General features: G+C 34.4%; 3 protein-coding genes across 3 annotated transcripts; 1 reads left to right on the forward strand and 2 right to left on the reverse strand.

Moving 5' to 3' along the window:
- Nucleotides 1–7,708: 7,708 nt before the first annotated feature.
- LOC138329619 (uncharacterized) lies at nt 7,709–36,445 on the reverse strand. Its single transcript, XM_069276713.1, has 19 exons — nt 36,268–36,445; nt 26,684–26,937; nt 25,337–25,426; nt 22,185–22,359; nt 21,403–21,619; nt 18,202–18,298; nt 17,878–17,949; nt 17,204–17,355; nt 16,180–16,223; nt 15,772–15,877; nt 15,050–15,223; nt 14,675–14,819; nt 12,668–12,787; nt 11,794–11,845; nt 10,738–10,893; nt 10,434–10,562; nt 9,544–10,071; nt 9,225–9,338; nt 7,709–8,872 (listed from the first exon to the last, which is right to left on the reverse strand). The coding sequence occupies exons 1-19, from the start codon at nt 36,338–36,340 to the stop codon at nt 8,472–8,474; spliced, it is 3,099 nt and encodes a 1,032-aa protein (XP_069132814.1). The 5' UTR covers nt 36,341–36,445; the 3' UTR covers nt 7,709–8,471.
- Nucleotides 36,446–45,190: 8,745 nt separating this feature from the next.
- LOC138329782 (protein PIF-like) lies at nt 45,191–50,698 on the forward strand. The gene is made up of 9 exons (XM_069277076.1): nt 45,191–45,365; nt 45,478–46,035; nt 46,290–46,646; nt 47,171–47,365; nt 47,728–48,090; nt 48,738–49,108; nt 49,594–49,681; nt 50,011–50,090; nt 50,336–50,698. Exons 1-9 carry the CDS (start codon nt 45,191–45,193, stop codon nt 50,375–50,377), a joined length of 2,229 nt encoding a protein of 742 aa, XP_069133177.1. The 3' UTR covers nt 50,378–50,698.
- Nucleotides 50,699–53,268: 2,570 nt separating this feature from the next.
- Nucleotides 53,269–58,497, reverse strand: LOC138329621 (protein PIF-like). Its single transcript, XM_069276715.1, has 7 exons — nt 58,365–58,497; nt 57,653–58,189; nt 57,202–57,333; nt 56,688–56,882; nt 55,871–56,221; nt 55,111–55,457; nt 53,269–54,610 (listed from the first exon to the last, which is right to left on the reverse strand). Exons 1-7 carry the CDS (start codon nt 58,465–58,467, stop codon nt 54,404–54,406), a joined length of 1,872 nt encoding a protein of 623 aa, XP_069132816.1. The 5' UTR covers nt 58,468–58,497; the 3' UTR covers nt 53,269–54,403.
- Between the last annotated feature and the right edge of the window lie 13,592 nt (nt 58,498–72,089).

The raw sequence follows: 72,089 nt of genomic DNA on the forward strand, positions 1-72,089 counted from the left end.
TTCTTCCACCATCAAACCTGGCACATCCTTAAATGACCCTGGCTGTTAATAGGATGTTAAACTAATAAAAAAAGAGAACTCTGTTCTACATCCGAATTGGAACACATATGGTACCAGGTAATTAAATTATTTTAAATCCTTGATACTGTTGAAGGATATGAAAATCAGTTAAATAAATCATCACATTAAGGATCTATTTGTAGCTTTTATACATACGCAGAAATGAATTACCTGGTATACCTTTCATGCTTCTCTTTTGTTTTATTAATCATTTACATGAATAGATAACACAGCATATTTATTTTTTATATTGAGGAAGATTACCTATATATACACACATTTTTTGTATATACATGTAGGTACTAGTATTTAAAATAGTTACTGTTTCCAAGTGTTATTCATTACAGATGAAAAAAATGTCAAGAGCAAGCAAATCATATACATATATTTAAAAGTCTATACCTTAACCGAAATAGCTTTCAATTTATTAATTTAAAAAAAAAAATTGATTTAGAAAAAAATTGAAAAAATTTCTCAAATTCAAAATTTATCTGTTTCTAAAATGCTTAAAACTGATGAGGCTGTTACAAGTTTGACATTCACTACTGTATAGTGAGTGTTATAACTAGGTCGCCTTTTACCTAGATACTGTATGATATTAAAAAAACCCAGAAAAACTGTTGTTATCTTGGAAATAAAATGTCAAAATATCCTTAAAGGCTCGTGGTATATCAAATTTTATCAATTTAAATTTCATAAATTTCAAATGATGTAGCCATGAGTGTAAGATTCTTTTTATCACATAACTAGTATTAATCAAAACATAGTCAAAATTTCAGTAATTCTGACAGGAAAAAAGGGCATCCATGGTGCTTAGTTTAAAGCGCACCTTGACCTCAATAAATGTATTAAATGACCACCAGATCAGAGTACAGGGGGCACCAAGAAGATATCAACAACTTCCTTTACAAGGAAAAATCTTACAAATTTTCTTGAACATTGTTGATTTAACTCTAGACCTATTGAATCCTTGAGAGAATAGCCAGGGCTTAAGCTCTGGGTCAAAATTTGGATTACTTTCAATTCTGTTTTATGTAAGAGTGGCGAAATCAGGCTTGAATTCAACCGAGATAATCATACAACATCACAGACGTCATTAATATCTACGACGCCACAATAGTGTTCGTCTTACAAAATTTATGACATGACCGTATATAACATTGCTAAATGGGTCAGTGTGATATTATACATGTACCGGGGTATGCTAATTTTCACAACGCGGGTCAATTTTCACAAGATTCCTGTCGGCATCCTAATTATTACGCAGTAGTTGACTAATCACTATACACAACACAGCAAAATTGTGAAATGAATTTTCATTGTTAACATTATTGACCTCACCCACCCAGTCTGTACAGTAACTTAAGCCTAAGCAATTATTATGTGTCATGTAAAACTGCAGTGCATACAAATGTACATGTATCTACATGTAATAATGTTGATCATATCCATTGTCAAACTTCATTGTTACTATTTTTTCTGGTTTGTTTTCTTTAGTTGTCTAATATTCAGATTACTTAAAGGCGTTTCGTTTCGGTACCTTCTGAAAGTCATTTCGCCATGTTTACTTTATGATACCGAAAAGACTTCCGCATGTACCGAAATGACATGTAACGAAGCTACTGTGTGTGTGTGTGTGTGTGTGTACGCTACATGTACATGTGAACCTACGCACTAACGAAACGACATGTGCATTACTTTATGGTTTAACTACTAGCAATTTAATCATATGATCAAACAATATATTAGGAGATACATATATTCAAACGGCATATGCCTCAAAGGCAGTACAAATGTCAGTTTACGTGCTGTTAAGCCACGATTTAGAACGCATGCATGGTCCTGTTGTCAGTCACTCGCGATGATGATCATAAACAGATTGTTAACAGTAGCCTACCTAACGTTATATTTCAGGCCTACAAAAACAATCAAATATATCTGATAATACTAATATCCACCGATAACGATATTGATGTCTATAACAAGTAAAATGAACAATTACTTACCCGATAATGCCGGATTTAACTTGAACATCAAGGCGGCTTCAACGTTTTTACTCAACCGGATACAAACAATACACATTCCTCACAGGGGGCGCGATAGTCTGCGCCATGATTTTGTGCATTCGAGACGGTGCACACAGCTCCATTTCATTGTTGCACTTTTTGAGCGCATTTTGTAACATTAATGTGATGATCAGTGCATAAATTATTTACGCATTTTAAGATTTTTAGTTAGTTCCACAGAAAATTTCATAAATATCACTCATTTTTAAATGGTACATTTGCCGGTCCAATCGTTCAGAATAGCTCCGAAGGAAGGCGTCTGTGGAAATTTACCGAGAACCTGCGAAATACCACCATTATTCAAGACTGTATTGGGGTCGTTGTATGTAACATTTCCAAAAATCAGACATACCGTTTTGTTCAGAATTACAAGGACTATTTATATGTAGAGTCTCAGATTGTTAAGTTTTTTAATTATTTCACTAGGACGAATTAAACAGAAACCAGTGATCAAAATGCCGATTTTTGCCTGTTTGACCTAAAAAATATCACCTTTAATTCACCTTTAATGAATTTTCGTAGCTGTCGCGAAAATAAGCGGGTTGATAGGTTTATTTAGCCGTGTTAACATTTCGTTCTAGAACGAAAACTCTGTTGTAACAGAGTTGTCGTTCTATCTCTTCATTTCATATGAAAAATTGTAATATTTGTGCTATTTATTTTTAATTAGTTGTATTCTAATGACTTAATATTTTCTAACGTATCTCGTTGTAGACTTGCACAAGCCCAGAAAATCGCATTTTTTAAACAAAAATCAACAAAATCTAATACAATTGAATGGAAATAAACAAATTGAATGAACTGCGAAGCAGTTCATGTTGAATTTGTTTCAAGAGCAACTCAATTCATCACCCCATGAAATCGACCAAAGCAAGATTCAATCCTTAAATAAAAACATCCATATTCATATTGAATTTCTAACTTTCAGTCCACTCAAAGCAAGTGAAATATTTAGATTTGTTTGTTAATTATCATTAACGTCCTATTAACAGCCATGGTAATGTAAGGACGGCCTCCCATATATGCGGTGTGTAGCGTGTATTAAGTACAGATATGTGATTTAGGAAACTGCGGTATATTCGTGTTGTATCTTCATAAAGTGGAGTTCTTGCCCTTTTTTAGTGCTATATCACTGAAGCATGCCACTAAAGACACCAAGCAACACACCCCTCCCGGAGAGCTGACAACGTGCGAACCAGTTGCACCATCCCCTTTATGCGGAGCGCTAAGCAGGAACATATGCTTTTAAAATTATTGAAGTTCGGCTCTTTAAACTATGATATATGCTGTCTTATAATTTGGACAAGGAATCTTTAATATAATCAATATCTTTTCTGATTGGCTGCTGATGACGGAATGATATCGCAGGATTTTGATTGGTTAGTGTGGCCTGAGGGTACGCATCCCTTTTCTCGATCAGCAGCCATCTTTGATTCTCCTTTCAAGCACTATAATATCTGAAAAGTTTTCAACCCACCCTAAACCCACCCTTTTAAGTGGCAGTTATTGTTTTTGTTGACAGTGGAGGTTTTTTGTGTCATCCCCACTTTGATTAATAAATTTTGATAAGTTTCATTTTATATTTAATAATGATTGTGGTTACTAATATTTTCTTGATATTGTATATCATGTATGTCTTTGTGGCGGTTTTTGGGTCAACCCCACTTAGGCTAACATAATTTTGATAAAATTTTATTCTTTAGTTGTAGTGATTTTGATTTTGTATTGATAATCGTCATTTCTTGTTTTAATACACATGGTGGATCATTAACAATAAATTTAAATGTCACCCTTTTTGGGGTGGCCATTTCAATTTCATTTAGTTGTTGAATTGTTCTTGATATGTGTGGAGGGGCATAAAAACTACTTTGTTGTTGACTTTGCTGTGTCTTGGCTTGGGAACAGTCTTCCTCACAGGAGTGAGCGTTCAACAGAGGTCTAAAATGAGGCGATGTAAGTTAGGAAGAAAAATCAAATCTTGAATTTAGTCGCCTTTCACGATCATGCACTAGAGGCAACAGGTACAAATCTAACGCCCTACCTGCAGGGCTCGAAATGTTTAGAAACCCGAAAAATGGCTATTTCATATGTTTTATTAATTAAAGTTTAATGTAGTCATATTCTAAAGAATGGTATCCATATCGTAGCACAATCATATAAAACATTTCTTGTTTTCGCTTTATTTCATAATTTTTAAATTTGATTCCCTAGCATATACATGTACATAGAGGTTCCCCAACAAGTGACTGTTTTTATCATGTTTATCAAACTCGAGTTAGTTAATTTTCAAATTTTGAAAAGACACGAGCTTTAGCGAGTGTCTTTTAAAGATTTGAAAATTAACTAACGAGAGTTTAGATAAACATGATAAACAACAGTCACTTGTTGGGGAACTTATTTATCCCTTAACTTTAACTCTATATTTATTCCGTGGTGACCATTTTCTCGTCTTCATTCAGGGAAACTTACCACCATACAACGTGTAGTGATATCTTCCCGCCATAAAATATAGTGCCTTAATAGAGAGCCAATAATTTATTGTTTAATACTTTGAAAATACAATGCTATTTAAAAGAAAATGTCCTATGAAAAGAAACCCGAATTTGAGAGCCAGTCGGAATCAAGAGATCTTGGAGTTGGCCAATCAGAGGCGCCGTAGGTGTTAACACACTGGAGTGTGTAAACATAAACGATAACCAACTGCTATGGAATTTATCACATGGGTTTTCCATTGTGAAATATGCATAGTTATGGGATAAATCTTATTTTGACACCTCCCTTCCCTTTTCTGCAATCGCTGTTCAAACGGTTATCATATAAAATAATTTTAGTATTCTGTACATGAATTACATATTTATATGTTACATTGCATTGTAAAGTTGTGTTGATGATATAAATACCATGCATACTTTCTAAGGGATTATAATGAATGCTCCTCTTGGCAGATTTTTGTGTTGGATCATGTTATTTTATTTTTTGCTGAAGTCCTGTCAACTCTTGGGGACTATTTTGGACACTTGCGTCTCCAACTAAGAAATGCGTCGAGCGTTTTTTTCGCGGGGGGGGGGGGGGGGGGGGGGGGCGGTAAAGAGGTTCACATTTATATCGTGTATACATATGAATTAGTGTGTTCTAAGCATTCTCCTTCATGCCAATCATTTCCATCTGAAACATGAAATATTTGTCGACTGTACAGGACATTTAAACAACCAGAAGTAAAACAGCAGATATCCATTCGGTGGCTTTCCTCGTCCGAATAATATGCATTACCTCAAACCTCTCAACATCCTCCGATTTTATAAAATTTAAAAAAAAAATAAACACGCCATTAAAGAGAAATAACAAGACCCGGTCACATTAATACAATATCCTCGATATCCCACGAGATACCAAATTCTCGTCATATCCTCCTCAGGACATATAAAAATTAAACAAATGGATGTAGTTTGCTCCCTTGATGTAGATAGACTATGATCGTTCCTCTCTGTTTGTTTATATGAAAGTCTCGTTATATAGGGCTATGATTTCTTTTCTCTTAGAACCTTCAATTTTACTATGACTCCAGTGACGGAAATGGCGATAAACTAGTGGTACCACTCCTTTCATTCTGAGAGGTAACCCGGAGCAGAAACTTACTTTTATTTAGTATGGTGTGTCTCGGCCAAGGGGGCGAAACCACAAGTCCAGTCCAAAATTGAGGCGGTATCAAAAGACACGTGTACGTTAGGTAAGGGAAAAAAGATAATAAATAATGCCACATTTAGTCGCTTTTTAATGCGTAAAGACAGCAGGTGTAATTTCTAACGACCACCTAAAATACCATATTAATATTGGTGTCTTGAAATTGTGTGTTAGAGGAAATCTATTATTTATATTGTGATCACATTCAGAACCTTAAAAATGATATCAACAATTTTGATTAGGTTTCAACAAATAGTCAAATACATAAATTTGCACAAACCGTTTTACTAGCGTAAACAATAACGATTTTTTTCATTTTATTTTATATATTTTCATTTATATTCAGCCTTTTATATCTTTTGGGTTTTAGGCGTTAACAAAGACCACGTTCTTCAGGTACTTCAACTATACATGTCGGTAGGTAATTTATAATAATGATCAGTGTGTTTCCAATTGATTATAATTTCACTCAATATGTATAAAATCCTATTACTGAATCATTGTTGGTATGAACTATCATACAATGAGTCGAATTCGATGTTTACATTTCTTGTCATCACTGTAAATATTTTATAATGTCTAGACAACTCGGTGTATGAATAAGGATACGATTTGAAGCATTAACATGTGAAAACCTAATATCTTTGATGCAATGTTCTAACAGTAAAATGTGAAATAAAACAATGATAAAGCAAAACTGTGTGGTTGATCATCTATTATATACATCAGTAGCCTCTTTATACCGTCAGTCATCCCCTGTCTACAGTACTGTTAACGTTGTAGATCAAGGTTATCGAACAGCTATTCGTCGAATACCCCTCATTCCTCGAATTGAAATATGTCCCCGTTTCATCAAATACATAGTATTTACCCATGTATTCGTCGAACAGGTGTTCGGCCCTTGAGATTTTTTTACCTGTGTCACACCTGACTGCACCGACCGACATAGATAATTGCTCACGACCTTGTGTTTATATAGCTATAGGTGGCGTTAAGGGATTAACAGTGTCATTATTACCTACCTACACGATCGCAAGTCGTTGTTTGATGCTAACTTTATTTGAACATTTCAGAAAAGGCATTAAATTATTGATGTTTCTCTCATAATAATCTTCGCTGTAAATACGAAAATTCCGAAGTTGTTGTTCCGTGTTAATAAAAAGTACACATTGTGAAATGACAAAATAGGCGAAAAATATTGCAAACGATATGCAAAGTACATTTTATCAGTGCGTTCCGTTTCTTTTCCCGTATACCAGCATTGTTTTTTGTAACTCTACTCGTGAACACATGTAACCTAACGCTTTTACGAAATAGACATCTATAGATATCGTTTCTTATGTCCGTATTTATGCTGGTTTATAACTTTATTGTGAGTATGTATTTTGTAAATGTTTGAAATAATTTGTGATAATTACATAATAGAAAATGTATCCTTGTTGACCAATTTGGATTGTCGGTCGCTTACCTCTGCTGTGAATGAGATTTGATTTAGGGCTCTCTCGAAGGAATTTTCAAACGCTCATTTTTTGTTATATATATATATATTTTTCAACTTGATATTGCTATCAATAAAACACTTGAATAAAGAAATCCAAAATGCTGAAAGATAGGGTAATTAAAATTCCATTGCCGTGCATTGTTTGTCATAGTTTGAGACCGGACATTTTGACTGTTGATCGTGACCAACCTCGGATGAGTCGAATACCCCGTATTCCTCGAACTATTGACCTGGTCCCCTGCTGTTCGAGTAATAGGGGTTTTACTGTTTATAATTAATAAATGGTATATATATATATCCTAATATATAGATCGCCAATATGTAAAACCATTGAAATTCTTTTTTCTCTATTTTAACAGAAATACGTATTTCTTAGGCAAAAAAATTCAAAGTCATCATACATAAGAGTAAACTAATATATTCCCAAAAAGACATAAAATGTCAAATAGTTGAGATTTCAAAATTTATATTCCATGTTCATTTAAACAAAAGATTGTGTGTGTGGTTATGATAGGTAATTGAAATTTTAATCAAATTAAGTAATATTTCTTCACTCAGTTTGTTTTCTGCGTCATGTAGTGGTTACATGAATAGGCTTTTACACGAAATAAAGTCTGCATTCTAATCAGGCTATCATTGATCTAGTGAAATAGGTTTAGTTTCATATCATCTGCAGCATTCTGAAATGAATTGTCTTATAATATTTTTAACGATATGCAGTTGAATTACTTTGATCCATTAGTTCTCGATTAACAAGTTTGCAGACATGTTTCACCTTTATCACAACTTCGATTAAGTCCCCCGATCACTTAAAATACACCGACGAAATACGTGTTTAAAACGAGTGATTTTGTAGAATACCGAAAAAAACCATCACCTGTTGATAACAAGAGCAGAAAATATACAAAACTTAACATTGTCATAGCGGCAGAAAGTTGTAACGTCCAACATAGGACAAAATATTTATCATTTCTCGGAAATAACTTATACAATGCCTTTGTAATACATCATCAACTGTTCTAGAGCACAAAGGTTTGTTTAACATATCCATAAAACAAAAAGTCACTGATTTTATATCAACTCTTAATAGACCGCGCACCAATCGATAAAGTCTATTCTTTCCACAAAATAGCATATTTTATTTTCAGGAAAGAGTAAATACTTTAGCCACGATTCCTTCTCCGAAAGTTCGAGAGAAAACTGTTGTTTCTTCCTTGTAGCCTCCTCTGTCGGTCCCGTCTTTCAAGAAACCGTTTCGCTGCTGCGTCTCTTCCCGCTGCCCTTTCTGATCCGTATATACGATGACCTCTACCTCCAGTTTGGCCTCGTCTTCTACCGGCAGCTGGCTTAAAATTCCTTTTTCGTGATGTGCTGAACGCCGTGGGTCGTGGTGTTGAGGATGGTCTGATTGGCTTGACGGGAGAAATCGGAGGACTTCTGCCGAGCATGGTCGTCACACCACGACAACTATAGCAGCATAGAGATCGTTTCTGTGTACACGTGTATTCAGGATCCATTTTAAACGTTGGCGCACACCGCCTGTTCCTGTCTCCATATGGACAATCTGAAACCATGAAGAGGCAGTACGTGTTAAGGAAATTGTTTCAGACACAAAGCATCTATAATATCAAAAAATAGTAAAAGTATAATTGTTGAAAGCTATCGATTTCCCTGAACATGTTCAAATGACTGTTCTTAGCACATCCCAATGATCCAGATACGTTGCGTTTTTTGTCAGGAAAATAGAGAATGGTTATTTTAGAGTTTAAGTGCGGTGAGGTCAGAAATACAAATAATGTTCTAAACAACTCTAACATAATTACAATTAATGTCATACTGTGAAACTTAAACCTGTGATTAAAAATTATACAATTGAGAATATTGTCACAGGTGAAGCTCACTGTGAGGATATTTACCGGGTATATCAGTCCGAAGTGATTCACATGTGGCGCAGCACCTGGTCCTAGTGGACAAAGTATAGCACTGACTGGCGGCGATATCCGCACAGTTACGATCAACGTCAAAGCAGGCTGAAAACAAGACAAACATACTAGTTAATGTGATTTGACAAAAATTACTGAAATAAACACAAGATAAATGTACCAAAAATCATTTTCGTCACAGGACATTCTTCTTACTTTTTAATTTTTCTTAGGCTTTATTTTTTCAATGCGCCCAAAATAATTTCAAGCATATATTTGCAAAATGGTTCGTTTTATTTGTGGTACTGTTTACCTGACTTGCTTTCCTTCAGTACAGCTTCTTTTGTTTTAGTAGATTTCAGTGGTGGAATGCTCTTATTGAGAGAGAATTTATCTTTGGTCGGTAACTGGGTGAGTGGTGAATTTGCTGTCTGCATGGCCGCGGAGCACGGCTCACAACATGTCGACCTAAAGAGGCTATTTTTACAGATACCCCTTAACCAAGTATCAAGCCAAGTACATGAGGCCTGGAAAAATGTCGTGTTTGGCTTCACGCAATCTAATGCTGGCTCCCATAGTCTAGCGGGCTGTTTAGGTGGCAGTGGCCGCATCTTTGGTATAAGGTTGTTCCGTGAAACTGTTGGTCGACGAGTTGAGGGAGGTCGAGTTGTGAATACCGGCCGATTTGTCGTTGGTCGTCGCGTCGGCACCGGTCGGAATCTCGGTCGTTGTTCCTTTGGTGGACCTAGTACTCCACATGTTTCACAGCAGAACTTAGCATTTTCAGGCGTATTACAATCGCTAGGGTTACAAAGCCTATAACGGTCGCCGTACTCACATCCTGTAATTAAAAATGAATCTTATAGCGTATCAAAATTCTAATGTAGTGCAAATTTTGTTATTGAAACCATAGCTACAGTAGGTAATAAGATAAAGATACGATATCGTAGTAATAACAGCATGTGAATATAGGTGGTTTACATGGTTTTCTTGTTTGAGTTCAGTAACTACACAGTATTCATGTTTCTCACTGGAATTAATACTATGGATATAAGGTAAATTAAGTATATGGCTAGAAAATCAAATTACGAAAAACTGCATTTTATCTATCCGTATTCATATGTATGCAGTATCAGACGAAGTGTGGTGCATATTAAAATGCATATAAAAACATTAATTAAAAACATCTTATACTGTGCTCACCTGATACGCCGGTGTAGTGCTGTGCACACGTGCTACAACACAATGCAGCATTAGCTTCAATATAGCACAGATCCTTCCGGGACCCTAACAAGGCACACTCCGTCGTATTCTTATCACCATACTCGCAGCCTGGAAAATACATTCCCATTAATATGCTATTTACTTATTATCTGAAAACACTTTCCTTTCATCGTTATGCCATTAATAGCTAATTTCAATTGAGTTATAAGTTATCCATTCACTTCTATCGTTCTTGTTCCTCGTAATATAAAAAAAAAATGAATTCAATGTTGTAGTAACTAACCTTCCGTTTCTGATTTTAAGCGTGCGCACGTGCTGCAACAGAACATGGTGTAATATGGATCGTAGCACCTGTAGGGATGTGCATTGAGGAACTCGTTACAGGATAAGTTACGTTTAGGTCCGAACTTCCTCTGAGAATCGCCGTGTACACACACATCTGGAACAAATTTATTAATACTTTTTACATCACATCATGTTGGAGAGGACGATAAGTCATTGTTATTCTTATCATTGTAGTCATACTAGTGAAAAATATACAATATATGCTATTAGTGCAGATAGATCGTAAATCTTTGGAGGTTTAGCCCACCATGCTAACATCCAGGAACCATCAAGGTAGCCATGGCAGTACAAACAGTCATAAAGGTGATACATCAATAGTAGTCACAGACCAATGGTTCGGCGTGAACAACGAGGAGATAACGGTGAATGATATTCATCATGAACGTTGGATACAACTATGTATTTCCATTATGGCAAATTTTACCTTTTAGTGTTGGTGTCAAATAAGAAATAGAAATGAACATATATAATGCAAAAATATCATTTTACCCAACAAAAGATTATTATCAAAGGGATGCAACTCCAACGTAGCGAAACTAATTTAGCGTGAAATACTGAGATGTGTATAAGAAGTTTAGTGTTTGCTATAAACTGAATTGTCTGTAAAATGTTTAAAAGATACAACTCAGTGATAGATTAAACTGATGCACATGATACGTATTTGGTAGTGAGTGAATTTATGATACAAATCGGTGCGTTTTTAGCATATTTTATTTAAGACCACAGTATTGTACTTTATGGAATCATTTCTTATCTATATTTTTTCACAATATCCACCTGATATCCAGTGACTGCGCCTATGATATATTTTTGCATTTGTCACTAGTATAACATAACCTGAAGCGCAAGAACTCCATTGTGACGAGCTCGGTTGTATTTCTTTTTTTTTTAAGTTTTACTCGCCAAGGTTAGAGAGACAAAAAATAAAATACAAATAAAAGACTCGATGTATAAAATATCATTTAAGAATATATATGTCTTTCCATTGTCTTACCATTTCTTCCTGGCGCAAACTGGGAAGTTGTGCAGACTCCGTCAATGCACCACTATAGAAAAGGCAAATAAAAATAAAACTAATGACAAAGGTGAAAATGAACTCTTGTTACAAACAAATGCATTCTAAGTAGTTAAAAGTAGCTTAAAATGGTGTTATAAATTTGAAACAAGGACAACATATGTTGGTAAAAGAAACTACAACTAAAGGGGCATAACTAAGGATGGCATATCAATATAATAATCCTAGTAATTCTAGGACATCCAAGTAAAGCTATGATATTGAGAAAAAAATATATTTGTATCAACGAAATGCTTTGTCAAAATTCTTTGTTTGATTAAAGATGGACGCTGACGAATGGTATATTTTCTCAATCAAAACAGGAGCAGGTGAATTTGTATTTCTTTTTATCGGTTTCAAAAGTTTCTTTACACCATTACCGCCATGGAAAAAGTTTGAGATTCTTATTTTACTTCAAGACAAAAATATAAAATTAATTAATTGCATCCCAAACAAATTCCATGACATTATATACTATTTGGATTGTAGTACTGCGCATGGATCAAAAACAAATTAAATCATTTCATATGTATTTTTGTGCTAATAAGACACATATGTACACACTTCAACATCACTATTGTTCAAACTATTGGCATCGTTTATGCTCTGTCGGCAGTAGAGCATTCTATTAACAGCCAGGGTCTTGTAAGGTCGGCCTCCCATGTATGTGGTGTGTAGCGTGTATTGAAGTGTGTGGTGCATGTTTGGGAGGCGATATTCAATTAATTCAAACCAATAATAAAATAATGATTTTTCGTTAGGTTTGTCTGACTAAAGGCATTACATTACTGACAATAATAAATGTAATACCAACCCTTTTATCTCCACAGGAAGTACCTCTGTATGCGTTGAATATATTGAAACTTTCACTGCTGAGTCTGTTCTTACAAGCCATACTGGTGCATATATCATGTGGCTCTCCAAGACGCCCTCCCTGAAAGCAATAGACGGTTTTATTTTAAATATCTTATGGACAACTTTCGCTGGACACGCAACCCCTAAATATATAATGAGGTTATCACACATTCCTCCGTTCCTCTTTTGTACGCGAATTAAAACCAAATTATTTATTCTCAAGCGGATTAGTAAAAATGACATGTGATCTTTTTAATGTGTTTTAGCAAAAAAAAATTGTTATATATTCCTTACTTGCGCTATGTCTCATTTCAAAAAAATATTAAAAATCAGTTATACAAATATGTCTCTCAAACAACGACTCTTTGAAAATAATTCAACTTTCACACATTCGAAAAATACGTTTTCTACACTTGTTGAAATACTGGTCAATACGGTACCGTCAAAAAATGGCTGGATCCCCAGTAAATGAGTATATTCTTATAAGTACTAAGTGATCTGAAGTAAACCTACCCAGGCGTTGTACGAAGGATACCCTAGATTTAAGTAGTAAAATAATACGTACTGAAGTAAACCTACCCAAGCGTAGTACGAAGGATACCATAGATTTAAGTAGTAAAATAATGTGGACTGAAGTAAACCTACCCAAGCGTAGTACGAATGAAACCATAGATTTAAGTAATAAAATAATGTGGACTGAGGTAAACCTACCCAAGCGTAGTACGACGGATATCACAGATTTAAGTAGTAAAATAATGTGGACTGAGGTAAACTTACCCAAGAATAGTACGAATGATTACCTAGATTTAAGTGGTAAGATAATGCGGACAGAAATAAACCTACTCATGCGTAGTACGAAGGATACCCTAGATTTAAGTAGTAAAATAATGTGGACTGAAGTAAACTTACCCAAGCGTAGTACGAAGGATTACCTAGATTAAAGTGGTAAGATAATGTGGACAGAAATAAACCTACTCATGCGTAGTACGAAGGATGCCCTAGATTTAAGAATTAAGATAATGTGGACTGAAGTCAACATACCCAAACGTAGTATGAAGGATACCCTTGATCTAAGTAGTAAAATAATGTGGACTGAAGTAAACCTACCAAGGCGTAGTACGAAGGATAACCTAGATTTAAGTAGTAAAATAATATGGACTGAAGTAAACCAACCCAAGCGTAGTACGAATGATATCCTAGTTTTAGGTAGTAAAATAATATGGACTGAAGTAAACCTACCCAAGCGTAGTACGAAGGATACCCTATATTTAAGTATTAAAATAATGTGGACTGAAGTAAACCTACCCAAGCGTTGTACGAAGAATACCCTAGATTTAAGTAGTAAGATAATGTGGACAGAAATAAACCTACTCATGCGTAGTACGAAGGATGCCCTAGATTTGAGAATTAAGATAATGTGGACTGAAGTAAACATACCCAAGCGTGGTATGAAGGATACCCTTGATTTAAGTAGTAAAATAATGTGGACTGAAGTAAACCTACCAAGGCGTAGTACGAAAGATAACCTAGATTTAAGTAGTAAAATAATACGTACTGAAGTAAACCTACCCAAGCGTAGTACGAAGGATACCCTAGATTTAAGTAGTAAAATAATACGGACTGAAGTAAACCTACCCAAGCGTAGTACGAAGGATACCCTAGATTTAAGTAGTAAAATAATACGTACTGAAGTAAACCTACCCAAGCGTAGTACGAAGGATAACCTAGTTTTTAGGTAGTAAAATTATGTGGACTGAAGTAAACCTACCCAAGCGTAGTACGAAGGATACCCTAGATTTAAGTAGTAAGATAATGTGGACTGAAGTAAACCTACCCAAGCGTAGTACGAAGGATTACCTAGATTTAAGTGGTAAGATATTGTGGACAGAAATAAACCTACTCATGCGTAGTACGAAGGATACCCTAGATTTAAGTAGTAAGATAATGTGGACTGAAGTAAACCTACCCAAGCGTAGTACGAAGGATATCCTAGATTTAAGGCACACTGTTCGTTAGGGTTGTACTTCTGGCCGAGCATTGTGCTAACGTGATTGTCGAACTCATTACTATCATATACGAAGTCCTCTTTTTCTAGACAGTGTCCGGGACCCCTGAAAACATATATAGGCTACAATTATATAATATATCATAAGTCATACCCCACACTTATAAAGGTATTCAAATAATCAATTGTTAAAATAAACTATATGAATGTCTGGGTATACATCAAAAGAGATGTGTTTATATCCAGTATAAAAAAATAACAAAAAAGAAATTCAATTTCTTGCAAGATAGAAAAAGAAAATGCACCAAATTATTAATATGAAAAAAATCAACTTACATTGTGTCAAAATAGTCAATGATTTGATCTTCTGAACAAGTCGAAAATCTGTAGGAGTTTTGTCCCTTTGTAGCATCTCCAGCAGAACCTCCACCGACTGCCGTCATGATAAATCCGTCGTTAGGGTCGCAATGATTGTCATAGCGACGGTCGCCGTCATGACTCGCGCCGAGACTAAAACAATCCAAAATTATTCTTTAAGGTAGATATGTCATAACTCTGACATGTTGTTTCTTCAGTAATTAATTGAAAGTAATCAGATTATAAATTAATCTCTGAAAGTTATTCAAACTTGTTTAATGCTTTTTAAGTATTAGTTAAACTTTATGCACTGTAACATTCTTGTTGTAAGGCCTATGCCATATGTATATTTGGATGGAAACATAACATACCTGCAGAAATCACTTTACAACTACTAAAATGCTAATGAAATTGTAGGCCATACATTGGCTTCATGGTCTGACCGTATGTACTCATTTCACTACACTGTATCAATTAATATAATGCATTTTGGCAGTACAGCGAAAATTCTTTCTAGCTCCAAATTGTACTTGTTAAACTATATGAATTGTAAACAACGTAATTCACAAAATGTTGGTGTTTTTTTTTTAATTCTATACCACAGGGGAATGTCTCAAAAAAGTGACGACTGCCGTGAGTTAACAGTGGTTCCCTAACATGGACTATCATACGCGGAGTCTAATGACAACATGCCTTATTACCTATGTGCCAGCTCATGGGTCGCTGTTAATATATTGTCAAATCCACCCTCGTCCTCAACCACAGAAATTCCTTTGTCTTTACATACAGCTTTAATATGAGCAAAACCTAAAACATACGATACAGTGTAAGGTTACCAGTGGACCACAACCTAATCAAAACATGTGGTGTAAAAATATAAGAATCAAAGAACGACGTATTTCGATCAACATGTTTATGTTTTGGAGAAGTTGTGTGTGCCTCACAAAACTGAAGATGTAGGGTGAAACATTTTATCTGCATCAAATTGACAGTAAAATAATGAACATTTTTACCATTACTACTTCGAAATTATCAGTATATAAAAATAGAAATTTATTGACATAAAAGTCACCCACTGGTAAAATACAAACAGGTTTAAGTGTACTCACCAGCAACCTTGGTATCGGAGAAGGAATTTACATACAAATCATACCTACAAAAAAAACGATATACAGTTCAATAGGTTCATTACGGTACGTGTACACCAAATCGATAGCAAAATAAATCACAGATATAGTAATAACACTTTTTTTCTAAACCAACGGGTAACTTACTGTGAAAAGCATGACATGATCGTGTGACGGGTAACATAAACTGTGTAAAAAGTATGACAAGGTTGTGAGGCGGGTAACTAACTGTGTGAAAAGTATGACATGGTAGTGTGGCGGGTAACTTACTGTGAAAAGTATGACATGATAGTGTGACGGGTAACTTTCTGTGTGAAAAGTATGACATGGTCGTGTGGCGGGTAACTTACTCTGCGTGAAAAGCGTGACATCGTTCTGTGTCGAGTAACTAACTGTGTGAAAAGTATGACACGGTCGTGTGGCTGGTAACTAACTATAGAAAAAGTATGACATGGTCGTGTGGCGGGTAACTTACTGTGAAAAGTACGACATGATCGTGTGACGGCTAACTTACTGTGTGAAAAAGTATGACATGGTCTTGTGGCAGTTAACTTACTGTGTGAAAAGTATGACATGGTCGTGTGGCGGGTAACTTACTCTGTGTGAAAAGCGTGACATGGCTCTGTGTCGAGTAACTAACTGTGTGAAAAGTATGGCACGGTCGTGTGGCGGGTAACTTACTGTGTGAAAAGTATGACACGGTCGTGTGGCGGGTAACTTACTGTGTGAAAAGTATGTCACGGTCGTGTGGCGGGTAACTTACTGTGTGAAAAGTATGTCACGGTCGTGTGGCGTCTAACTTACTCTGTGAAAAGCGTGACATGGTCGTGTGGCGGGTAACTTACTGTGTGAAAAGTATGACACGGTCGTGTGGCGGGTTACTTACTGTGTGAAAAGTATGTCACGGTCGTGTGGCGTCTAACCTCTGTGAAAAGCGTGACATGGTTCTGTGTCGAGTAACTAACTGTGTGAAAAGTATGACACGGTTGTGTTGCGGGTTACTTACTGTGTGAAAAGCATGACATGGTCGTGTGGCGGGAGATCATGTCGGAAATCTTTCTTCCAATCAAACAGTTCTGCCAATGCAATAGAGGCGTTCAGAATGTCACGTGGACGTTTGGCTATCTTTTGTTGGGTCCATCGGGAATCCTCTTCTTTCTAACAAGAACATCTTCGTTAAACACCCAATTTGTGCTATAGAGTTACACATCAGATTAGTTTTAGGTTGTAAGAAAACATTGAACTAACATTTATTTCACTAAAATCAAAAACACAAGGGACAATACTGATAGAAATCATATATATACATGTATATTATAATAGTAATACAACCTTTGTTATCAGATTGTTTGAAATAAATATTGAAGTAAACACGCTGTGTGCTAAGCAGGAACAACACATACTACCTTTATAAACCATGTTGTTTCTCGATCAGTTGACAGAACCGAGAGCCAACCTCACAGGGCCAATATTGAGGTGGTACCAGGGGAGGCGTTAGGAAGAATAAAGTAAATTAGGCGACTAGAAAAGATTAATTCTAAATAAAATATTCGAATGATAAAACTAAATATGTAATATTAACATTCTCTGATGTGGCCATAAAGTTAAATTCAATAATAGTATAATGAATATGCCATACCCTATGAATAAGGTTCGGTATTTCTAAAATATAATACTTACATCAATTATAACGTAGCCAGTAATAGCAACCTTTACTTCAAACGTCTCAAAATTATTAAATCTTAAATCAACCTGAAAACAGGAAACGAATGTTACAAAGTGTTCACAAATATTTAAGGTGATTTATCTAAATCAACGCAAACTGTATGGACACAAAATAGGGTTGATATCCATACACATTATTATATATTTTTCACATTAGACGAAGCACCACAATGAATTTTAAACTCTTTGTAATTTCATGTTTAAAAACATGTGTTGTGGAGAAGAATCATATAGGTATGTTTTGCCAAGATTTCTGAGACAGACTAAATGGCAACTTACCCCGTTGACAATGTTAGCCATATGTTCACGTATATTGGCTTTCGCTTGTTCGTCCCTTTCTACATGGGCACTGTGTGTAGACGTGGCGTCATAAAACCTGCAAAATCACGAAACCTATCTACCTTACTCAAATTTCGAAGGGAGACACTTTACATAATCATCTTAATATGGAACTCTTGTGAAGAATTAGTGTTGTATTGAAACCATCTCCGATGTCTTTTGTTTGATTGTATTAACATCCTATTAACAGCCAGGATCGATGCTGCGTAATTCATTGTGATAATTCCTCGTCGTAAAATCGTTTTCTTATTACAAAAACACCATAAAATACCTAATTGCAATTTGGTAACTTTCCAATAAATACACGAAACGCGCAAATAGTGGGGGAAGGGAATGGATGAGTGTTGAATATCTACCTTCACTAAATGTTCCCAATCTGTTGGGTGAGGTAAAAATGCTATCTGATCGTTAAGGTGAATCTTCTTCACATTTATCAATATCAAAGCCTTAAAGTCTCTATATATTATTGATTAACCTACTCTATATGTTATAGTTTTATCTAATATATCATATTAAAGTCTTAGATACTGTACACATTTTTATCTTACCTGTGACTTACCTACTATGTTACAGTTTTACTTACTATTAAGGGTCTTAGGAAGTAATATCAACAGGATTTTCCAGATGACACGGGATCCAATCAAACGTAAGTCTGTTGGATACGAAAACTTCAAAATTTCGCATTTTCGTCTGGAAAATTTGACAATTTGGTTTTTTGTCCTCGCGGTTGGAATTACTACCTTGGCTCATATTAAAGTCTTAGATAATGTGTACATTATAATCTTACCCGTGACTTACCTACTATATATGTTATAGTTTTATTCACTATATAATCTTAAAGCCTTAGATACTGTATACATTATAATCTTACCCGTGACTTACCTACTATATATGTTATAGTTTTATTCACTATATAATCTTAAAGTCTTAGATAATGTGTACATTATAATCTTACCCGTGACTTACCTACTATATATGTTATAGTTTTATTCACTATATAATCTTAAAGTCTTAGATAATGTATACATTATAATCTTACCCGTGACTTACCTACTATATATGTTATAGTTTTATTCACTATATAATCTTAAAGTCTTAGATAATGTATACATTATAATCTTACCCGTGACTTAACTACTACACATGTTATAGTTTTATTCACTATATAATCTTAAAGTCTTAGATAATGTATACATTATAATCTTACCCGTGACTTAACTACTACATATGTTATAGTTTTATTCACTATATAATCTTAAAGTCTTAGATAATGTATACATTATAATCTTACCCGTGACTTACCTACTACATATGTTATAGTTTTATTCAATATATAATCTTAAAGCCTTAGATACTGTATACATTATAATCTTACCCGTGACTTACCTACTACATATGTTATAGTTTTATTCACTATATAATCTTAAAGTCTTAGATACTGTATACATTATAATCTTACCCGTGACTTACCTATTATATATGATATAGTTTTATTCGCTATATAATCTTAAAGTCTTAGATAATGTGTGCATTATAATCTTACCCGTGACTTACCTACTATATATGTTATTGTCTTAACTGCGATATATATCATAATATTACCTACTACTATTCTATTATGGCCCTTTCCAGAGGGAAATGTTATCCTATAGGGTCTATACCTGGCCAGACAATACTATAGGAGAACTGTTCCCGAGGGAAAGGGCCATAATAGATTTAATAAGTCACATGACATTCATTATGACGTCATAGATTTGGTCGCGTTCTCATTCCTGGGGGACTATACTTTAGTATAGTTCCCGTAGTCAGGTATAGTCTCCCGTAGTCAAGAAGGACAGGGAACTGTCACAAAATACTCCATAGCTGTTATCCAATCGCATTCCTAGTAATTATCATGTGATGAACTAAACATATATATATTATAATCTTGCCTACTATTTCGATTATAATCTTAGCTACTTTATATAAACATATTATAGTCTTACTTACTATAAATATTATAATTTTGCCTACTACATGTGTATATATATTTCGATAATCCCTTTAATAAATACTATAATATTACCTACTATATATATTATAATCTTGCCTACTACATGTGTATATATATTTCGATAATCCCTTTAATAAATACTACATGTATACTATTACCTACTATATATATTATAATCTTGCCTACAACATGTATATATCTATTTCAATAATCCCTTTAATAAATACTACATGTATACTATTACCTACTATATATATTATAATCTTGCCTACAACATGTATATATCTATTTCAATAATCCCTTTAATAAATACTACATGTATACTATTACCTACTATATATATTATAATCTTGCCTACAACATGTATATATCTATTTCAATAATCCCTTTAATAAATACTACATGTATACTATTACCTACTATATATATTATAATCTTGTCTACAACATGTATATATCTATTTCAATAATCCCTTTAATAAATACTACATGTATACTATTACCTACTATATATATTATAATCTTGCCTACAACATGTATATATCTATTTCAATAATCCCTTTAATAAATACTACATGTATACTATTACCTACTATATATATTATAATCTTGCCTACAACATGTATATATCTATTTCAATAATCCCTTTAATAAATACTACATGTATACTATTACCTACTATATATATTATAATCTTGCCTACAACATGTATATATCTATTTCAATAATCCCTTTAATAAATACTACATGTATACTATTACCTACTATATATATTATAATCTTGTCTACAACATGTATATATCTATTTCAATAATCCCTTTAATAAATACTACATGTATACTATTACCTACTATATATATTATAATCTTGCCTACAACATGTATATATCTATTTCAATAATCCCTTTAATAAATACTACATGTATACTATTACCTACTATATATATTATAATCTTGCCTACAACATGTATATATCTATTTCAATAATCCCTTTAATAAATACTACATGTATACTATTACCTACTATATATATATTATAATCTTGCCTACAACATGTATATATCTATTTCAATAATCCCTTTAATATATACTATAATATTATCTACAATATATATATCAGTCTAACCTACTAAATATTATATTGTCTCACCTCCGATATATATTATAATCAATCACCAACAACAGGCCGAGATGGTAAAGAGCCCGGCTATGAGGTGATGGCCGGTTGGTGTGTATAACTCGCCCCGAAGTCCTCATGGCCATGGGAGCAGACGAAGTGTTACTTGTCAGGTCTATCACAGACTGGGAATGTCGCATGGCGTCACCTTTATTTCTTTTTCTTTTCTTTTGAATCTTGTTCGAACCTCCTTCATTGAGAAAAAAGAATAGACAAGTACTCAAACTGTGTTTACAGCCAGGTCAATCCTGATGTTTAGTGACAGTAGGATCATTTTTTGGGAAAAATAATACAATTTAAACCAACAAAGGGGATTTAGGACTGTTGGTTGATCATTATATTAACTTCCTAATTAAGGTACCTAATTTCAGAATATATTCCTAAAAGGAAAAGCGTATGATATCTATGTAAAATATGTTATGGATGGAAACTCGCATTTACGTGAAATGGATATTGACACTGCTTCCAACACCAATCGTAAAATATTGAATATGAATAGAATCGTGCGAGTGTCATTTATAAACCACCATCAACAACACCCCATTTATTTATTTATTTTTTTTTTTGGGGGGGGGGGCCCAAAAAAAATAAATAAATAAAATCATTTAAGGCATGCCGATAAAACATACAAGTGTATAGTTAATAAATAAACGACAAAAACAGACTGAAATGTGAAAACCACAAATCCTTATTTGACGCACACCTGTCTAACCTTTATCACATGTATACAATAAACACTGCTGTTTCAGCTGTACCTGTGTCCATATAGTCAGACATCGATGCCATGTGTCTTTTGGTCTTGAAGACTTTGTACAAGCGACCTTTGTGTCGTATACCACGTGACCTTAAGCTCCGTCTGACCCTGTCATTCGTCTCTCCCGGTATCATCTGTATTGCATATTCAACTCCCTCCACATTAAAGCTGCCAGTCTGCAATCATAAAACATGTCATTCTGGGCACATTATGGCAGGAAAAGGTTCAGTTTGTGTGTATAACACAGTGGTCACCACCAACAGGCCTCAACATACTGCATTGTTGTCTCAGTGGTATAGACTTTAATTCTGACTTTAAACGTCACTTAAACAATAATTATGTGTCACTGCACCTTGTCTAAATTAATATTACAGAGAATATAATATATCCTGATCTAAGTAACAGTTTGATCCAATGACACAATACAATTAATAAAGAGTACTAATATAATAACAATTATGCAAGTACTCTTTGTCAATTGTGTCATAAAGTTAATTATTACTTAGATAAGGATATATTATTTTCTCTGTAATATTAATTTAGACTAGGTAACTTTTTAACCGTATTTTCTTGTTTCTATAATTTGGACTTTTAGACAATACGAGTTATTGAAAAATACAGAAAATCTGCTTCACAATATGTATATATTGAAGCTAATATTTATTGTCAGGCAGCCATAAATGTACAATAACTCCTATTAATGTTCCAGATATATACAAATGTTAACGATCGTCGCCGCCTTAGGGTAATATTACATTGTTCCTATTTAGCTCGGTAATGTTTTGACGGTGCTTTTTAATATTGCAACTATATATCATGATATATAAATGTTAGCTTAATAATTCATTCTAATGGGTATAGCTGGGACATTCAAATGTACATTGTCGTGATGAATAATTATCTTTTGTCAGGAATGTGCAGGGAAATTGTATTTCTCAATTATTTCTAATAACTAGGGTTTTAAAGTAATTGTCTTTTCAATACTTAAAATATTTTGAGATGAACTATTGATATAATAGATGCCATATACGACCAAATTGACTATGTGGCTCTATATCAAATTTTATTGTGCAGGACATAATATAGACGTATAATATTGAGGAATAAAAGAGTAAAATATATAAACATCCTCTGTTAAATATTTATCTATATACATGTTTTTCATGTGCTTTTAACTTTGAATTCACAATATCTGAACGTAAATCTAATGTAATCACATAAGTTCTGATATTGAACTAGTTTATGTCTTCTGATACATGTACATAACAATAATCGGCTTCAAATGCCATGTATAACTGCATCCATTTCCTCAAGTGCAATAATTCAGTATTAATTAGTGATATATCTATTACAAGCAACACTGATATATTCTATATACCATATCCGATAGGGATTTATCAAATTTATTACATTGAATATAACTTTTGTACATTTATAATGACATGTATACCATTGACTAATTTATGTACTTTCTCATTTTCCAGGTTTATATTAGCTAATTCCTCCAATTTGAATTCTCCTTATTTGCATACACCGAAGTTATTTTAAAAAAATATACATTTGTATATCTAAACTTTTCTCAAAAGATATGTTTTAAAGGAAACACGCATAATGCAGCTATGGAGATTAACTGAATAACATAGATAGATGACCGTCGGTTTAATAATTAAAATGGAGTTGGGAAATGTATTTGGTGGAAGGTATTTCCTTCATGGCTATTTTAGTCAAACTTCTTTAATATTATACTTTTTGTAAAACAAAATCATTGCATTTATATGTGAAATGTTGTCATTCCTTCTAAATCACATTCTATTTAAATGTTCTATATTCTAAAACTAACCTTTCACATCGCAATATATAAAAGAAAAAACAAACTTTAAAATGTTAGTTTCTTTCATTTAGCAAAATCGCAAATTCTGACCCGATAAAATATTTCACTTTCTAGTCTTAAATTATGTGTACATTATCTTCAGCATATTAATTACTAATTAAGAAAATTTCTGAGGATAAGTTAAATTGCTTACAGTTTTACAGCAGGGAATCAATGGAATCGAAACATTTATTCACACGAGGAGTATACTTATATATGGTAATAACAGTATTCGTCACACTTAGTAACACTCAAGTTATTTTTGAAACAAGGAACTGATATGATAATAGAAGAACAGAAATAAATCACACTACTTTGACGTCAATACAGAGTTAGTAGGTAAACAAGGGAAACATTCCTCCTTATCATTCAGTTTATGTAAATCACATATAAACATAAGTATAAAAGAATTTCGTATTCTCATTTTACTGCTACATCACTCCTAACGCTATATAATTGATCATGTTATTTTCCTATCTGTCACACTACATTGTTTGTATTTAAAACAAGATCGGTTTTAATTGCATCTTCAAAGAAATTTCGGTCAATATAAATATATTTGAGGAAGGAATGTTCTAAACGTAACAAACATTTGTTTCCATTAGCATCATTTTATATATAAAAATAACCATACGAAAGTAAAACGACCAGATGGTGAATGTCCTATTAACTGGGTTTTGAGGACGACATCCCCTGATTGCAATGTGTTTGTATATAACATATATAACGGTATATCCTTGTTGTGTCTCCATGTAATGGTCGAACTCTTGGCATTTTGTTTGAACCACCTCCCCTGTATGTGTTAAGTTGTGTGTGTGAAGTTCGCGCGTGTTTTGGGATATTACGTTATTTAACAGAAATGCCCGAATATGAAAGGAATTTAAAGTCGACCGCGCGCCTTTAAATACACACGTAAATACATACGATATACACGAAAGTAAAGAATATCTTATACAAGAAATTAATCTTCACTAATGTTATATTGCACAATATATATTTCTAAAACAATGCCTAGTATGTGTTTTGTGTATGATATAAGTCTACTTTTCAATGTATAAATGCACATACACTGTACACACAATGACAAAACTGTGGCAAAGAAGAAAGCATATTTAAAGCAAGTATATATATATCGCTTTAAATCTTGTCTGACAATTAAAACAATAAATCTCGACTGATTCTGTGACATAGATCGTTACACGGTGTTGATCCTACGATATATTGTTTTTACAACACTCCATTAACAGTGAGGGCAGCCAGTACTTTGTAATTCGTTGACCTACCAAGAGAGGGTCACAGTGGCCCTGTGACAGTCCTTCACACGTGACCTTACACGCTGCTCCCGTCGTAGTGTCTTGGTAAAAAGCAACATTCTGTAACAGAGAATAGCAACATCATCACACCTCCTCATATAAGAAATAACGTTTATCGTCGATTTAGTTTCTTTTATTATATTTATGTTCAATTAACAGGTAGGGTCATTAAGGCGTCCTCTCGTGCATTCAATCTCTTGTATGTGTCGAAGACACTAAGCAGCACCATTTACAAGTAACTAAGTCTCATAATTACGATTTTGTTACAATTAAGTATGTACCGATTATATAGACATTGATTTCTACATACTACGAAAACAACGGGAACATCTGATAGGTACGCAGCTCCTTTTGTGTGAGTGTTGAACATGTCAGTTCGTCTGTGGAATCAACACCACATTCCTTACCCTTACAACAAGTAATTATATACCCATATCCGACTACAGCTTCATTGAAAACATCCAGAATCGTTACACATTTGCATTCCCTATACTATTCTGTGGTAACTCAACAAAGACACCAAACAACACACCCTACCCGGTCACATCATACTGATAACGGACAAACCATTCCTCCAATCCCCTTTATACCGAACTTTAGACAGGAGCAGACACTACCACGTGTATCGACTAAGTGACCAGGGCATAGACCTTATTGAGGCGAAGGCCAAAGGTGAGACGGTGACAAAGGGGGCGATTAGAAAACAACTCAGTAAAAAAGAAAAGGGAAAAAATCATACTATGTCGCATTTTCGAGAGGCGGTCACAATTTTTTTTGCTGATTAACAGACGCTTCATAAACTAAGTATCGTTTGCTGACTTTTATAACAGTCTTCAGCATATTGTACTAAGCACTTGACGTGAAGATATTGGCAATACAGATGAGTACAAGATAGTGTAGGTACAGTTAGGTCAGTAAAGTCTAATTAGATGTAAACGTGTTGACATTAATAATAAAGTGCAGACCAAGGTTATTTTCAGTATAAAGACTGTTTAATGTCGTATTTATACAGCGAACAGACGCCTTACCATTATCACATAACTGTTATAGAACCTTCCATTTAATGTTTAACATTAGTGTGTAATTAAAGGGATATAAAATATCACAAATAAATACAGTGTCTGAATTCTTTACATGCATATAATAGCAATCGTGTTTGATACTATTAATAGAGCGTCATATTGTGTTTTTAGAAATATACTTGATAGTCTTTAAATGGTTTATATGATATCAGTATACGTTATTTATATTGGCGCCGTATCGATAGCGATTTTCGTCATTACCAGCACAGGACAGAAAACAAAAAAGACAGCTTACCTTATGAATAGGAATATTTTCTTTTTGTAAAACTTTTTTTCCACTCTTGTCAACACGTGTCACATACACATCACGAAGTTCGTTCTTATTGTTCACCAGTTTTAATGAAAGACTAACAGGCTTGGCACTTTGCATTAGTTCTATCCCCATATTTAGGTTAAACGGCATACTAATAGTGAGTCTATCCGGGGGAATGTTGTCGTTGGTTTCTACTATAGCAACGTCTACGGGATCAACTGTTGGTTCTGGCACTTCTGTAAAATAAGGAGTATTGAAGTAATTATTAAAACATACTGACAAATGAGTCTGTAATGGCGGTAAATACATTGACGTCGAGTTTCTATGGAAACTACTGGCAATCGTGACGTCATATATCATATGAGATTATGAAAATCAATCGCAAATTGTGGGGATTACAGGCCTACAATACGGAATGAAAGAAATGATTTATTACCTTGGAGGGAAAATAAATTTCTAATTCGTGCAATTGATGCTGTTGATGGCTGAATTCCTTATCTGTTTTCCTAGATTATTATAGATGACAACAATACAACTAGATCCATAGGAAATGTATATTAAATATTTACATAGTATCAAATAGAAACAGTCTGCCTTTTTCTGCCAGGATAGAACGTGCATGTTATAACATTATGTAAATGTTATCGTGTAATAAACAGTAGCCTTGCTGAAAGGTGCGTGGCCCCGCTATATACATCCATTATACCAGTGATGGCAGGTTATTAGAACAACTCCCTGTTATTTCGCCAATAGGATTCATGCATGTGACCTATTTGTGTCTACATTGTTACAATCTCACGGTATTCAACGTTCATAATGGGAATATAAATTATCTTCAACGAGTGTTCATTTCATAGGAGAATTTATAAAACAATTCCAAGACGTTTGTATCGGGCAAACAATTTACAAAAAAAAATCGAAGGAAGCGGTTATTTTGTTCCAATGCACTCGAATCCTGAGGCAACTTCTTTGTTTCCCGACTTCACATCATTGCTTCTGTCGTGACGTCTTAATTAAGTTCGTGACCACCACATCGTTCCTGGTAATGTAACACTACTGTCAAATACAAAACTATCACGCGTGCAAAGTCATTTTATATCAGAAGACCATATATGTGCTCTCACAACTTTAATGCAAATTGTAATTGAGCGATATGGTTTGTACCTAGTATTAAAAAGGTATCCGTCACTACACTGATGGAGATGCTCAGTACTTATAGCTGTGGTTTATCATACCGGATAAACGTGTTCCGTGTTCGATTGCTGGTCGGGGCACCCGACAAAAGCTAAAAAATGTGTAAAAAATGTAAAAACAAAAACAAAAAAACTTTCCAATGTTGAAAATTTTATCCATATCCATGAAACTTGGAAATGCATGTTTTATCTAACGACACTCAGGTCTTTCATATACAAGCAAAAAATTTATTTTTTTCTCGGACAAAATTGGCCATCTCAGATCTAGTATGATTACGAAGCATGAAAGCTGTACATTAAATAGTTAAGAAGTTATGGTCATATGAAATTTATTTTAAGAATTAGCTAGTGGTAATCAGTATACATAGTTAGTTCAAATATGAACCATGTGACTTGTTTCGTTTTGTTAATTTGTGGAAATAATTTATAACGATAATAATACGAATTTCCAATCCGAAACGAAAGTTCCCAATATAGGGGATTTGAAACCAACCTGCAGTTCAATAGAGGAAATGATAGATTGAACACGATTTCTACAGGGAACTAAGTGCATCAATTACTCTTTATTAATTACTGGAAAGAACCATTGGAACCAGTTGTCTAAGGAATCACTGCTTTGTAAAGGCTTACGTTCTAAGAATGCAATCTATAAGCGTTGTAAAAATAACAATAAGACACTTTTGATAATGTACCTTCCTTGGGTAGCATTCAAAACATCGACAAGTGGAAATTTCTTTGAAAGGTCTTCCATATAAAACCTTGAAATCAATAACGAAGCATTTAAAAATATGAAGTATGCGCAGTATTTATTAAACAATAGGTTTATCAAACTCAAATGAAATGTGTCATACATCATTATCGCCTTTTTAGTTTCAAAAAAAGCTTCGACAACATAACCGGCGATTGCTAATATTAGGATTTTGTGGTATTGTATCAGTCGTGCGTTTTCCTCGAGAGATTTAATGATCTATCATTGTTTATCTTTGAAACATCGTCACCTGATGACGTATATAAAACTCTGCGGTGATCAAGCACTCAAACTGTATCCTGTACTCAGATTTTGTAAGTTTGTTAATCACATTCATCAATACAAACAGTGAAGTGTTCATTCTTTACATGCCAATAACATTTCTCAGGTTCTTGTTCTGTTTATTTTTGGAAATAGCAAAGGAATTTGTTTAATTAGGTATTTTATACAGGATCCAACTTTGAGACGAACTATACTGCCGGTGAATGAATATAATTAACATAAAACTCATTTTGTAAAATTAAGATTTATAGAAGCCCCAACAATATACGTGAAATAGCGTATATTTAAATCCATATCTTATTCATTAGAATGTACGAGCGTGACCTTTATGTAATTACGAAATGTCCAACGACATGCTGGGCTAATCCGCATGATGTTAACATGTTTCTTTAAGACAACGCAATAAATATGTCTGCAATTATGAAAAATTACATTCTTTGATAAATTACAAGAGGCCCATGAGCCTTAACGGTCACCTGAGTTCGAATATAGAATGAAACAAAGACATACAAACACTACATACTGGCCCTTGAATTCGGTCAGTGATTTTACAGATTTGACTTTTTAATCTATGAAGAGATTTTGCTTCTATCAAACTTGAGAACACAGAAGAAGATTTTTTGAAATTTTAGTCATTTTGACCCTATTTCGCCCCGCCCCTCTGGTCCCCCAGGGGGTCAGCAAGGACCGACATGGATGTTATAATGCTATATCTCAGACTAATAATTGTAATCAAGTATGACTCATTTCCTATGAAAATTGAGCAAATGTTCATAAACGTGTTTTTTCTTGTATAAACTAAAGTAAACTTGACCCCCTCCCCGGGGGGTTACCCGATACCCAAGGGTCATATAATTCACATTTTTTTATAAAACACCTTAAGACCTTTCCATCTCTGAAAAGTATTTGATTCTACTATTTCCAAAATTTTAGAAGAAGATTTTTTAAGTTTTAACCTTATTGGCCCCATTTTAGCCCCGCCCCTCTGCCCCCAAGGGGTCGGCCAGGACCAATATGGATACAATGTATGATGTTAAAATACTATCTCAGGCTAATAATTCTAACCAAGTTTAACTCATTTCCTATGAAAATTGAGCAAAAATGCTCATGAATGTGTTTTCCCCATATAAACTATAGTAAAATTCACCCCCTCCCCATGGGGAAACGTGAGACCCCAGGGTCATATAATTCACAATTTTTCTAAAGGACCTTTAGACCTTTCCATCTATTTAAAGTACTTGATTTTACCATTTTCAGAATTTCAGAAGAAGATTTTTGAAGTTTTAGCCTATTTGACCCTGCCCCTAACGCCCCTAGGGTCTTTCATGAAAAATCTGTTACTAGGATTCAATGGTCATCTCATACTGATAATTCTGAAAAACATTTGATTCCATTCCTATAAAAAAATGCCAAAATAAAGTTAAAAATGTGTTTTCTCTATATAACCTATTGTAAACTTAACCCCCTCCCCAAGGGGTAGCGAGAGACCCCAGGTTCATATAATTCACTATTTTGACCTTTAGACCTTCCTATCTATGAAGAGTATTTGATTCTTCCACATCCGTAAGGGGAGAAGAAGATTTTTGCAATTTTAGTCAAATTTACCCAATTTGGTCCCTCCCACAGCCCTCTGGGGGAACCATATAATTCGCCGTATGCCTTAGAAGGTTTTTGCACAATTTCATTGAATTTGCTTCAGCAGTTTTGGAGAAGAAGTCGAAAATGTAAATTGTTTACTTGTTTACGGACACACGACGCACGACGGACAAAAGGCGATTAGAATAGGTCACTTGAGACTTCATCTCAGGTGACCTATAAACACAAAAAAACATGAACTAAGCTAACATATAATGTCGATTGTAAATGTTTTAGGATATTGTTCCCCCTATTGTTTGTTGTTATGTTTACAACAGTAAATTAGAGATCAAAATCATCAGCCTATATTATTGTTAAAAGCTTTTGATCTCGTATTAAACATGTATAAATGAAAATGATAAAATCATTTATAAAATATTATTTTCGTGCATAAAAGATGTATTTAATGGTCCAGATATTTTCCTGTCCCGACATTGTGTATGCATTAATTAAGATTTAAATTACAAAATTGCCATGCGCTAAAACAACTTAACTTATACTGACTTGCAGGTAGGACTTTAGAATTTTTTCCTGCTGCTCCCGTTGTATGATCATAAATGATAACTTAATTTGGAAAACTATCCTTTGGCTTCTTCTTCACATCATTCCTTATACCGCTTCATTTGACCACTCGGCCCTGCGAGGGGTAGAGTGACTGACAACTCGGCCCTGCGAGGGGTAGAGTGACTGACAACTCGGTCCTGCGAGGGGTAGTGTGACTGACCACTCGGCCCTGCAAGGGGTAGACTGACTGACCACTCGGACCTGCAAGGGGTAGACTGACTGACAACTCGGCCCCGTGAGGGGTAGACAACTCGGCCATGTGAGGAGTAGAGTGACTGGCCACTAGGCTCTGTGAAGGTTAGAGTGACTGACAACTCGGCCATGTGAGGGGTAGAATAACTGATTTGCCCCTTTTGTGGTTTTCTTTATATATATGTCCTACTAACAGCCAGGGCATGTTTTGAGCGACATGCTTCAGAGATATACACTTAAAGTAGAGCTATAGAAAAGGTAATATTTCTGCTCTTACAAGGAAACACAACACGGATTTCCAAAACATCTGAAGCTTTTGAGCGACATGCTTCAGAGATATACACTTAAAGTAGCGCTATAGAAAAGGTAATATTTCTGCTCTTACAAGGAAACACAACACGAATTTACCGCAGTCTCCAAAATATACAGACATGTTGCATATATGTGAGATCGTACTTAAATGATCTTAACAGATAATCAATCAACCATTCTAGGCTATCAATTACATTTTCGCTAGGCTAAAAGATATATACATTGTATTGCATCTTTCATATAAACTATACTCTGTGTCTGCATTTTATGTTAATGGCATAATTTTCTTTTTCTATCATCATTATAGTGTGGTTAGTTTGTGATTCAAATGTGACGACTGAGGAAATCTATCATACTATAAAACGTAACGATGACTCTTCAATATTGTACACGATTCAATCAATAAACTCATACTGCCTTAATCGATAAAAATAACATTGAACAATGGTTATTTTGATTATTAATGATTACCTTATGTCTTAATTAGATTCAATAAAACCTCATGGGATATAAATGAGATAATAGTGCAATTATAATAACTGTCGATCAATTTTAAATCAGGACTGTTTGGGACGCTTATGCCTTGAATTGGTTTAGTTTATTATATCTAAGTATTTACGTCCTATAACCGATCAGGGTCATTTAAGGGCGGCATCCGGTGTATGCGGTGTCCTGTATGTGGAGTGCGAGGTGCATGAGGGAGATTATGGTACAATAATGTTGTCTTCTTGAATAGTGGAACTGTCACGGCTTTATAAATGACCCCAATATAAAATACGCAATATAGTTGAGGAAGAGTTACCTCGATTATTTTCTTTTCGTCCCTATCATTTGATACCAAGTTATGGTCAAAATAGGGCTCAACTTTCCCAAGCAACAGAACAAACAAGGGGTAATTTTGACTCTAAAGCCAAAGATGGTGCGGGTTCTAGAGATATGCTAGGAAAGAAGTAATTAATAGCTGAAAAGGATTAATCTCATACTCTATCGCCATTTTTAATCAATTGTGTCAATGCATTTTGTTTGAAAAGATGTTGGATAACAAATAAAATAATTAATAACATTGGATAACTTTATGGGTGCATTTTAGCAGATTGCCAGTTTCTTTAACGTTTGTTAAAGATAATGTCATGTATGACATTAAGGATTACAGAATACTAGAACTAGGGGTTCTAACTTTCATTTTAGATAGTTTTAACATTAGTTTCCGTACGATGGATATAGGCAGTTCAGTAGTTTTTGTTTGAGTGATTAATTTACGTTCTATTAACAGTCAGTGTCATGTAAAGACGGCCTCCCATATATGCGACATGTTTTTTATAGTGTGTATGTGTTCGAGGTGCGTGTTTTGGGAAACTGAGGTATATTCGTGTTGTGCCTTCTTGTATAGTAGAACCGTTGTCCTTTTTTATTGTGGTATATCAAGCAACATATCCCAACCGGTCACATTATACTGACAACGGGCTAACCAGTCGTCTAACTCCCGTAATGCTGAGCGCTAAGCCGGAGCAAAAACTACCACTTTTATAGACTTTTGGTGTGTCTCGGCTAGGGGACAGAACCCAGAGCCTTCCTCACAGCGGCGAGCGCTCAACCATAGGCCAAAAGTGAGGTGGTGTCAAGGGAGACGTTAGGAAGAATAAAGTAATTTAAGAAGAAAGAAAATTTTAACATCCTAAATTTAGTCGCCTTATACGATCATGCAATAGGGCAGCAGGTATAATTCTTAAACACAAGACCATCAACTGTTTCGTTATAAAGAATTGCGAATTTTTTTTCCGACTTCTTTTTTCTTATATACATTATCAGGAACATGATGAAGTAAATGATATCTTTATTTTAAAACGTGGCTATGATTCAATATATTGTTATAGCTTGAGGTTTAGTCGTTGCAAAGTCTACTTTTATCACTTACTACTATGGAATTGTTACCTTTTGCTGTGGAATAGTTTGTGAACTATTTCATAGGGAAAGTTAACTATTTCGCAGTTGAAGGTAAATGTGGAGACTGTGAACATTTTAGTCAGAAATACATCCATACACCCAGGTACTTGTCAACGTTGTTGTGATGTATTTGTAAACTTAATTTCATAATATCGACATATACAATTTTATTAGTTCATTTCAAAATAAATGTTCTCATTTCTTTCACAGCCACTGTATCTATAACCGAAAAAAGAATTCCAGTTAACAAATCTAGAAGAGAGAAGATTACGATTAAATTCCATGAGACAAATGCTAAATGTTTTGCCAAAATGAAATTACAGATGCTTGGCATGATTTTTTCATTTTTCGTTATCCAAAACACTTCCTATTCCATAAAAATGGCATCTATCCAACAAATTAACATCGCAACATCTTTCATGAAGATAATAATTCCCAAGGAATACTTTCAAAACCACACTTTTGCCACGCAATTTCACTTTTTTGTGTATATGTACCAGTAGTATTATGATCCAAAATATTGGGGAATATTGTTTTTTTTTTCAATTTTGATTAGCTTCCTCTAAGACCTGTGATGCACGGGGAAAGTTTTTTTTGTACAAATCACTCCAAATTTATTTCCAAAAATCATCACTACTGTGTTCAAATCTGCATACAGAGCTACATATGTATGGTCCTCCATGTTGAACAGTGAAAACTAAACTGAGTTAATGTTTCAGTACATGTATTAGTTGATTAAACAATATCTTAATTAAACAAATTGGTATGAAACAAAATAATATTATTATTACTATTAATATGGCAAGTATCATACTCTTATGGAATATATAAGTTTGGGAATAAATTTTATATTGATATTTTAATATAATGTAATTGTGCAAGGGAGATAATTCATTAATAGATATGAATAATATTATAGTAGTAAGATAGTAATTAGTTATGTAATATAACAGACTAGTGCGCCACTAAAAAACTTTTTGAAGTTTTCTCAGTTTTAATGGGTACATCATCTAGTGATTCTGCCTGTGTCTGGGACTCAACCGTCTAAATATATAATAGTTGATCGGGCTTAACGTTCTATTAACTGTTAATTTCATATTCCTGAATTGTACGTACATTGTATGCTTTCATCAAGATGAGGTTTATCGCTTACCCATACAAGGTCACCTCGATCCATAGTTTGACCTTTCACCTACATTTCAATAAACGTGTCAGGGCGTTATTTCCTTCAATGTAAGATATACGAATTTAGAATAATACTAATTATATGGGTTAACTAACGGTATACCGAGTTATATTTGAGTTGAATTAAAAAGTCATATCAATTATGTAATAACGCCATAAGGTTATACAATTACATCAGGCATGGCAAAGACAGACCCTTGTTACATACGGTGGGGACTGCCATATACCTTACTGTGTTGTTATGTTTTATTCTGCTAAATTTACAATTTATTGAAAATGTGGCTGTATAGTGATGTCCAGTAATGTTACATCTCAACATTTATGTCATAAAGGTCTTAAGATCTAATGTGGGTTACATATAAAATGTCGGCTATATTGTGGAGTACGATAGCTTTGAAACACGCTCACCTCCTTAAGTGAGGTCATACATGACTTTGGTTATACCTTAACATGACACCCACGAAACATTTCTACATTATCTTATGAAGTGAGGTTTTATAAAACGGTTTAAAATAAATGACATGTTACAAGGGCTTTTTGTTTTATATTACGACGCCCACATCATTAAATTAATCCCAGATATACACATCTGACAGGGAAAGCATATACCTGTTTGATATTATAATATGATTTCTGTTATAATGTCGGTTGCAGAAAATGACGATAATAATTTTTAGATTATTAGTGTGAAGATTGACTTTTTAGAGATACACCAACTTTGGATTGTGTTAACTTAAAATGGCGACAGCCCCTACAGAATATAAAATGCTTAAAATTCGACTGGAATTTTGACATATATTTGACAATGCTTTTATCTGTCTGTAGTGTCTGTATTTAGAATCTCCATGGTTAGACAGTACAACACAGTGATAGTACGCCGTGCTGCGTTATAGGTCGATGTCATATTCATGATGACATACAATTGTCATACGGCGTCATAATACCAATTAATAAAATTAATGACATGATCTGTAAGGTTTAAGAATGTATAAATGCGTTCAATGTAATTGGTATCATTTTAATATAAAATTCAAATCTTATGTTGTATCAAGTAATACTGTGATTTTTTTTAGAAAGTTATTGAGTGGAAATGTACAGTAAAAGGTCAGCTTTACATAATATATTATTAGGTTTTTAATTTAACTAACATAACTGTCAGATGTGAGTTATCAATGATAGTGTCTAGGTGGGGATACATCATCCAATGCCTTATCTTACTTCTTCATGATCTTCTTCAGATTGTTCATAGTAAATTGATAGTTATACGCAGCATACGTTTAAAATACGGTATTGAAGGTTTTTAAAATAATGTATTTTGAGAGAGGCAATGTTTTGTTGGTAGATTTGGTAGAGTTTTTCCGAGCCTGTTACTATGCATACAATATACGTCTAAACAGTAGTTTACCTGGAGAAGACATTAATTACCGTTGCCTGGCGGTACACCGGAAGGCTTGTCATTTGTCACTATACCATGTATGACAGGCATACAAAAAGAAACAAATATTACTTACCTGTATTTAGAATCTGGCATTGTGTTACAAGCGTATGTAAAACTATGGTCAGTGTTGTTAAAATGATCCTCATTCTCTGTTCGGAATCACCACTAAATCAGTATAATCCAATGTCGGTCGTTATATTCGGATTAATACCAGGTGACGTTAGGCGCTTGTTAGCGTGCAAGGTACGTGGGGGATTTCCCGGTGATGTTAAAGATCGTAAGCGAGGCGTGATAAACATATTTATTCATGTGTATATGACACTGTGATTCTGAGTGTTACCTTAATTTACCATTGTCTACCGACGTAATTGCTTGCTGATTGGACAGTTCATCCATAACGTCAGTTACGTCAACCTACTAATACAGCTATTTATATCATACAAAAAATATATATTATATACACACAATATTTTTCAAGTTATTCGTTTTCATAAAATCCGTAAAATTGTTTTAAATACACTTTTAAAAAATATGTAAGTAATTACATAATTACTCGAAAATCTATAAAATATTATATAAAATCATTTAAATTAATTACATACCATGTCTAGAAAATGTTTCAAATTACACAACAATTATATCAATCATATGCATAATTACATATATTTACAAAAGGCACATAATTAGTAACGTTATCGGCATTTTTAATGCTTAGATATATCATCAATCCAAGTTAAACATTTACTAAAAAAGACAGTGCATGAAATTATTTTTACCTTAATATGCTACCTTTAAAGATGCTCCACCGCTGGCAAATGGTATTTTTTTATCACTATAAAAACAGGAGCAGACGATTTAGTATTTTTCTTCAGTTACAAAAATTACTTACTTTACACCATTACCACCATTGAAAAGTTTGAGCTTCTAATTTTACTTCAAGTTAAAAATATGAAAAATAATTAACTGCATCCCGAAAAAAACTGACACTATATCCTATATGGAATGAAGTACTGATTGCGCATGCACCAAAGGCGAAATAAATTATTTTATATTATTTTTTGTGTTAATTAGGCATATATATACACGATTAAACACCAATTATTGTTCCAATGATTAATATCATTTATGCTCTGTCGGCGGTGGAGCATCTTTAATGAAACAATAATCTGTGACAGGTTGGTGCAAAAACATATAACAAAGATTGTCATATGTAGGTGCCTAGGGGTTTTTCTCTACACTCCTACATTGTTAAAATTATATGTGCCATTGAACAATTTTCTAAGCTACCTATTGAAAACCATAATGTTTGATGAATTACCCATAACACTCTCAAAATAAAATCATTTTTTCATTGTTTTTATACCAAACCCGACTCTCTTACTGGCCGATACTTTTTTCATACTTCTTTGGCGCGTAAATTCAAGGAAATCAAGACGTCACAATCGAGATATCGATGTTGCGTATTGATTTTGAAAAATAATCCATTGAAAAATCATTGGAATCGGACGTTTAAACACATTTTGTTTAAGCAAGTAATCTGAAAAATTAATTGTAAGCATTGATGTTACTTTTTTATAATTTCATTGGGTAATGAAAAACAAATTTGTTTGCAAAATAAATCTCATCTTTCATACCCCCATGAAGTTTTTAAAAAAATGCTTAAGTAAAATGAATTTTATTATCTGTCAGTACATTTTGTCACACTAAAACCTATGCATTTGTATGATCATTTTCAAAATGTTGATAGGGTTATGTGGTAACTCTTCTTGGTTCGTTAGTATGAAAATTACGGCGGATATAATTTAAAATGCATTGCACATAAGGATAACTTTGGTATGTTATAAAAGTTTTAATTAATTTTCAGATGGTTTAGAAATAATCAATATATTCGTTGATATTTATCAATAACAGAAAAACATAAATTGCTCATTTTCATGTTTTCAACAAAATCTATAAAATCGCTCATATCAGAGTAGGATTTTTTTCAAATTTAAACCAGATATTCGTTTAATTCATATAACGTCCTATTAACAGCTAGGGTCAAGTAAGAACGATCTGCCATGTATGTGGTGTGTTGTGTTCATGAAGTTCGTGAGGCCTGTTTTGGAAGACTGCAATATATTCGTGTTATATCTTCTTGTATAGTGGAACCCTTGCCGCCGAAGACACCAATCAACGCATCTCATCCGGTTACATTATATTGCCAGCGGGCGAACCGGTCACCCAACTCCCTTAATTCTGAGCGCTAATGAGGAGCAGAAACTACCACTCTCAAGAGAGACGACGGACAAAGTTAGTTAGGCACTGTGGGAATACATCTAGTACAGCCGAAGTGGACTACTATGTTCCATGAAATATCACGCAATATCTATATGTATAGAAACCATGTGAGCGGGTTGTCAAAAATGACAAATATAGAGTTTTATGAAAAAAATGTTAAAATTAGAGATGGCCGCGTTTCCTTTTTTGGTTAAAACAAAGTTTCAACTAGGAATCATGCGGAAAACATTGTAAACAAAATAACGTGTAGTTTGCGATGGTGATTCGATTAAGGAGTTATACAAGAAAAGTGAAAACATTGATACATTGATTATTTGCCTTATTGAAATTGGACTATTCAGTTTGTCAGGTAAATATTGTACAAAATGTAAAAAGGGTGTGTTTTATTTGAGAAATAATATTACGTTTTCAAATGACTTACATTGTTTGAAATGTAGTAACAAAAATGTCAAAAAGGTCAGTGATTGAAATCGATTCCACATTAGTAATCTGACATCGGAGAAATGTTTACTGATCACATCTTTTGGTGTACCAATGAAGTGAAATATATGTAAAAAAGATCTTGAGATACCAAACCAGATTATTGTAGACATTGTAATGAAGAGACAGGGACAAGTGAACATATGTTTTGGAATTGCCTAAAAGATAAAATGTGTGATAATATTACACAGTTGGTTTTTGATACGTTACATACAACAATTAATTTAGACATATATATCGTATTTGGTTTTGCAGATGTAGAAATAAAAGAAAACTTTATTCCAATCAACTTCAATATACTCTACTCAAAACGATAAACATTTGATGATTTTTACATAGTCTGATTTATATGCTGATTTGTTATTCCAGTACAGTTGTTAAATTTCAATTTGTTTATTAATCCGTTAATTATAAATAGGCTATGAAAGATTGAGTGAAAGTGGTATTTTTTGTAATCGATATCTATGTTTATGCGATGAAAGTGACGAGTCATTTATAACATGTACACTGTATGTAAGTGGTGTGGTGAATGAGAGCCCTCCTGTGTGGGGAAATTTGTTTATAATGTTGAAGGCTGCCCCCTTGGCCCCAACCTTGGCATCCTTCAGATTTATAACATATCTGGGCCCAGTTTCATGAATATTCCTTAATATAAGGAACTCCTTAACTTTAAATTTTCCAAAGGAAAGCATACAGAGTTTTAAAAATGCTCCATAACTTAAACTTTTTCCCTTAACCTTTGCAATGTTTTTCTATGACGAAATTTAAGTTAAGGGATGTTCATGAAACTGGCCCCTGGGGAAAACAATATTGGAAAAAAATATTGTAGACTATTTCATCTTTAATTGTAAAGTGTGCACTGTGATTTTTAGAAAAATAATAGTAAAAAGTAGGAGGATTTAGAAAAGATAGGGAACGGAAAGTGGGTGGAGATGGGGTGTTTGGGAGGTTTGAAAGGGAATCAAAACGTTGTTTTTCAAATGTGTACAAAAGACACCAATCTAAAGATAATAAAAGAACACATTTTAACGGGCAAGACAATAATTAGTGATTGCTGGAAATATCATAAATGTCTGCCATCAAAAAGTTTTAACCACCTCACAGTAAATCACAGTTTTACTGTTTCGCTTAATGACAGCGCTTTTTGTCAATGCTCTCCTGGAACTCTCAATTGTGTCCTGCAGGTAGGGCGTTATACTTATTGCATGACCATAAAAGGCGACTAAATTTAGGATCTTATCTTTTATCTTCTTCCTAAGTCTCCCTAAACACCGCCTCACATTTGGCCTTCTGCTGAGCGCTCGTCCTTCTTAGAAGGGCTCTGGGTTCTGGCCCCTGGCCGAGACACACCAAAGTCTTTAAAAGTGGTAGTTTCTGACCCTGCTTAGCGCTCAGCATTAATGGACTGGTTCGCCCGTTGTCAGTATAATTGAATAGACCCCGATGTGTCTCGGCCAGGGCACAAAGCGGTTAACTGAAGGTCAAAAAAGAGGTGGAGTCAAGGAATAAAATATTTTGCATGAAGATACATTAGGGTCAGCTGCATATTGTATGCTATTAAGAATATCCGAAATGTTTTTCTGAGCTCATGGTAATTTAATATGTCAAAGGTCAAAGTCCTAATTAATTAAATATTAGAATAGAAATAACATTTTTGCAGGTTTTGGCTGTAAATATTTGGTTTGTGAAGTTCATTTAAGAACAATGATGAAAAATTCAATAAGAAGGTCACAGTGACCTAGTTTAGCATTTATTCTATTTTAGCGTTAAAAACTTTAATATTTTTGCTGAAAACTAAGACTTGATTACATCTTAGGGTCACATTGGCTAGGTCACGTGCATAAATTAGTTCATATTCAATGAATGGTGTCATCCGTCCACTAAGAATATGTTGTTTTCCTATGTTTAAAGCAGGGTTTTAAATTACTTAAACTTGTTTTATGAACTTAATTTCAAGCAACGCCTTCACGGAGGTAGAATGTTAGAATTATGCCTTCTGCCCCACTGCATGATTGTAAAAGGAGAATCTTAATTTCGCGGTTATTAAGATGAAAATATTGTAATTTTTCAACCATTTCAAAGCTTTAAAGTAATATTTAGCACTTGATTTGTATTTTGTCACTATTTGTTTATAGAGTTATTACATACTAAGGTCACATTTACTGGGTCACGTGTATAAATTATATCACATTCAATGAATGTTTTTGTCAGTCAACAAAGTATCCTCTCGATTTTCCATGTTTAAAGCAAGTGTTTAAGCTATTTAACTTTGTTGTAAGAGAAAATATTAAACAACATTGTAAGTATGATCTTAGAATTGTACCTGCTGCGTCATTGCATGATCGAAAAAGACGACTAAATCTGAGATCTCAATAAAGGTTCCATACTTTTACGATCATGCAATGGAGCAGCAGGTACAATTCTAAAAACCGCTTGCAATGCAGGTGTTGCTTGAGATTATCTCATAAAACAAATTTAAATACTTGCTTTATATATAGAAAATCCATCCAGAAGATGTGTAATTGACAGAATGTAACTTTAATACCTAATTAATCCTCGTCACCCAGCTCATGTGACCCTATTCTGCCATTATCCTAACCAGATCATAACAGAACCTAAATTAAGCTGCTCAATATCTTTAACGTCACTCTAAATACAGTCGCCTTCACAATCATGCAGTTGGGGCAGCAGGCATAATACTAACACCCTACCTCCGTAAAGGCGTTTGTTTGAAATTAAGCTTATAAAAAAAGTTTACAGTAATTTAAAATCCTGCCTTTAAACATTGGAAAACAAGCATATGCTTAGTGGACAGATGTTAACCATTCATTGAATGTGAACTAATTTATGCACGTGACCTAGCCAATGTGACCCTGATGCAGGCATCTTACGATGTCATGCCAAGATACTTATACAGTACTTAACATCAAAAGCTATCAAATTTCTAAAAATCCTAGTTGATTAAATAGAATAAATGCTTAACTTAGTCACTGTGCCCTACTTTTTGATTTTTTCATCATTTTTCTGAACTGAACTTCCCAAACTCAATAATTACAGGCAAAACCTACAATAAATGAAGACTTAAACAATAAAAATGTTAATTTTCACACTTTGACATTTGACCTCTGAAAATACCATGAAGGCAGAAAAAATCGCATATTCTGAATAGCATACAATATGCAGCTGACCAAAATGTATCTTCATGCAAGATATTTTGCTTATCACATAGTGGCCGTAAAACGGTCCAAAGTGATACTCTTCCTTTAGTTGCATTTACAATCATTATAAAGCCCTTCCAGGGCTAATTAACATATTTTATCGCTAATTTGTGCTCTTATGTATTCATCGTGGATATCAAATAAGTAAATTGTGTTCTAGTAAATATTCCTCTCTGAACGTACTGCAATTCAGTAATAAACATGTAAATAACAAAAGTAAGATAGCATTGATCTGCTGCAAGAGAAATTACTTTCAGTTGACGTATACGAAATAAAGGGGAATAACTCTTACGCTTAGCAATAGTATAGATGCGAATCACCATAACGAATTACCGTTATTTCTGAAATACAAAAAGTAGTTATTTATCTTTTTCATGCGCAAGTCTTAATCATCAGAACACCCTTGAATATGGAAAAAGAAAATTATAATCAATTATTCGTTATTATCATAAAATGACGTTTTATCTTATGCATTTGAACAATAAATCTCTATTGCAAATATATAAATACGTTTTGTTACAAATGCACGCACAAACCGATGTAAGGTAGAAAACGTAAAAGCATAAGTGAAAGCTTCATGAAAGCGGAAACGCTTACCACAAAGTCAAAGTAATTAAACCATATAATAATTAAATCGTTATAACGCTTTGTGAATACACCGTTAACCGACATAGCTTCCCACATCAATCTACACACAACAGGTATCCTTAGCAGCTATAGGTGGGAGATAAGCAATAACTACATCATATACTGTGTCATAAAATAAAATTGAATTGCAAATCATTATAATAACGTAATTATTTTAGAATATATCTCCATCTACATCAATAAAATAAGACATAAAATGTTAATATGAAATTCTTTCTATAAATAAAATTTCGTCTAGTTACGACCCCCGCACATTTACTGCAATTGGTGTACCAATGTATACATATGATTACATCAATTTAGTATTCAACCATTTCCACGACTACTTACAGTGCTGTTATCACGAATTTAAGTATGCGGAAATGTTTATATTAATTTTTTTTATATTTAGTATCCATATTCAGATTTGAATATTGTTATATTACACGCATCATAATGCCAAATTCAAGGAGAAGAAAATGATGTCGTAAGATTGGTACAAGGGATCATTTTCTAGGACAGACAGGGCGATGTAATTATACATTATCTTATATTCTATTCTTCCTAGTTGACTAAGGGCGTACAGAACAGTGATCGAACGCGCCGTTTGCTCGGATTTCCGTGGGCTAATTAGTGTTTTTGGAGCATGAAAACACTTGTGTAACTATGATTATGAAGAATGACGATCGTTATGTTATCCGCCTAACGATATAATGAATTTGTACTTTAAAGTCAGGATAGTTCTAGTATAAAGTCGATAATTGGCGTGTTTGCCGAAAAAGGACGTAGTTGAATTTGCCAAATGCTTGATACCGGGTGAAAATTCAAGTATGAGTTCCTTGACCAGATATTTATATATTTCATGATTTCCATGAAAACTGTAGTCAAATCTTTTAATTTTGCCTGACTATAACATTACATATATAACACGTTTAGTGTTGATATCGTACTGAATAAAATGAGATTCCAAATAATCGAGTGATTGACTTTCTCAAACCTGAACATTTTAATTATGGATTGCCAAGAGAGTCGATGAAGCGGAATTTTCCAAAAATGTTTTTCAAATATCATATCCAGGCAAAATGACAGCTATTTGTGCCATTTCTTAGCTTTGTAGTCAGAAATATCGGTGGCATGGTGACAATATTTTCCTGGTCAAATTACCCATGAATGCTTTATTAACCAGTCTACTAGCAGGCAAATTTTAAGGATGCTCCACCGCTGACAAAAATGGTATTTTTTCACTTTCAAAGACGATTTCGTATTTTATTACCAACATTGAAAAGTTTGAGCTTCTTATTTTACTTCAAGTTAAAAATATTAAATAAAAAAATTGCATCCCGAAAAAATACCATGGCACTATATCCTATATGGAATGAGGTACTAATTTCACATGCACTAGAGGCAATTTTTTTACTTTTTCACTGCATTCCCATTATGTAACCTTACCAAGCACAGTTGGCAGTCATATAGACAATAAACTTCAAGCTCTTATTAAGACGTCATTATTATTGTGTCATCACAATTGTCGTGCCAGCGATCACGGAAGACGGCTGTTTCAAATGGGTGTTCCATCTATGACGATAACGAATGATTAATTCATTATAGATGCAAAATTCCTTGGGATTTCATCACAGAATTGTAACTAAATGTAAATGAACGTTATGAATGCAAACTGAACAGAGGCAAATTCAACATGAAGCGAAGCGCTATCGCGCTTCATGGAATTTGACTATGTCCAGTTTGCATTGATATTGGCTATGAATGCCAACTGAAAGACGTTCAATGCTTAAATAAATCATTTTATGTTATGTTTTGTGTTAACTAGATGTATACATGCACGATTAAACACTAATTATTTTTCAAATGATAAACATCATTTTTGCTCTGTCGGCGGTGGAGCATCTTTAAAGAAAATTAAATGAGGGAAATACCATGTGTTGCTTAGAAAATAAAGAAAAATATCTTCTAATGGTCTTCAAATTTACACCATTAAAATGAAGTTGAAACGAGATGTAATCAGTCTGTATTGTTATTGACGCGCACGTCATGACCTTTCCCCATCACTTCTATGAGCTTTCGAAAGTCGATGACAGTTAATGTACCTAGACAAAACCTGCGGCCAACAATTGTGGATGAATGTAATATAAATCAAAAATCGTTAAGAAAGGTGTTGATCTTATCGATAATATAGACAGTTAAAGATAATCCTTTATCATCTCAGTAGTATATAGACAATGCCACAAATTGTATCAATAGCCCAAAGTAATCTATCTCGCCTTTGTACCCGTGTCCTAATCATAGGAGCTTATCAGTATTCATGGATGCACATGCATTTCCAGCGCCTGCGGAAGGGACACCTGGAGATGCTATATACGATGATGGATGAAGATGGAACCAAGGAAGTGCATCAGCTTGCCTCTCATCGGTGATTCAAAAGGCGAACACATGTACTCCATCGACAATAGGTCTGCTTCTGGAACGAGTGCAAACATCATGGGGACCACAGCCGGTCTGCTGGCGTTTGTTTTTCTGTCGTTGCAAATGATTGTCATCGCCGACCATTGTAAGTTGACCTTTTATATTGTATTGGTAGGATCTTTTACTATGGGTAGGTCGCGTCTTCTTTCTGCTATTTATTATGGCAATACATATATACCAATGATGTCTTATTGCAGCCCAATGTCGACGACTACTCGATTTCATCTGTGTAGTTGACGGGTCAGACAGTGTCAACGAAGAGGACTATCAGACGTTACGAGAGGTCGTTGAGGAACTTTTGGATGTATTCGAGATATCTCCTGGAGAGGTCCGTATGGGAGTTGTCGTATACAGTACATCTATCCATACTGTTCAGAGTCTTACGTCTGATAGAAATAAACTTAAAACGGTAATACGCAATCTACCACATCCTCAAGACGGAACCAACACAGCCATGGGCATTAAAGTAATGCACGATCTATTTTCGTCCGACCAACTGAGGAAAGATCGTCCTGACATTCCTGCTGTTGGCATGGTTCTCACGGATGGACGCTCCAAGGATATGGGCAAAACATTAGGACAAGCAAACCAGGCCAAGAATGATGGCGTAGAGATGTTTGCAGTAGGAATATCAGACCTAATTAATATCACAGAAATTAATGGAATAGCTTCTCGTCCTCAAAATGTACTGACAGTTAAATCATTTAAACAGCTAAAGGACTCCATCGACAGTCTTGTGAAGATGGTCTGTCCGAGTAAGTAAAACCAAACTTAGTAATGGTAGTACTTTTTTGATGCTCAATTGATTGTAATCTTTTTGCAATATAGCTAGTTTTAGTATTTCCATTTAACTTATTTATGACATAACATTCTTCAAGATAGATGGTATTACGTAAATCTTGGGACTTAGTCCTTAAAGTCTCGATTAAATCAACGCTTTAAATTGCTTATAAGATGGTTTTAAAAGCAATTTGTTACCCTCATTTTGTCTTTTTTTTTGTTTGATAAGCTACTACAACCAGTACAACAACAACCACAACTACTACCACTCCAACAACTACAACCACTCCAACAACTACAACCACTCCAACTACAACTCCGACTACACCAACAACAACTACAACTACTACCACTCCAACAACTACAACCACTCCGACTACTACAACCACTCCAACAACTACAACCACTCCAACTACAACTACGACTACAACCACCACAACTACAACAACAAAGCCCACCACCACAACAGCGCAACCAACATTTGTAAAATCAGCGTTCAGAAAAAAGCTGAAAATGGTGAGCTTACGAAGACTGACTATCAAGCACAGGAAAGAACAAACAATCAAAGCAACACAATGGATAAAAGGTAAGTAGTAGCTATTGACAATTATACCATTAGTTTTGTTAAAAAAATTAATATACAACGAAAATATTTGGCGAAAAAAGACCAGTATGTTTAAAAATCAACCAGACTTAGTTACAGAGAATTTTACATTGAATAAAGACCATCAGGTTTACTATCTTTCGTGTTTCATAATTTACTTCAGCTCTATTTCAGATTCCTAACACTGATTCCGATCTATCAAATACCCTCAAAACAACATCAAGAATAACTGCTTTGCTGGTATTTTAGGATTATTGATTTGTAATCTGATTCATAAATTTTTATTATTTTTGGATTCCTTAATATTGTAAGTGTACTTAAGTTACAGCAACCACTACATCTCATTATGTAAATGTCTATAGAATGACATCATGGACTTTATCGCTTAATTTGAATGAGAGCAATGGCGTGAGAATGAAAGGCACTAAATGCCACTAATACCAGTACACTTACAGTACTTTTCACTGGACAAGTAATGTAACTCAATTTTAAATTTAATAAAACAGGTCCTTGTGACGACTGCAGTTTGATGAACGGTGTCGGCTATAACCCACACCCCAAAATCTGTAGTCAATTTACTCAGTGTTATTTCGGGCCAAATGGGAACATGAGAGCATCACATAGAGAATGTCCTTTTGGATTCTTCTTTGACACCAATGTATTGGGCTGTCGTCTGTCGTATGAGTCTCACTGCGATAACGGTTTGTACAGCAGTTGTTGTAATGTTTTGAGTGATAAGTAAATGATGTCCCATGCATGTTATTCGTGTACTACGCATATTTTGAACGAAAAAGTCAAAAATGCTGTTAAATTAGGGAAAAAATAAGTAAAACATCTTGCCGTGCTACGACGATTTTCAAATAAGTTGAAATTAAATTGTGTCTAGTCATATTCGACTGATATAAGAAAAGCGTATTTAAAAGATAATCACATTTGATGGTGTTATAAATGCTAACATAATTTAAATAATATTCGACCATCGTAAATAATATGTGCCTAAATACTGAGTATCAGTATGATATCATGCATTTCATTGATATTACACATATTCTTTGTATTGTAGATAAATGTATGCGAAATCCGTATCTGCAGACATACGCATATAAAGGTATACAAAATTGTAGAGCTTACTGGCGATGCAAGAATGGCCGCTCTGCTGCCAGGTGCTGTGCTAAAGGTTTCCGTTACAGGACCTGGAGAGGTAAACATAAATGTGTCAAAGATCCAGGCTGTCAGGATGAATGTCCGCCAACAATAGGAGCAGTATCAAAATGTGAAACACGAATGGTATTTGGAAATCCGAAGATCTATGAACAGTTCATTAAAGGGTGGAACATGTGGATACCACGCCCATGCGCACCAGGCAGTCATTACGATGCAGATAAGTGCGCATGTACAGGGCATACGACTCACCGGCCTAAAAAACGTAATTCATAAAATTATCTGTTGTAGTTACATACGTTTTAACTTAAGATTGAAATTGTAAGCCATAGAAATTATCTGTTGGAAGTGGTATAGACACATAGATATAGAAAAAGTAGTATATTAAACTAATACATAGTTTACAAGTCCTTGGATAGAAGACATTTGATCATTCTTACCAATAGCAAAATCACTACAATAACGTGTTTTAAGCTATGTAACGAGTAATAAGAAAAGTGAAAAGAAATAACGTGATTTTTTGTTTTGGTTTAGGTTATTATATTGACGTCCTATTTACAACCAGGGTAATTTAATGACGGTCTCTCATGTGTGCAATGTATTGCGGTGTATAATTGTATGTTTTCGGATGCTGCGGTATGTTAGTGTTGGGTCTTGTTATAGGCTAGAGAAACTCTTGACTATTTTATAGAGTTGTCTCACGGAAACATAGCGCCGAGGACACATAACAAACACAATTCACTCAGACACATTACACTATATGTAATATGGTGTCTCGGCCAGATGACAAAACCCAGAGCCTTTCTTCTCACGGACTACCGCTGACGTAAATTGATACAGGGCATAAATGACGAATTGTAAGACAGCAACTGTTGATTATTGTTGAAAAAAATTACTTTCCTGATTTCATAGGTGAGTGCAAGCCTGAAGTGTATCTCCCATTTACAAATGACATAAAGGACCACTCTGGATCGCATAGCTACGTTGAAAATCAAAACGTCACACTGTCAAATAAAGGATGCGCGTATTTCAATGGAAGATCGAAGCTTATCATCCCGAGATACTCCAACGCAGAATTCAAAAACATCGTTATCAAGATTCGTTTTAAAGTCGAGGAATCCAGAAAATCATTGAGCATGAGACGTAAGATGACGGCGTTGCTTAGCAACAGCGACTGTTGTAATGATGACGTATCATTTTTGATGATCCTTGGGAAATCATCTGTGCATTATATGGCCCTCTCGGAGAAAAAGGAGATGGCCACGTTCGTCCTTCCTGTCGGTGTAAGTCTTTCAATATTAACAAAGAATCTATATTCTTGTAATATTCCATTCGTTGATATAATTGAACTATGGTGCCCAGGAATTCATCAAAGTAACAAAGACTCTAAATGCACTATTTTATATGGGAGAGAAGTATTGACATATGTAAGTACAGATTCATTAGGATTTTTTCATCTTCCATGTCATGTTTTAAACGCATAGGATCCGTAACAACATTCAAATTAATTTTGATTTTGGTACGGGAAATATTTACGTTTCTCAATGTGTTTTATTACAGGACGTAATGTGAAAAGCATTCTCAATTAATGAGTCTGTTGCAATACGTCTTTCCTCCTTCAATAAATAGATCATGAATTCAAATATTTGGATTTGTATCTTACTTGATAAATATTTCAATTTTTCCTTGGGCCAAAATTTTCGTCGGATCAACTGACGAAGTCACTACCCCAGTTCAACGATCTGACATAACATGATTTATTTTGTAGGATGGATGGAACACCGCGTACTTCGTTCACGACACAGATTCTTTGTATGGTCGGTGTAATTCTAAGGAAGCATCCAAACCCCTAGGCGGTGTGTAATGAATTCACATTAAAATTATAAAATAACATTAGATATTTTACAAAATGTATCTACATGGGTTTAGTGATATGAAGAAATAACTACGTTGGATTGATAAATGAATAAAGAAGTTCAGTATAATTAAACTGACACGCAATAAAAGTGCGTATTCGCCAGCATATTAAGATATATAAATTTGAATAATTCCCCCACAATCCAAACTATCGTAACACTTACTACAAATGAAGCATCTACAGTTATTTTTTATATCATATATGACATGAAATACAAATTGGCCAGATATGAGAAATAAAGTAAATATTAATATTTCTCTATTACAGGTCCCATAAAGAGGACACATACAGGAATACATATTGGATACGGCCGAGGATTTCGCAGTTTTAAAGGCTATATTGACGAGGTATTTTCTGATCTACATGTACATTGAAACAAGCAATAATCGAATTATGTTTAAAAAATAGTTGGCAATGTCTGGTTTTATTTGTAGAATAACTAATACATATTGTGGAGGGATTGTGGAACACTGAATAATCGTTATACAAAGTGCCAAATGCAGGCATGTTCTAGAACAAGATTTATAAGAAATGTTTAACGAAAATTAATTGACTAAATGATAATGTCTCACCTTTAAAATCTTTTTTTCAGATCAAGATATTCAGATGCATACCAGATCTTGACGAGGTTTAAAAACGTTACTGTAAATGCAGAAATAATGAAACCGCTTTTTTAAAACTATATCCATTATGTACAACTAATATCGACAGACAAAGAAACTTAACTCAGATACTCAGACTCATCATTACTCGTTAAGTAATGGTCACCTGAACAAGACAACAATACTGATCAGATGTGTCACAAGAAAGAGTGCATTGTGTGCTATCACTGACCCCTTCACGTGACTTTCTGTTTTTTGCTTCCGCTCAGAGAGCTTTATTTATCCAAAGGAACTGTAACAGTATAAACAACTAATGGGACGTTGAATGGGTAATGGCACTTTTTTAACTAAGATAGTTGAATAAAGATCTTATTCTAGCAATAACTCAGTTATGTTTTGTTTTTTATTTAATTATCTGTTAATGAACGCTCACGGAATTAAATATCCTTACTCATTTGTCGACCAGAAATGCCACACAAGCTTCACCGCAAAACTGTTCTTACCACAGATGAATTAGCATGACTCTGAATTTAAATCAGCGAAAAAGTTTTAGACACGGAACCCCGATGCAGTGTACTCCACTATTGAATCCAGAAAATCAGTCCTGAATGTCTGATGTATATAGATATGAGTATGGATATGGTTCAGAATGGAAGTTCCATTTTTGCTGTGTTCGCATTCTCATTGAAATCCACGACTTTGAAACACCAGCGATTTTCATTAATGCAACTCAGTTTCGTATGAAATATATCTAAATAATGCAGTAAGGGAGGAAACCCATGGTGTTTTGATGTAGACAGATACCCCAATCTTGCTAATTATTTGAATTAAATATAATAACGCTTGCTGTTTGAAATTATGATGAATTATGCCATTGGTTACAAAACTAAAATCATTACTAATCCCATAACTCCTATTTTATCTACCGTATATATTTATTTTAAGATTAAATGCCAAATATATTGACATCTAGCTTATATTTAAACTAAAAATATAAATTGAATATATCTTGAAACATCGCAGTATGAATTTCTTGAAAATTTATTTTATTCAACACAAATATTTATAAAATCGTTGATTTGTTTATTTGTTTACAATTAACGGCCAAGGGCAGCTAGGGCCATATATGGAAAAAAAACTTTAAGATTAAAACACAATGTAAAATGCATTGAGGTAATAAGTAGTTCGTTCGGAAATTTGAAATGTTTTGTAAAAATAGGTTTTTAAAACGACATAAATGATGAATGGGAAAAGCGCTGAAATGAACCGTCAAATTAAAATAATTTACAAAGTATGTGAAATACGCTGATTTTATTTCGATTGGTTTGGTTAGGTTTAAGGATTTCAAAATGGCTGCATCGCTGAGGATTTTTTTTCTATCAAAAACAGAAGTGACGAATAAGGATTTTTCTCAGCTACAAAATGTATTTACACCATTGCAAGGTTTCAGGTTGTTATTTTACTTCAAAATAAAAATACTGAAAATAATTAATGACCTCCCGAAAAAGTCTATGCACTATGCTCTATACAGAATGAATCACTGATTGCCAATCCATTAAAAGGAAAATATATTATTGAATATTATGCTTGTATCAATTACACTTAAATAAGTAACCACCAACTAGAACTGTCGCCAGAGTGGATGACTAATTTTCCCGCTGCACAAATTTAGTAATAACTTCATTAATAGGGGAAATTGTAGAACCCTATACAGTTTACTCAACTTCTCGTTATGTCAGGATTCTTCGTGCCAAATTATATATTATATATCATACAGTTTAGGAGGAGTTCACTGGACAAATTTGTGTCTACAGACAGACTGACAATCTGATTATAGTATACCTCCCCCCTTAACTTAGTTGAGGGGTATAATAATTGTTGATGAAAAGATAGGTACCATTATGATCTGTCGGCGTTGGGGTATCTTTATCAGCTAGGGTCATTTTAGCTATATTATTATATGGTACATTAAGGCAATTATCTTATTTATCAAGAGGAATGACGCCTGGTAAATGGTACAATCATTTTGTTGTTTCCATAGTTGCAACTTCATTTGCATCTTAATGTGTAACTTTTAACACAATAGAGTTAAATTATAATGCCACATAAATACATTTTAAAACCTATATTATTTCAACAATCACGATCAGATAAAATGCTTGTTTTCAAGTGTTGAATCGTTTTCTTATCTAAAGTTATTTCCCTTGGATTGTGAAACTAACACCACCAGTAATGTTCGTCTCTAACTGATGAGCATCCACACTTGTAGTACTTTGAAGACGTTCTGGTGGCATAAGGGAGTGCTTACTTACCTAAGCAATGCATGTGTTTCAATATAGTAACATATTTGTAACCTAGTACAGTCATTTGACCTTTTATTTTATTTATTTTATTGGACAACACATCTATAGATTCCAATAAAGTTCACATCTGTCAGTGTGATGTATGGACTTAACCACCAACGCTTAGGTAACGATCAACAATGTCGTCATATACTTCTAATCACACAAGGATATGTCTGTCATCTTATAGTCATATCTGTATGTGTGCAAAAAGGTTTGCACTGGGGAATCCACTTTACTCTAACTTCGTTATGTGTGATAAAATGAAAAATTTGAAGGAAGTTGGTTTTTTCTGATTGCACCTTTTAACTATTTTAAAGTTTTCTGGTTATATATTTAGCAGAGATTTATTTAAATCCCTGATATCAGTAGAGTGAGAATGTCAACTACGAAGAATTCAATACAAAGTATATCTAGAAAACAATAATTATTAACGGTCAAGAAATCAATAAGTTTCAATATACGATGGGTTTGTAAGTCAAAAGGCATTCTCTGGTTTAATTAAGTACGTAATGTATTGATATCCATACAATATCCTCTTGGTTGTAATAACTACAGAACAAATAAAATGTATATAAATACTATGCTTTAATTTAAAAAATCATACGTGAAAAAATATAAGTTACAAAATATAGCAATAAATATATGTTAGATTGACAAAACATATGGAACTTCATATGCTCAAACATGTATACTATTTTAGATAGTGTAATTACATGTGTCAGCACGTAACATTCACAAAACTCACACACTACATCACATCAATCAGCATTCCCCCTTGGATTCTGATAGTACATAGATTCATACACCGATATCCTATAGAACATATGATAAATTCACATTTAACCTAACGTTGGAGATCTATGATCATATTTTATTGCACAAATAAAAACGAAAATTGATGAAATATGTTATAAATACAAAGTACAGTATAATATTATAGCACAGAAAATGCAATAAGATGTGTAATTGTTTCTAAGTTACTAGATATATAATCTAAATGTATAGTGGACACTATTTAATATAGATCTACTTGACAAAGATGAATTCAACAAATATGTTACATGTATAATGCTTCACGCTCCTGGGTGTCATCAAAACAATCCCTATCGTGCCGGAAATGGAACTTTTTATTTTATTGCCGATTGCATGTATGTATGGATTTTAAAGTGAACAGTCGGGCAAGGATGACTAAAGTCGGTAAAAATGGTGTGAATGTATCCAGTATAATTTCTTATGGAATAGAAAAATAAACTTTCTCGTCAGAATCTGTCTGCGTAAGTAGAAATTAATTTAAAGTATAGGAATCCTAAAATGTCCTCCCGGCTGACTATGTCCGTGGTTACATTTCCACGCAGCCTCGCTTTCAATGCTTTCAACTTTTCTTTATTTCAATGGTCAGAACTGGGAAACTAAGCAGAACTTGACCGTCGTATTAATATGTGAGAACTTTTGGAAGGCCAATGAACGCATTTAGACTGGTTTTCTTTGCCCGACTATTCACTTTAAATATATATATCTATCCAGCAATTAGCTTATATTTCATCTTCTATTCTGGTTTTTATATGCAAGAAACAAAGTTAATGGATTGAGAGGCACTTATAGTTGACTACCAATGGATAAGAAATATCATTATAAGTAAAAGGATCAATTAACTACCCAGAAAAAATTAGATCATTTTTGATGGACAAGCTGATAACCAGGCCTGTTAGGAGACTAGATGGTGGCTGGACGGCACATATAGATCTTCAGATAGTCAATAAAGCCTACAAAGCCCTCGAAGCCTTTACTATAGCCTATCTGTATGCCAGTGGTACTTGTCCTAATGGGGCCATAAGCATCTGTCTCGGTCATTCTCTCGTTACTCCTCGCCTCAAGACTGTAGTGGTCGTGGATAAAGTAGATCTTATTCCATCTCCCGTGCTGTGGAACAAAACCAATTTGTCAGTGACTACGGTCAATGTAATACATATCAGTATCCAATGGATGGCATCATACAATATGATACATCTACCAAACATAGATATTCATATCAAACATAGTTATTTATCGTGTTATAGGTGATGTTTTATTGCTTCTGTAATCGTCTGTATACTGGTCAGCACACTTTATATATGATTTATGGGATAAAGTTATGATCCGTTAGCAGAACATATCTATTTTAATATTTTTTTATCAATTAATATTTTTTCATTTTGTCTCTCAATAATATTATCATTTGTTTTAATCAATATTTTAATATATCCATTTTCCTTTAAAGCCCTTTCATAAATATCAGATAAAATCAATGTTTTATAATGCAACTGGTATGTCTATATATATATTCATTCAAATATTTATAACTACTTTATCACAAAATATCATTTTTATCACTTTATTTTATGTCCGAATATTTTGTGGACTATACTTTAACATTTACTTACCAGCAATCCCAAACGAACAGAGGCCATTTCTGCGGCGTCCGCCTTCGCCCGGAAGTAAATATTTCTCGATGTTTTGAGAATGTTGATGGATGCTCCGTTACTACAACAATCACTGTTGCTAAGGATCGCCTGCACACCTGGCTTTACGGGGAGAAACTTCATTATCACGACAAAATCCGTGTAAAATTCCATATTGGCGAAATAGGGGATGTAAAGTCTGGAACTACCATTGAAGTAGCCATAACTGTTACTGACCACATTTACGTTTTCGTTTTCTACGTGAATATTAGTGTCGGCATGGTTCTTTGTGTCTCCTGAGAATGGGATGTCCACCAGGGGCTTGCACTCTGTAAACAATAAATATTTAACATTGAACTATTATAAATTGACGTTTCATTTTGAACATAGAAAGAAATATACATGTTAACGCTGTATACCAATTACTTGCGATAATGAGTTGGTACATAATATATCTTATATGATAAAAGATATAATAAATTTGAGGAGATTCTTTACGGACAAAATCTAAAAATCTATAAGAAATACAAAAAAAACTACTACTGACTAGTTACGTAAGCGCTTTCGTCCCATTCAATGGAGTCTGAGCAAGAAGAGCTCTCTTGAATGGGGCGAAAGCGCTCACGTAACAAGTCAGTCGTTATTGTTTTTATATCTCACATAAAGATATACATGTATAAATATATCACAAATAATTATAATAAAGTAAATTATTCCATGCAATAATAGTAATAATACTCACCTCTACCTGGGACTACACTGTCGTAGTTCTGACAGCCACATATCATGGCATTATACTGAGTTCCGGGAGCACATGGCCTCTCCATCCAGCCGAATCCATTAACATACTGCTTGTAAACCTTGGGATTACCAACCACCATCATAGTGTCACACCCACCCGTATGGTGGTTAAATAGGGGAGGGCAGGAATCTGTGCAGGACTCGTCCACTTGACAGCCATAATAGGGTCTGTAGGAGTAGCCTTTAGGGCAGCACGTGCCTTCGGATTTACCCAGGTTACATTTCCAGTACGCACGGCAACTCTTTAGTCCAGTGTATGGGTAAGACAGAAGGAACGGGTAACGGCATTTCTCTGGACACATAAAAGAGAAAACACCGCATTTAAAACAACAAAACGACAATTGAAATATTGTCAGAATTCAAAAATATCCCATATCGATTAATTTTGACGTTAAACGTCAATCGACCAAGGTAAATTGTACTTACAGTAGACCAACTTCACAGCGACTTATTTCGCATTAATATATTTTCCTGAGATTGTATAGTCGTCTTTACACTGTGTTAAGAGATCTTTTATCGGTTAACTTATTTTCTCTGATAGAAATGTAATGTATATGTCATGTCAAGTTTATGTTGATGTCCTATGTATATGTAAATGTGTAACATGCAAAAAATGGAAAATAATAAAAAAAAATATAATGAAAAAATTTTTTCTCGTGCAATAAAATAATTGTACAATCGTTTTGAGTCGCCGGGAACATCAGGTGGTTAACTGTGTGTACATGGACTGATTAATTACTCAGTGATGATAGTCTTACCTCTAGGACATGGCACCTCAGCAGCCTCTCTACACGTGAGGACAGTCTGGTCCCAGTACTGTCCGAATCCACACTGTCTATCAACGGCCCGGACTTCGTCGTTATCTCCGAAAAAACACTGGACAAATTTATCGCAATCCTCTGGGTGATTATTGTAACCTATGCCATTAACGATGGTACAGTCATCGCACACTCCTGTAAATACAGTTCAATCGTTCAGATTAAAAATGAAATCAAATAAAACATGTTCAATATGTTTTCACCCTTAGTATCAACATTTGCTATTACGATTATTTCCCATACAGCTTCATACATATCGAATATTCTTCGATTACCACAGAAAAGTAATGTTTATCTTAAATGTATATACATTTCCTCCTAAATGTTGTATTAATGTTCCACTTCTTAATAAAAACATCATTTTACTTGATTTCATTCATTGAGTACAAAATGCTAACAAAATATTTATATCAGACATAGCAATATTTGTCTATATCATGAAAAGTATCGTTACCTTTGGATGGAGGGAGAGTGCTTGGTTCCGGTGCTGTGGTTGTGGTGGTTGTGGGGGTAGTGGTGGTAGGTAGAGGAGTGGTAGTGGTTGTAGTGGTAGTAGTCGTCGTAGTGGTAGTCGTGGTCGTAGTAGCTGGAAAAAATATCAACATTGCAATACAGAACATTAGTACAAAACCCCTTTTGTTAGAAATGCTCCCGATGGTTATTTCATTTATTAAGATAAAATATGCTGCTCTTAACTTAACAGATATTAAATGTCTTCGTCACCAAGTGAGATCGAAACTCGACATTTGGGATAATGATAACACTATTGTAAATGTAATTACACATTCTATATATCTACATTTTTACAACGTCCATTTCACGTCATTCTTTTTTTTCTCTGATAATAGGAGGCATACAAAATGCTATGGGGAAAGTTTCATAATAATTTTGATTTATAAACTTACTTGGACAAACAAGTTTGACAAGATCTCCGATCGAAGACGCAAGGGACGAGAAAGAAGCAACCATCTTCACTTGCGACGTGTCGCTGGCTATATCATTAAGTTCGCCTGCATCTATTTTACTCCCTATACCCACGGCATACATATTGATGCCGTAATCTCGGGCTTCCTGGGCACGTAATGCTGTAGCATTGGGGTCCTTTGACCTTCCGTCCGTGAGCACGAATCCCAGCATAGGAGTGCCAGATCGACCGTCCTGTTTAAATAGTTTCGTCATACTATCTATTCCCCGATCTGTGTTGGTGCCCTCTTTGTCGTGTGGGAGTTGTCGGACCTGATTTTGCAGGGCCACCTTGTCCCCAGTCAGAGGAATCTCCTTCGATATGCGGGAGCTGTACACCACAATACCCATCCGGGCAGAATTTATATGAATAAGGTCGATAAATGTTATCATGGAATCCTTCAACTTTTGGAAGTCCTCGTCATTGATGCTGTCCGAGCCATCTATCACCACTATAAGGTCAATAAAACCCTTGCAACCTACAAAGTAAAATGCATTTGCTTAAGAATAATATGATGTAGAGGTCTTATTGTGATAACGTTTGAAATTTAAATGACCATTAATACTTGTGATCAACAATCAAGTGACCAAATGAGGTTATACATTCATAAAAATAAAACTATATATTGATTTTAATAATGTTGTTTTTCATACCTGATACCTCTGCTGGAGCTACTGTCGATCCATTTACTTGACTCACACACGAAATGCAAACATATATAAATAAAAGAAATCTAGTTGCTGAAAACGTAGCCATTATGTAAAATAATACGATTATATTGTTACTGGCTTAATTTTAGTTCTGATATCGTGGACAGGGGGCCTGGCTTTTATATGCCGAAAACTCTCCATGATGATTTACATATTTCAAAGTGATCAATTTCGTTTATCCACTCTGACGTCAACAAATATAGTTGTCATACCTAGAAACAATCTAGTCTGGTTGGCCGGCTTTCCTCTTTCGTAATTAAGCACACTCCATCATTGTTTAACACATCAGGTGACAAGCCAATGTCTTGTCTAATTCGCTGTAGGCGGTGAACCGCACTACTTCCAAACATATCTCATAGGTAAAATCCGGCGAGTATGAGTTTTTTTCTTAAATAAAAATATTTTTCTGTTTCCGGATCATTGACTACTCCTTTACTGTGCATATATTTGATTTATATTTGTTAGGGTGTACATATTACATAACTCCGTTAATGATTCAGTACAATTGTATTAATAGTATTGTTATAACAGCAGGTATGACACTTACTGCATTTTAAGGTGTGAAATCAACCATGTGTAACACCGCATGTCTGGTAAGTATTTCATCCTCCACATTAATGTCCGAACATTAATACGCGGACATTTGTTAATTATTTTTACTGATTGTCATGTTGCCTATCATTCTAAAAAGCTCTATATGAAAAGTAATAAACGATGGATATCTCCGTAGAGATAAATATTGAATCGAATTCTTAAGCATAGAGCAATGTTCTCTTCTATTAAGGTAAGTTCAACTTCCTATTTTCAACTAGAGCCATTTCAGAACGATCGCCCTAAAAAGCAAACACCATTTTAAGCCCAACAAAATATTCAGTGATGGTGCTATTTACAGACAAAATGTTTATTGATGGCGCTATTTACAGACAATTCATGTGATGTGTGCGCTATTTACGAAAATATTCAGTGATGGTGCTATTTACAGACAAAATGTTTATTGATGGCGCTATTTACAGACAAATGTTCCACTGTCCAAAATATGTCCGTGAATACGCAAAAATAAGGTTATAATCTTTGCACCATATCCTCCACACAGATGAGCCGCATGTTTTGGAATCAAATATGATGCCTGAACACAGTCAGAGTGTTCACATCATGTTCTCTACTCCTTGTGTTCAATCAACAGAGAAACGTATTCAATTTATCATTCTTAATCTACATAATATTTTTTTCGTTTTTATTTTATTTTTTTTTTTATTTCTATTTTTGTTGTTGAAGGTGAGATGAGAAGGGTCATGTTATTAAGCATACACTATTAAACCTACATCTGACTCAACATGAAAATCGCTTTTTGATCAGAAAATGAAAATACATTCGAGGTGGTTCCCATGAAATTAGCAAAAAGAAACTTCTCGAAGCAACCGATGTGTCACAGAAATATCAAGGGATTTATTCAACTGGCCGCATATCACTCGGTATAATGATAACATGTGGATAGCTCTTATTACGCTCGGGACACGCTGTATATTACACGGTTGAGTCAGTAATATGAACCAAATTAAGTAAAGAAATATATTACTATTCAATAAAAACATCAAGGAATACGTGCATCTCCCTAACATGTACGACGATATCATGCGAGATAGAACCATATCACAGGTAGACTGTCCTGACTTAGGTTTTGAATCTTTTGATCAACAACAACATAAATGTACCATTGCTGGAACGGAAATACTGCATTGGGTAATCATATACATTGTTGATACCAGTCATTAATTCACTGGTAAAGGTTAAAAATACAATTAGGAGTCGATTTCATGAGCAATTATCATTTGTTCCAGAACTGTTTTGCGACAAAAGTGTGATTTTGTTTATCTATCTGATGCAATGATACATGCAAGACATGCTATATCTAATGTTGTTGTTTATGTCTTTGTAAAATATACGGCCAATGTCACAGCAGTTTACTGGTTAAGTGTTGTAGTCGTAGATTAGTTTTCAATTAATACCAAATATTTTGAGAAACGTTAATAAGCATAATATGGTATATAATGTAACCAAATTTAATCGAATATCATTGTTACCTTGAATTAAATATGCTACACCGCCGACAGAACATAAACGTCACCATTTGATCAATAATTAGTGTACTCGTGTCAAATGAAAAAAAGTAATATCAAATATTTTCATTTTGCTTTTTATGGCTTCGCAATTAGTGATTTATTCCATATAGGGCATTGTACAGGGGACATGATTAATTATTTTTAATATTTCTTTCTTGAAAACAAAAAGAGAAAGCTCAAAGTTTAAATGATGGTAATGATCTGAAGTAAGTAATTTCTGTAACGGAAGAAAAATAATGATTAATCTATTTCTGTTGTTTTATAGACAAAAATACAATTCGTCAGCGGTGTAGCATCTTTAAATTATTATTTATTTTGCAAACGTAAAGCTATATACGTTAGTCAGGATATTTTTCAATCGACGTTGTTTTACATGGAATCATTTATCTTTTAAAGGCATGAGCGTCATTGAAGACAAAATAAGACTACGTTAACTATTTTTTTACACAATGAGTGTTTGAAATTGATGTTGGTACTTTGATTAGCCGTCCATTGAAAAAAAAACAATATAAAAACAGTTCGTCATAATAGCTTTGAGGCCGTGACAGATACGTCATGGGGATTGACCTGTGACGTGTACCACTATATAACATTGACAGGTTAATTGGTAAAACAATAACATACATTTCAAATTCGATGTACATTGTAATTACATTGTGTATTCATATTCCGTAAAGTACTTACTTATATATGTCAGCATAAATATAAAAAATACCTTCATTCGTATCCAGTGATTCTAAGAAATTACTTATATTTCAAAATTATTAAAACTATTTTAAATAGGGAAACAAACTATCAGTAGATTATATATTGGTGACACGTTTTCCCTATTCGGTATGTTTAATATGCACTAGTCAAATCGTTCAGGTTCGTGCTAAAAATGTTTATAAAAATACAAGCTTTATCATTCAATTAACATATATACTGTAATGACTGTTAATTTAATGAAATAATAATTATCAGTTTTAAAGATTCCCCACCACCTACAGAACACAACATATAAGTTTTATTTGGACAATAATTTATATTCGATTGTATACATATGCCTAATTAACCCAAAAAAACACATAAATATTAATAGTTTTCGCTTTTGTTTTCTTTACAAACCTTACCATACTTCTATGGATGTTTTTTTTCGGGAAGCAATTACCGATTTTAAATACTTTTATTCAAATGTAAATTAAGTAGCTCAAACTATTTTAATGATGATGGTAGTGTTATGTTTTGTTACTGACAGAAATGCTAATTCGTCTGATCCTGGATTTACTAGATTATCATTCATCGGCGCTAAACTACTTTTAAATATATACAACATGTATTTAAGTAAAACAAATAGCTCCAATTTGTTCATATGACTTGTAAACATTTCCGATTTTATTACATTCGTATTTCTCAGTAAACGCATTGTACAGGTATCTAAAGAACGAAACACGGACATTCAAACTCTAATTTATTCAATGCTTCCGAGGCCTGCTGTTTACATTTCCATCTGGTCCAATGCGAACCTTTCTTTTGTTTACAGATAACGATTTATACGTATCGATCATATTTGCAGGTGTTTGGGATTTTTTCCACATGAGAATGATTAGTCTCTATGAAAACTTCTATCACCCGCTTTTTTGGTGTTTCGTTGTTGTCATACAACCATTTATTGGCCTTTATGACTATATGGACCATTACCAAAATATAATCTCACTACCTGACCACACGTACATTGGTTGGCCATATCGACCACATCAACACTTTATATATAATAAAACTAACCACATGATAAAATTAAGAATTGACAATATATCTACAAATCAATCATGGTGATGGAACCACTTCATATCCAAAGAGAAAGTAAAACGGCAATTATATCATATATTATACGTGCAACGAAATAAACAGTGAAAAAGGCATTAGACTGTACTTCAGACAATGGATTCTAGCAAATTAAAGATTCCAGGGATACGTGTATAATGGATAGGGATGTAAATAAATCCAAATACTGAATCGTGAAATAGTAAAACAACAGAGAGTAAATACTAGAGTAAAAAGCCTATTGTTATGTTGGCGTTAGTTTGAATCTATTTACCTGTTGTTAGGTTGGCGAAGATTCATTTACGTTGAGTATTGTATATAATTAAGCAATTTATATGTTTAGCTATTTATTTTGCTAAGGTTATGGAATGATGATTATTAACCACATGAAATTAAATTTACTTCATTTTTCAGTTATTTACAGTGTAATAAAGACTTTTCTTTTTGTTCAATTTTTTTATTCTCTTGGAATACTAGTTTTCCAATCCATCCCGTCATTGTCAATACCCTAAGACGTCCGAGGTGTTCCGATAACAGTGAGCTGTGTCATATATATTATCGTCATGTATTCTGATCACAAGACGTCCGAGGTGTTCCGATTACAGTGAGCTGTGTCATACATTACCGTCATGTACTCTGATCACAAGCAGCAGTGTTTGTTCCGTAACAAAAGAAACGTGTCATGTGATGTTACAGTAATACGGCGATAATACTTTTGTTTGTTTGATAATTTTAACATCCTATTAACAGCCATGTTCATGTAAGGACGGCCTCCCATGTGTGCAGCGTATAGCGTGAGTGAAGTGCTAGGTGAGTGTTTTGGGAGACAGCGTGTGTGAAGTACGAGGTGCGTGTTTTGTGAGACTGCGGTATGTTCGTGTTGTGTCTTCTTGTATGTTGAACGGTTGCCTTTTTATATTGCTATATCACTGAAGCATACTGCCGAAGACACCAAGCAATACACCCCACCCGGTCACATTATACCGGAAACGGGCGAACAAGTCGTCCCACTCCCTGTTTGCTGAGCGCTAAGCAGGAGCAGAAACAACCACTATTATAGATTTTGGTGTGTCTCGGCCAGGGGACAGAACCCAGAGCCTTCCTCACAGGGACGAACGCTCAACTCAAGGCCAAAAGTGAGGTGGTCGCCATGGGAGGGATAAGGAAAATGAGAAAATATAAAATTCTAAATTTAGTCGCATTTTACGATCATACAATAGGGGCAGCATGTACACTTCTAACGCCCTACCTACAGGGCCTACCAGTACAAATTAAATAATATCCTACATAACGGTCGTGTCTCATTTTATATTGATAAATCAAACCAATAGTCTCAAACAACTGAGCATTTACATGTTTAAGACAAGATAGATAATTTATTTTCGTCAATCCGATTAAAATATATAGTTTCGTTCAATTTTACATATATGTATATTATCTATTAATATATTTTATCGAGTTTTCGCAAATAATATGTTATTGTTTAGCAAATGTGCATTTTTTTAAGTTGATTAATAATTTGTTGTGTAAATGAAGTAATACTTGCTGTGTAGACTTCTCTAGGCAATCTGCCCTTTAACAAGACGCACATAAAACGTGACATAGAATTAACAAAAAAAATCAAGACAAAGGAGACAAATATAAAACTGAATGCAATAAACCTTTCCAACCATTATGACAGAAGCCGAATGGCCGAGATGTTTAAATATTTTCCGTGTGTGACATAATAAACTCCATTCGCCCAAAAGCCAATGTTGTAATATAACTGTGTCAGTGACAAACTGGACATTATAAAAGAGAGAAAGTGGTGAGGTACTTTACAACTTCTCTTGTATGGCCTAAAACGTGTTCTTTTCTCTTGTAGATAACGATAGGGGATGGCCATATTCAATCATCTGTTGATTCTTTGATAAAAAAGGTGAGAAGAGACTGATTGATGACGGAAAGAGAAGTTATCATGGAAGTCGTTTTATATACTGTAGAAATAAAAGTATATATGTTAATAAGACCTTTCCTTCCTCTATTGATTAGCTTTGAGATAATACGTTTCCATCAATCTTTTTGTCCACAACAACCTATACTTGACAGCAGAAACGTAATGCATTACTTCTTTCCATCAAACCTTCTTTGTGGTTATATCAAAGTTAGATAATACTATTCACGGTAAGTTTAATATGAAAGAAGGAAAGAGTTACTAGCATATACAACTGTTTCCTGGTTTTGACTTCTTTTGAGGTCACTTTAATATATAATTGGAGTATTGCTGTTTCAATAGTAATATTTACATTAAACAAACCCTATCAATCCACTACCGTAAATACTGTGTATTTTATTTTTTTTGACAACATGTGAGGGAAGTCTTTAATCCAACGTGCAATGATTGAAAAATTAAGTCCATTGTTTAATATCATTATTATTCTAACGGTTAGAATCAGAATCGTTATATATGTCATCCAGGCTCTGCGATGTAACTTTTGGGGCTAACCAGGTCCAAAGTTTTGTATGGAAGGAAGTGATTTTTCTGCTTTTCATTTTTCGTAGGATGTCATCTAGAATTGCTGTGTAACATTTTCAGGTAATTAGATTCAAAATGGCCGCTTGGTCTTCATTATGTTTCTATGCACCTTGGGAATGCAATTAGATACGATTAGATAAGGAAATAAATACTGAAATGATTAGACGTATGATATGCCAAAATTATCTAGATTTATAAGACTGTGTAAACCTATGAGTAAAATAAATGATAAGCGTCGTATGATAAATAGATATGTTTGGGGCATGTCTGACTGTTATGTCATAAAGACATTCGTTATCAAAAAAAGGGGGGGGGAAACAAACAAACAAATATCAAAATATAACATTTCTGAATATATGCGTACGTAATATCTTCCTGCCGAGCAATGAGGAAATACTCTCTGGGTATATGTATGTACGATATAACTACATTCGGTATCAGGATTTTATAGCTTAACACCGTGTCTTTATTGCAAGTCAGGCAAACCCTATTTCCATGTTAAGTAGATATTTTATCAAGTTTGAATGACATGTATACATTGAATGTGATATGAAATAATAGAATGAAGAAGAGAAAATGGAATTTTTCTATAAAAAGGTCACTACGATAGCGATTCATATTAATTGAAATCAAAAGCCACGCGATCCCTACGCCTACAATCATTATGTTTCGTCCGTCGTCGTCCGCAGTGCGTCATACGTATTTTTTTTTTTTTTTTTTTTTTTTTTTGCATTCAAACGAAAGGTCTAGTGTACTGATATTTTGCTTGTAGCATGCTTGGATGAAGTGCTACCAAGTTTGTTTAAATGAATGATCTTGACCATCGTACAAGGCCGATCAATTTTGTTTGTTTGATTACTTGACGTCCTATTAGCAGCCATGGTCACGTAAGGACGGCCTCTCATGTACACGATGGGTTGCGCGTATGTAGTGTGCAGTGTGTGTTTTGTAAGATTTCGGTATTTTCTTGTTGTATCTTCTTGTATAGTGGAACTTTTTCATTGTGCTATGTCATCGGAGCATGTCACCGAAGATAACAAGCAACACACCCCACACGGTCTCATTATACTGAAAACGGGCGAACCAGACGTCTCACTTCTTTTATGCTGAGCACTAACAGGAGCGGAAACGGAAACTAGCAGGAGCGGAAACGGAAACTACCACTTTTATAGACTTTGTGTCTCTTGGCCAAAGTACTGAACCCAGTGCCTACCTCACAAGGGCGAACGCTCAACAAAAGGCCAAAAGTGAGGCGGTGTCAATGGAGACGTTAGGAATAATAAAATTAAAGGATTTACAATTAAGGAAGATGAGAAAATATAAGATTCTAAAATTAGGCGCCTTTTATGATCATGCTATGGGGTAAAAATGAGCTAAAATGTTCAAGCGATGTATTGTGAATAACAAATTGGCCTTCACAATATTCAGTTATTGTCAAAGCGAGACAACTCGTATTCTCGACGTCATTTGAGTCATTCTACAAGCGTTTGCATCAAACCTGTATTAGATCCTTAGTAATAAATACCTTCTGTTGAGACAGATTTAAAGATTTTTAACCAATTATTTGCCAGTTCAATGAAAATGAAATATTTCGACAAATCCAATACGTATTGGTTAGTAAAGATATTCATATAATACCTGGTATAATTTCTATAAAGCGTTCTAACAATATACAAAAGCACATCTCGTCCATTACAATAAACCATCCAGACAACAACAACCTTCTCACGGAACCAAACCCAAAATGCGTGGCCATAATTTCGTCCGATAGGAAGAAATTAACTCATAGACGAAAGGAAACATTAAGTTAAATAACTTTTTACGATCATATAGTGCGGCAGCGGGAAGAGTTCCCACTTTCTTACGTCCGATCTGTGTATATTTTTTTAAGATAGCTGCACGTATATCATCTAACTGTTGAAAAGGTTAAGGTAAATAGACAGGGGAAATCAAATATCAGAATTCTTGCATTTTCTATAAATTCTATACAAATTACCAGATATAGATCTGGTTGGAAACACAGCAAGCATTCGAGGAGCAGACCAGTCAATACAGTACTTAAAATCGCTTGTTGGATAGACAAATACTAATATATCATGCTTGGTGAGCAGAACCATTAGTAAAGACCCTAAATCGTGTGTCAGGTTTTATCCTAGACAGCGTTTAAATAGACCTGGCTTCACAGAGGAAACCATTAGCGTTAAGGCCCAAAAGGTCACATATCGACAGATCCAAACACAGCTTGGATAGTTTATATCTCCAGCAGATGATGGCCGATAATTTTCCACACATAGGAAATTGCTGTTTATTTCGTTTCAGTCGTGATTTTACAAGTATCTATCGGAGCAGACGGCATATTATTATCTTAATGACTCCTGTAAAATAAATGAGATGTTGAATGATGTGCAAGGTATTTAAAGAATGGTGCTTCAAAAGCAGAAATGACAGTATCCGTCGTTAAGTGGTTGGTTGATCTAACGTTCTCTGTTTAGGTTCGGGTTCATTTAAGAACGCCCTTCGGTATATGTGGCGGATGTCTGAAGAGATTGTGTTTTCGGAAGGCTGTGGCATGTAAATTATGTATCTGTAGTGAAACTCTTATCTTAATCGGGTACATTATACCAGTCGATCCACTCCATTTATACGGAGCTCTATGAAGGAGCAGAAACTACCGCATTTATAGTCAGACTATGATTTGTTTCGGCTAGGAGACCGAACTCACACAGAGGCGAAGGCCAAAACTGTGGTGGTGCCAAGGGAGACGTTAAAAAGACAGTTAGTTAAGAATAAGAGAAAGGATAAGATCGTAAATTTAGAAGCCTTTGACGCATCGTGCAATAAGCGGCAATAGATACAATTTTAATTGTAATCAGCACAAACAGGTCTTAGGTCATGTCACATATGTTATGGTGTAGCACTCAGGTCTTGTCTGGTGCGTTGTCCGCAGACCAGAAAACTCAACAGATTTTACATACTGTTCAGCGTTTTCAAATCGATAATCAAGGCATTAAGGATCAATTGAACACTTAAGACGTGAAAGGAAGAGGACGAGGAACCTTCGGAAGTTTTTTCTTCAGTTCTTGTCTAGTGCGTATTTGTTATAGAAAACATATTTATATTGTAAAGGACAACGCAACATACTGCAGCCTCCCAAAACATATCGACGTTCACACAAACACATTGTGTACATGTGATGTTGTCCTTAAATTTCCCTAGCTGTTAATAATAAACAAAATACCTAACCAACCATCATCGCGTGCCTCTCAACTGAAGGCCAAAGGTTTGGTGTTGTCACTAAGACGTTTGGAAGAGGAAAGTCATTTAGTAAGAGAAAGAAAATATTCTAAATGCAGTCGCCTTTTACGATTATTAAATAGCGACAGCAGGTACAATCCCAACTACCTACCTGCAGGGCCTTACAAGACAACTACAACTTAAATTGACATTCGGAGTTAAGACACGAGTGCCAGTAAACTGTCGGCGCGATTCTCACACGTTGTTACAAATGACTTGTTGAAGAGTGTTTGGTGCGCTGTGTTGTAAATACCGAATGTTGTGGCGATCAATAGAATTACTGCCACCTCGTCAGCAAGCCTTGATTTACTGAGAACAGCATCATTACGGTAACATCCTGGAGAGTCGTGTCTCCGGATCATCCTACAAACACAACCGACAATGTGGACGTGTTGGCCAAATTAGATTCACTGAATCATTTTGCTGGAATAACAACTTTGTAAAACTATGTGATAAATGTCCCAAACAATAATTAGAAAGGCAAGAAGCAGACAAATACAGAGACCATGTAATTGGAGCCGTGAAACGGTAAGACACTATCATATTGAAGATTAGCAGGATGTCGGACAAACGGGAGAATGTCAAAAAAAGACGTGTATCTTCGTTTAACTATAACTTCAAATTAAATCCTCGTCATTTTCAGTTGTATACGGAGAGTTGAAAAAGTAACAAATGTGACAAGTTTTGTTTTCTTTCAGTGATACGCCCTAGCCACATGGCCGTGTATGGTATAGTTTCAAAACTTAAGTTACACTTCACTAGAGCAAAATAATTCAATGCACAGATATTTTCGTAATAAAATTATCCAATCATCATTCTCATGTTGATTAGATATGCCCATTGTTCTTTATTAACAGAAACTACATTAACAAACTAGGTTAACATTAACACAAATAAGCCACTTATTTATCATATTCAGTGTTTGTATATAAAACAGAATGTTCGTCAAGAAATTGAATTATTTCTGAAGATTTAGATATAACCTCATGACATTGCGCCTACTCTAATATAAGAGATACAATATAATAAACCCACTGACTGTAATACAACATAGACAATATTATAAGAGCGCATACTCTAATATAACAGATACAATATGATAAGGCGCGGACTCTAACACAACACTGACAATATCATAAGAGCGCTGATTCTACTATAACACAGACAATATATTAACAGTGCCGACTCTAATATATCTAATACAATATAAGAAGAGCGCCTTCCCTTATATAACAGATACAATTTAATATAAGAGCGCTGACTCTAATATAATACAGACAATATATTAAGAGCGTCGACTTTAATATAACAGATACAATACAATAAGAGCGCCTACTCTAATATAACAAATGCAATATAATAATAGCGCTTACTCTAATATAACAGATACAATATAATAGGATCGCTGATTCTAATATAATAGAGACAATAGTATGACTGAAGGCAAGGCCTTAATGGGCGCAGCCAGATGTTTTAATAAGAGCGCAGCCTCCATGTAGGCAGCCATGTTTTAATTCTCGTTATCAGCACGACGAGATTTGAAATTTTCTGTACTAGACGAAATGTGTCATCGGGATACCCTTTAAAATTATTGTAAGTAGTTTTAATTTACACATATACAAGAACAACGCAATAAATGTATTAGTCCAATATATACTGTGTATGTTCTCAAGCGCACGGTACCGTCAACAGTGACGTCACAAAAATTACGCCAAAGTTGACGGCACAGATCCGCGCGTATTTTTGATAACATGGCATATTGCCAAGTTTTCTATGCATCTGATAAAATGAGGCGGGAACCAGTCTAAAAACAAGATTGAAGTACATCATGTATATTGCACTATTCCAATTGCATTATTTCAAATTCTTTCTAACTATTGATATTATGTGCATGTCAATGAAATATATTTCATTGTTAATCTTGTAGAAAAATTTAGACAATATAAAGTTATGATCTTATAATCTTTTACATGTTACTTGTAGCTGCGCTCTTTCATATTATGAATCATGCACGGCACAGGAAGAGCGAAGCTCTACTTGTTTATTTTATTTTCTATTTCATGTAGAAAACATAATTTAGAAATAAAAGGACGCACTTTAAACCATAGAAGTATATGATGATATAATTGTTAAGCATAAACTCAAAGAAATGAACTCAAAAATTCGGATTTCTTTGTGTCCATTCGAGGCTATCAGTGCGTATGATTGAATTTTGAATATTGTGGTTTTTCTTATATTTTCGTGTATCTGTTACCTTAGAAGTGCTTCGCACTTCGTGTCCTTCGGGCACGAAGGGCTGCGCTCTTATTATAAGAGCGCTGACTCTAATATAACACGGACATTATATTAAGAGCGCCGACACTAATATAACAGATACAATGCAATAAGAGCGCCGACACTAATATAACACGGATATTATATTAAGAGCGCCGACTCTAATATAACACGGACATTATATTAATAGCGCCGACTTTAATATAACAGATACAATGCAATAAGAGCGCTGACTCTAATATAACACGGACATTATATTAATAGCGCCGACTTTAATATAACAGATACAATGCAATAAGAGCGCTGACTCTAATATAACACGTGCATTATATTAATAGCGCCGACTTTAATATAACAGATACAATGCAATAAGAGCGCCGGCACTAATATAACAAATATAGTAGAGTAATATCACCGACTTTAATATAACATGCAGACAACACACGTACACTACCATTTCCAATATGACAAAGAGACAACAGACTAAGACCACCGTCTTCAATATAACTAATAACATGCTTGGTTCCTTTATTATACTTAACATCTTATCACCAGTGGACTTCCCGAAAGGACTGTATCTCATGTATACAACGAGTTGCGTGTGCAAGTGTACAAAACATACAAACATGACTAGTGCACACATGCAGGCTAATAGAAATTTCACTTTAAGTTAATTGATGTTTGGCGTTACACAAAAAAATCAAACCAAAACATCGACTCGCTTGCAGTGAGAAACTCTTAATCTTTTTATTATAATTGCTACACAGCACCCAGTCTGTGTAGAAGTATCCAACGCGAAATCCTACAACTGCAAACGAGGAAATAGAAACGTCAGCTTAGTCGACTCCACCGACATTAGGCCGTACGTTGTTAGGCTTCACCAATATCCTAATAGATCCAGACCAACACTGAACATTGATTTATGTTTTAATGTCGGTTTATTGTGTTCACAAAATAAATATTTAGTAGAGGCGTGTTTGGATTATTTGGAAATGATATTTAAATTAATATCCAGTGCGATCAAGGAAGCTCCGCAATTATTCTCATTACTCCGTTAATTTGGCTGCCTTGGTTAATGAGATTTATTCGTAAATGGATTATCGATAAAGAGATCTGTCACAAGTTCAAAATATCGTCAAAAAACAGCAAAATCGTTCGTCGAAATTATGGCGAATACTTACTTTACTAGGTGGTTTGGAGATACTTAAACAAAGTGAGCGAAGTACGATTTACCCACATAGTGTTACAATTGGTCGTGAAAGGCGACTAAATTTAGGATTATATCTTTTCTTTCCTCCTAACGTCTCCATTGACACTACCTCACTTCCGTTGAGCGCGCGCCCCTGTGAGTAAGGCTTTTGGTTCTATCCCCTGGCTGAGATACACCATAGTCTATAAAAATGGTAGTTCCTGCTCCTGCTTGGCGCTCAGCGTGAAGAGAATGGGAAGACTGGTTGGCCCGTTGTCAGTGTAATGTGAGCGGATGGGATATGTTGCTTGGTGTCTTCGGCGACATGTTTCAGTGACATAGCACTATAAAAAGCGCAACAATTCCACTATACAAGAAGACACAACACGAACATACCACAGTCTCCCAAAACACGCACCTCGCACTTCACACATGTTATATAACGTATACATGGGAGGCCGTCCTTTCATGAC

This window comes from Argopecten irradians, chromosome 8 (assembly GCF_041381155.1).
Source record: "Argopecten irradians isolate NY chromosome 8, Ai_NY, whole genome shotgun sequence".
NCBI classification, from domain to species: Eukaryota; Metazoa; Mollusca; class Bivalvia; order Pectinida; family Pectinidae; genus Argopecten; species Argopecten irradians.

Bases quoted from the DNA above. Each gene is read 5' to 3' on its own strand.
- LOC138329619 (XM_069276713.1), bottom strand. From the start codon at position 36,340: ATGAGGATCATTTTAACAACACTGACCATAGTTTTACATACGCTTGTA. The intron at 22,360-25,336 runs GTAGGTCAACGA...TTATGATTGCAG, and splicing joins GCCACTGTGACCCTCTCTTG to ACTGGCAGCTTTAATGTGGA. The intron at 14,820-15,049 runs GTAAGTTGATTT...ATATGTTTTCAG, and splicing joins ATTGACTATTTTGACACAAT to GGGTCCCGGACACTGTCTAG.
- LOC138329782 (XM_069277076.1), top strand. From the start codon at position 45,191: ATGGAACCAAGGAAGTGCATCAGCTTGCCTCTCATCGGTGATTCAAAA. The intron at 45,366-45,477 runs GTAAGTTGACCT...GTCTTATTGCAG, and splicing joins GATTGTCATCGCCGACCATT to CCCAATGTCGACGACTACTC. The intron at 49,682-50,010 runs GTGTGTAATGAA...TCTCTATTACAG, and splicing joins AGCATCCAAACCCCTAGGCG to GTCCCATAAAGAGGACACAT.
- LOC138329621 (XM_069276715.1), bottom strand. From the start codon at position 58,467: ATGGCTACGTTTTCAGCAACTAGATTTCTTTTATTTATATATGTTTGC. The intron at 58,190-58,364 runs GTATGAAAAACA...TTTACTTTGTAG, and splicing joins AGCTCCAGCAGAGGTATCAG to GTTGCAAGGGTTTTATTGAC. The intron at 55,458-55,870 runs GTGAGTATTATT...TATTGTTTACAG, and splicing joins CAGTGTAGTCCCAGGTAGAG to AGTGCAAGCCCCTGGTGGAC.